The 72,089-nt window shown below is 42.9% G+C and overlaps 1 protein-coding gene across 1 annotated transcript; it reads left to right on the top strand.

Moving 5' to 3' along the window:
* Positions 1–43,283: 43,283 nt before the first annotated feature.
* On the top strand, positions 43,284–69,738 carry CBX7 (chromobox 7). The gene is made up of 6 exons (XM_040359494.1): positions 43,284–44,357; positions 46,438–46,481; positions 55,037–55,102; positions 62,833–62,899; positions 67,283–67,688; positions 69,470–69,738. The coding sequence occupies exons 1-6, from the start codon at positions 44,289–44,291 to the stop codon at positions 69,625–69,627; spliced, it is 810 nt and encodes a 269-aa protein (XP_040215428.1). The 5' UTR covers positions 43,284–44,288; the 3' UTR covers positions 69,628–69,738.
* Positions 69,739–72,089: the final 2,351 nt, after the last annotated feature.

Genomic DNA, 72,089 nt, shown 5'->3' with positions numbered 1-72,089 from the left:
TGTCTCGGCCATCCGAAACTATCCCTCTTGAGAGAGAGGGGACAGGGCCGGACAGCAGCTCTGTGTCTTAATGCACACAGGGAGCTGCGACTTGGTTGCTTGCTGTGGGGGCACTCGACAGGAGGGAGGGGCCAGGAGCACCAAAGAGGGACCGAAGAAGAGGAGAATCTGGGATGCTCTGTGCACAGAGCAGGTAAGTATAACGGCCCGGATTTACAAAGCACTTACGCCGATGTATCTCGAGATACGCAGCGTAAGTGTAAATATGCGCCGTCGTATCTATGCACCGTGCCCACAAAACTAGATACGCCTGAAAATAGGCTTCATCCGACCGACGTAACTTGTCTACACCGGCGTATCGTGGGCGCATATTTACGCTGGACGCATGTGGCGCTCCCATTGATTTTCTATTCAAATATGCAAATTAGGGAGATATGGCGATTCACGAACGTACGTGCGCCTGGCCCAGGCTACGCACGGTGCGCGTAAGTTCAACGTCCGGCCTAAAGTTATTCCCCATTAAGCAGGTGTAACTCAGCACCAGACGTGCACAGGTCAGCTGGACAGCAGCTGCAGCAGCACCGTTATGGACGAGCTGAGCAACCACACTTGCAGGACAACACATCTGTATGCCAACATGCCAGGTAGGGCCGCCATCAGGAATTATGGGGCCCATTACACAGCTTCAGGCATGGGCCTGGGGGGGTGCTGCCGCAAATTGAGAAAGACAAAATAAAGAAATATATATATATATATATATATAAAAAGGAACTAAAAAGAATTAAAAAAAATAAAAAAATATCAAAAACATATTTTTTTTCTAAAAAATAAAAAAAAAGGTGACTTGCCATCTGGGGTCCTGTGCTCACACACACCACATCCACTTCACATTGGTTTAGCCCAAGTCCACCATGCAGGACTTGGGAGCAGCAACGCCACGCCAAGGCCCCAATGGTGTTGCTGTCCATTCATACCACATTCACACGGTCGTGGGGATAACCTCTCCCTGACGACCCAAGGTGACACGCCTTGCTGGCAGGAATGTCACCCACATTCACACACCAGTCACACTGTAGCCTGCACTACTGACCGTGTGCAGTCACTACAAAAAAATAAAAGGGATCATGCCATTGGCCGACATGGCATGCCCTTACTGGAGGACGGCACATACATCTATGCACGTCTCTCCTAAAAAAAAAAGCTCATAATCTGAGCAAACCAAAAAAATTGCACTCATTTGCCCTGTCGTGGGCCAGGCATGGTGCCACGGCTCCGGCTCTTCAGTTGTCTGGGCGGAGCCTTGGGTGGGGGGGTGGGGCATCAGGAGGAGCTCATCCCCTGGTTTGTCACTCCGGGCAGATGCTGGCTGCCTTTCCTCCAACGCAAGGGCAATGCGGGTGAGGACAGCATTCGTCTGCGCCTGCATCCGCAGCTGGCGGGTGGTGGTGTGCCGCTGGTGGCGCCTGGTCTGCCGTCCCTCCGCCTCGATGGCAGCAGTGTTGGCCTGTATAGCCACTCCCAGGCTCTTCACCTCTGCCACGAGGCCTGCTGTTGTGGCCTGCAGCTCCCCAATGCAGGTCACCATAGCAGCGCAGTTAGCACTCACATCCTGCAGGCTGTCTGAGATTGAGGTGCTCTGCTCAGCCTGCTGTGTGAGGCACTGCTGCACACTGGCTGTGGTGCCCTGCACAGCCACTGTGCATTCAGCCTGGGTCTTGGCTGAAGAGGCTAGGCTGTCTGCCACACGGCGCAGGTCACAGGCAATAGCACCCATGTGGCACGTCTGGCGGGCCTGTTCCCTCGCAAGCCTATGTTGCAGGGATTCCGGTACACCCCTTGTCTTACGCAAAGCCTTCCTGGGGGCAGGAGAGGCTTGGGCCCGTCTGTTCGGAGAGGCCCTTGAGGGGCTTTCCCTTATGGGGGAGGCCCTTGAGGGGTTTCCCTGATGGGGGGGGCCCTTGAGGGGCTTTCCCTGATGAAGGGGGAAGTTTGGGAGGGTCCAGGGAAGATGTTCTCCTCCTCGAGGTAGACACATTCCTCAAGATCACCATGCTCCTCCTCAACTACCTCTAGAGAGGTGTGGGCACTCTCCTCCGGGGATGGCGTGGGTCGTCCAGCAGCTGACGATGGCCCCGCTCCCTCCAGCACATCTGTGGATGACACAAAGCATTCACATGTTGGTGGACCCACACACTTGTCACATGTTCCCTTCCACCCCCTCACATGCTACACACCGGATAGGGGATAAAACACACTTACCTGTCCTCAAGGCCTGGTCACCGGAGTCAAAGCCCTCCAGGCCCTCCACTTGCTCCCTCTCCAGACATCTGGCAATCACCTTCTCATCGGCAGTGAGCCTGATAGTACTGGCTGGTCCGCCTCACGTGCCCCTGGCATGCCTCTTCATCCTGGCCAGCTTATCTCTGACCAGACGACGCAGGTCATTGATTTTTTTACCAATGTCCTTTGAGGTCCTTCGCTCATGTCCAAGGGCATTGACCTCCAGGGTGACCTCCTGGAGGATCTCTTCTTTCCTGACCTTGCTGGTCATGCCACTCTGTGCCCCATGGAGGTACACATCGTACCTTGAGATGGCAGAGATCAGGATTGCCTTCTCCTCCGGTGAATTTTTTTTTCCTCCTCTCCCTCTCAGTCTCTGGAGCAGACTTCGTTCAGAACGCAAAAGTACCTACACCACGGAAGACAAGCTGCTGGTGTACTTTTGCGCTCAACGGGCGTAGTTGTGAGCATGCGCAGAGGGGTGCGGGACATACGTTCACATCACAGCGTATGCGCCGTTTAAGATACGCCGGACGTAAACCACTGCGACGCGCTCGGACCATCGTTTGCATGGGGTCACGCCCACTTACACTGGCCTGCGCCTTCGAAAATACGCTACGCTGGCTCATCTTGGTGAGCAATGGCTTGCTAAATGCAGTGCATGCCTCTCCGCGCTGCGCCGGCATAACGTAAAAACGATACGCTACGGCGGCATAAATATGCGCCGATGTATGTGAATCTGGGCCAACATGTTTGTTATTTTTATTGAAAAAAAAACAGGACTTTACAATCACTTTAAACGCTGATTGGTTGATTGGCACACACTAACGAGTCGTCAAAAAGCTCAGCACAGTTATATCCAAACTTTTACAATTTTAGAAATCCTATTACTGATAAGGTACTGATAAGGTACCAAAGAATTGACATAAAGAAAATGTTGTACCTACAGTATATTTAGAAAGAAGGTCATGTCTGTGCTGTCAGCTTGCCAATCACTGGTGAGCATGTCAAAAAATTTCAGGAAGGATAATTTGTAGTTTTGCCCTCCTGAGCAGAGAAGGTCCTTTTTCTTCCATCCCCTTGAGGTAGAGAGGTTTGCTGAAAGGAAGCTTCCCATGTTTTCCTGTTGGGTGGTCCAAGGACTGGAGCCCAGGGCTTGAGGGTATTGCCCCTCTATGTCTGCAGGCTGTGCCTGGAATTCATGTTTGTCTTAAAATGCTTTCTGCTAGAGTCATCGCTGAAACAGAGATACACTAGAACCTCCAGTTTTGTGGCTGCTGCTCTTTAAAATCTCTGTATGATGCCTTTAGATGCTGACATGCATCTAGTGATACAAGCCCAGGAGTTGTAGGAGCCCTGTGTGAGTTTTTGGTATTCCAGCTCTTTTTTCCTCCTGTTCTACATAAGATTTCAAAGTACAGCTTTGAAAACCACTAAAACTACTTTCCTTCCACAGCACGTAAGTGGGCTCTTTCTCGAGACTAGGAATTTTCTAAGGGGGGGGGGGGGTATTCCTCTGCATACTCTTTTATTTGGAGGCACTAAAGGACATTAAAATACTAAACGATAGAACTCCTTTTTGGCAGAGGCTCAGAATACCCTGTTATCGAAATGCTGTTACAGCATTGGTATTTGATGGGTGAGAGATAGGAACCATCTTACATGATAAATGGGAACAGAAAGATGGCGCAAAGGAAAGTCCAAAAACACTACACAGTATTGTTAAAAGACTGAGATAAATGCAGGGTGTATACATTTTACACACAATGGTCTAATGATGGCAGTAATACTGTCCCGATATATATAGAAAGTCCATGCATGTAGTTAAAAGTACATCAACAATGTTGGCAGCACCTTGAGAGTGAAGCAGACTCTGAAAAGGCAAATAAAAGAACAAAAAAGTACGTCTACTAGGTACAGTTTGTAATAAAGGAATCCAATTTTTTAATAAAACTCAGCCAAATGCCTACTCACATGACAACAGTGAGATGCCTGCATAGAGATTATAACCATGGGCAGGGGAGTCACTATGTAATCCGGAACTCCGTGCAGTGTATAGTCTCCTCGGATGCTATGCCTTGGGGAGCGTTGTAGGGCTCAGTGAAAGCCAGCTGGGCTGAGCATCACTCCGTGGTGGCGTGCGTCTCAACCTGGAACGCAATCGGTAGTCAGGGACCGGAAGTGACATCGGGGTATGGCTCGGATTGATGACGCGTTTCAATGCTTCCGCATTTTCGTCAGATCTAGTTGGTAGTGGAGGCTGTCAATCTGATCTCTTTCCGGGGATCACCACCACTGCTGTGCACGCGCTCCCGATCTCCCCGACTACCGATTGCGTTCCAGGCTAAGATGCACGCCACAATGGAGCGATGCCCAGCCGACTTTCACTGAGCCCTACAACGCTCCCCACGGCATAGCACAGCCTGCCTAGCATCCGAGGAGACTATACATTGCACGGAGTTCCGGATTACATAGTGACCCCCCAGCCCATGTTTATAATCTCTATACGTGCATCTCACTGTTGTCATGTGAGTAGCCATTTGGCTGAGTTTTATTAATAAATTGTGTCCCTTTTTTACATACTACACTTAGTAGGCGCACTTTTTTGTTCTTTTATTTAACATCTTACATGACCCTCCCGAAAAACATTGTTACAGTACTATATTTGAACTTCCCTAAAACCAGGGCCAGATATACCATTAGGCACAGTAGGCAAATGTCTATAGATGGAAGAGGTTAAAAGGTGACTTTTCCCTGTATAATTGTTAGCCGTACATTTTCCCCATCATCAGTAGAAAAAGTCACCTCATATCAGGTTAAAAAAAAAGAGGTAACCCTAGCGGATGGGTGTTACTTAGGACACCGTGGGCCAGATTCATCAAGTGATACGACAGCGGATCTCCTGATCCGCCGTCGTATCTGTGAGAGCCGACGATTGGATCTGTGAGATCCCACGGTCGGATCTATGCGACTGATTCATAAGAATCAGTTCCGCATAGATCTCCCTTAGATCCGACTGGTGTAAGTGACTTACACCAGTCGAATCTTAGGCTGCAATCTCCCACCGGCCGCTAGATGTCGTCGCTTTTTTTTACGCGTCGCATATGCAAATGAGGAGAACCGCCGATTCAAGTCCGTACGCCCGCCCGTCGCTTTTTTTTAACGTCGTTTGCGTTCGGCTTTTTCCGGCGGATAGTTACCCCTGCTATATGAGGGGTAGCTAATGTTAAGTATTGCCGTCGTTCCCGCGCCGAGATTCAAATTTTTCCGTAATTTGCGTAAGTCGATTGGGAATACCGATGGCCGCAATTGACGTACCCGCCGCTAACAATGACGTCCTAGCGACGTCATTTGGAGCATGCGCACTGGGATATTTTGCCGGTGGCGCATGCGCAGTTAAATCGGCGCGGGAACGCGCCTGATTTGAATTGTACACTCCCCCTAGCCGCGGAATTTGCATTCCGTCGGGGGGAGTTACGATCCGACGGTGCAATTTGCGAGGTAAGTGCTTGATGAATACTGCACTAGCCTCGCTAAATTGCACCGGCGGATCGTAAAACACGTAGATCTAGCGGATCTAAAGATCCGCTGATCTACATAAATTTGGCCCCAGAAGTTGTGTCCCTAAAGCCTCCAGTGGTGAAACGTGTCGCTGCAAATATATTTGATACAGTTCCTCAAAGATGCTTCATTTGTTAATAGAGGTTTAGAAAATACTATATGGCAATTAATAGATAAATGGCTGATTGGAGGTAAGAGCAAAGTGGGCAGAAAACTTAGTTGTCACCGGGGTATAGGGTAACGGTAATTTATTCTGCAAAGGACACTTTCACTTTGGAGTTTTTCCTGTCATTTCCTTTTTCATCTCCAGGACAAGAGGTGAAGTGAAATCTACCCAGTAGGACATAGACAGCAAAATATAACTGAAAGGGATTTTAACCTTTTTGTATTTTATCTAAAACTAAAACAAAGTTTAGGCGATATGTAGGTCCCATTCGAACTGTACTATATGCTGTGGTGTGCTAAAGTTTGATTTGTTGTGTGTTAACATGCATTGCATTAAAGTGATTATAAACAATCACCTTGTAAAGCGACCCATTCCGTTTCAAATAGAAAAGAAAAGCAAAACATTTTTGTATAGATATATAAAAATAAAAAAACACATTATTAATATATATGTGCGGAAAGTATAAAAGGTGACTCAGTGGTTGATTTCTTCAGTGCAACAGTGTGAAAAAAAAATTCCCTGATGAAGTCACGTGAGCGTGACGCTAATCGTTGGAACAAATAGTGACGTCAGGTTGCGAGCTCGCCGCACGTGGTGCTGTGTTTTGTTTTCATACATTTTAATGTGAGTACCAAACGACTGTTTTAAATTTATTAAATTTAAAGTTTCAACATACTTCACGATCTGGGCCCCCTTTCTTTTCTTTTATACATTGGCATTGGACCTGGAAACCTTTCCTTTTGTTCTTCATGCATTGCTGCGCTTTACAAACGAGAAACTACCAGCTGCACAGACAAGAAATCACCAGTCATCCACCATAGGAGCCTGGATTTTGTTGGATGCTATGTTTTCTTTCGCGCTGTTACTGTACAGCGGTAAGGTAAGGGGCTAAATCACACAAAGGTGTAATTGCACTGAATAAATCAACCACTGAGTCTCGTTTATACTTTCCGCACAGAGTACTAAATGAAGCAGCACTTCACAGCTTCAGTTTACTCGTTTATATGGACACTATCCTTTGGAGCACTTCTATATTCACTTGAAGAGTTTTTTATTTGGACAATTTTAACAGTATGCACTTTATATATTCAGTCTGAAGATTATATGTCACTTTTGTCACTTTTAACACTTTAACATTATATATTAGAACATATCTAGGTTGTTTACATTACTGTTTGATTAGAACTTAGGACTTGATCTACTTTCATGGTTTTACGAAACATTCTATATTTTATTGCTATTTTAGTCTCTACCTAGAGTGCAACACCAATTATTGATTTTTATTTTATTCACTGTGTTTGTTTTGGTTGACCTATTAGGTGTTTGCAGCAGCTAGTATAGTCACCCCTATAGCCACAGGCAGTGTGGGAATAATTAACGTTCTCATTACTTAGGCATTAATTCATAAAGATATATTTCTGCTGTTATTCGGTCATCTAAAAAGAGAATAAAGATTGTTCAAGGCGTAAATAGAGCATGGCTATGATTCTGGAGAATATCCATTTGATCACACTTAGTGGTTTGCAGTCAGCTATTACTCTAACGTTTCAGAATCTGATTTACAGACAGGGCAAAAGTCAATTTGTGAGGCAATGGTTACTGTCACAAGCAAGGGGGCACATCCACCCTGTAGCAAGACTTGCTGCAGGGTGGATGTGCACTCTATAAAAGTCCTTTTTATATGCAGTTTGGTGTCTTGTATGGGTTTTAGCTCATATGCTCACCCATAATGCTTTAGCATACCTATCAACTCTTGAACTTTCAAATGAGGGACACTTGAGTTAAGGAAAGACCTGCAGTGTGCCATGGCAAAATATGGGTGTAACCAAACTCTTACCAGTGGGAGGGAGAGAGAGGGGGTGTGAGAGAGAGAGGGGTTATAAATAGAGACAAGAGAAAAGAAGGCGTGAGAGAGAGAGGGGTGAGAGAGAGTAAAGTGAGAAAGAGAGAGGGGGTGAGAGGGGGTTTGCGAGAGAGAGAGATGGAGGCAAGAAAAAGAGGGGGGGTGAGAAAATGAGGGGATGAAAGAATGGGGGGTGAGAAAAATAGGGGGTGAGAAAAAGACAGGGGGGTTAGAGAGAGGGTTAGAGAGAGAGAGAGAGAGAGGGAGGTGAGAGAGCGGGTAACAGAGAGGGGGGTGAGAGAGAGGGGAGTGAGAAAGGGAGAGGGGGAGACCTGGAAGTGTAATCAGGCAGGGGACCTGGAAGTGTAATCAGGCAGGGGGACCTGGAAGTGTAATCAGGCAGGGGGACCTGGAAGTGTAATCAGGCAGGGGTACCTGGAATTGTGATCAGGCTGGGGGTCCTTGAAGTGGGATCAGGTGGGGGACCTGGAAGTGTGACAGGACAGGGGTACCTGGTCAATATGAAAGAAGGGGAACCTGGGCAATAGGACACTTAACTAACATCTGTTCATTTTGAAAGAGTGGCGCCTGGAAATTATGACAGGAGGAGGGCAACTGGTCAGTGTGACAAGAGGGGAGAATGTGACAGCAGAAGGACCCCTGTGCACACACTATAATTGCTCAGGCACTGGACAAATATATATTATTTTCTCCAGTGTTGGGGTTTTTGACTGGAGTCAGGAATCTGAAGGTGGCAGAGAATGTACTGTATTCGTAGGTTACCAGGCAGGCACAGCCTGGGGTGAGAGTGGTCCTCCTACATCACATCAACAGGTGTGAACAGTCTGGGGCGGGAGTAGTACTGACACATCCCTGGAAACCAGGATGGTTGGGAGGTATGCTTTAGTAGCAGTAGTCCTTTATCAATATAATTGTTGTATTTTGTAAATACGTCTGTAACAAATTCACTGCCTTTTTGAACCAACAATTTACCTGCTATTTTAAGTCCGACGAAAACATAACCATGGATGTTTGAAAAGTCTTCTGGATTCTTCAACTGTAGTTTAACAAGTAGTAACAACACCGCCGACAATAATTTTCTTTAAATGCACAAAATCTCAACCGCTTATATTTTCTTACTAAAACTATGTTATGTTGAGCTGGATCTAGCTGAGAAGTAAGCGAAAATCCCAGCTGAGGAATAGATTAAAGATCACACTGAACACAGAGAGGAGTTCTCTTGATATTTTGTATCATTGCACTTTCTATAATACTTAAAGTAAAACTTTACCCTTAACATCTTGATAAAAAATAATGTTCTTTAGCAAGTAACATACATACAACATTAAAAATTATGCTACCAAAATTAGTGTGTGCTGTAAATTGCCTTTAGCATTTTCCCTGTTTCTTCTTGTTGAAGGCTGCCATTTTGCTGAAGCCCAAAGCCCCTGAGCAGCAGTAAATCTTTACTGTTCAGCAGATCAGTCTCTCCATTTTTTTGCACAGTGAAGAAAAATAAACAGCAACTAAGCATGTGCAGAGCTGGGTGAGACAGTGCATTATTGGATGTTAAACAGTATAGGCACTTATTTTTTAATGTTTTACATAGTTATATCTGCACAAGGGGCCAGCCTGAAAAGTTCCCCTTAAAAATCCATACCAGACCCCTATCTAGGATAAGGGCCTGGTCAGAAAAGGGAGGGTCAGCATGTGTGTGTCAGTTTGTTAGAAAGAGATTCTCAACAGTGTCACAGTTCATTTTAGTTTTGGATTAGCTTCAGGTTCACCAGAGGTTTTTGTCAAATCCTTGAGTTTTCTATGCCTATTGTTCGACAATAGCTTGCTTAGCCTAGCCCTACAAATGTATATAACAACTACAGCATTTGAAGTGAGACTCTTGTTGTATGCTTTAAAGTGGATGTAAACCTGATTCGTGAATTTTGAGCTGAGTACATATGTAACAGGAGTCACTTTTGGGCACAGATTGAGCCAGGAAATAAAGGGACATATGTTGGATTGTTTTAACATGGACAGTAATCTACAATATATTCTTTAATGTCTGTAAAGAATATTCTGACCCTACCGGTCAATAATGACTCTTTTCAATGATTAGCCCTGGCTAGTGAGTTGTTAAATGAGGCTGGCTCTTGAAAGGCCTTTCATTGTGTGATAACGGCCCGGATTCAGGTAGATTTGCCCCTTAGTTACGGAGGCGCAGGGCAGCGTTTTTGCCCTGCGCCCCCGCAAATTTCCTGTGCTACCCGCGATTCACGGAGCAGTAGCTCCGTAAATTGCGTGTGCGCTGTGTAAACTTGCCCTGCGTAAGGGCGCCTAATGTAAATGATCCCGTAGGGGGCAGGAATCATTTAAATTAGGCGCACTCCCGCGCCGAGTGTAGAGCGCATGCTCCAGCGCCATTCACGAATCACTTACGCAAACGACGTAGATTTCAAATTTCGCGATGCGGGAACGACGGGTATTCTTTAGCATTGGCTGCCCCTGCTTTTAGGATGTGCAACCTTACGCGAAACCCGACGTACGCAAACTACGTAAATTGCGTACGCAGGGCTCGCGCAACGTTGTGAATCGGTGTTAGTATGCAATTTGCATAACATACACTGAGCACAACGGGAACGCCACCTAGCGGCCATCGCTAGAATGCAGCCTAAGATATGCGTGGCATAAGAGCCTTATGCCACGCAGATTTTAGGCTGCAGTCAGCGTTACGATGTTCCTGAATCAGGAGCATTCGTAACGCCGGGGCAAGTAAGCAATTGCGCTGTGTAACCTATGGTTACACAGGCGCAATTGCTTCTTGAATATGGGCCACTGTTTAAAGCCTATTGATGCTCAGGTGTGAATACCTTCCTGTCGGAGACAGACCGTCTGTCTAACGACGTGGATTGAGGGGAAATCATTGTGTGATGGTGTTTTGTTTGAATTATGTTAATGAAGGAATGTGACTTCTCAGGTGCAGTGATTAGGTCATGTTAATTATATACCGGCGCCGAGATGTCTGGAATATTTAGCAATTAGCCATCGGAAGGTTTATTGAAGCCCCCCAGGGTGTGATGGGTGGGTGGAGAGTTTGTTTGTTCCTGTGATCACTGAAACTGTATATAAACTTGAGAGCTAACCATTAAAAGTGTTCATACATTTGAAACCAGTAACAGAGCAAGTCTCGTTATTCTGGGAAATGGGATGTCTGTTGGATGGTTGGAGTGTCAGATAAGCTGTCGTGGGTTGATGGAAGGTCGTAAACGGTGGTGACCGTTACAACATATATCTGCATTGTTTTTGTATCTCTCTTCAAAGCCCTAAGTCCCGTGGCTTTCTCCTGCTCCATTCTTCTGTTATCAATATGATAACTTCTGACAAGTTCTCTGATACATGTGATAAAACCCACCTGAAATTTGTGTCAGGGTGGGTGCTATAAATAGATTAGCAGACAGCTGGTCAATTCACAGCACAGCTCTGCAAGTCTCTGCCTATGTGGAGAGTGTGTGTGTGCCTTTCCTCCAATCAGCTGTCTCACAGTGTATGGCAACACTCCCCTCCCACTGCTGGAACAGGAAGAGGAAATTCTAACAGGACATTAACTTTCTAAACAGTATATAAAGCTAAGGACAGCAGGTATTGATGTAAAACCTATGTAGGGAAATGTGTTTAATCTCTGTGTATCATCTGAGACTGTTCACTTCACTGGGTATATGTGATGGTTTACATCCACTTTAAGTGGTTGGAAAGGCTAAAGGTTTTTTAACTTTATACATTCTATGCATAAACTTTCAGTGTCCAGTTGCCCCCTCAGCCCCCCTAATACTTACCTAAGCCCGATCCCAATCCAGTCATGTGCACGAGAGCTGCGGCTCCTGCTGCTATCAATCACAGCAAGTGTGGCAGGGCGCAGGGCTGAGCCACGTTCTCTGTGTCTTATGGACACTGAGAGCCGGCACAGGAGCAAGCAGCTTACTGTGGGGACATTCGGTAAGGGGAGGGGCCCAGAGTGCTAGGGGGGGACCCGAGAAGAGGAAGATCAGGACTTGCTCTGTACAAAACCATTACACAGAGCGAGTAAGTGTAACATATTTCTTATGTTATTTTCTATATAGTAAGTAGCTCAGGGACAGGACTCAGGAGGGAAACTATGATGATACCTCACCAACACGACACATCCCCTCCTAAATCACAGTGACAGTCTCTCTCCATGCCAGGTAGTCCCTTTAGTCCACTCCAGTCCAGACAGCAGTGACAGTCCTAGCTTTCCTTGTTCTCGTCCCTCAGACCTGCACACGAGGCTCCAGCTGCTCCGCTTGGTTCCCTTGCACCATGATATCACACAAAAAGGTCAGGCACTGTCTTCACCCCCCACCAGTGCGGCTCGAACACACTGTAGTAGGCAATCTGATTCATCACAGCCATATTTTTACTGCCAACCTTTTCGTGGCACTGGCATTTACTGGCAGGAGAAAAGTGCCCATTTTTGCTGGCTGCCATTAAAAATACTGGCGGTTGGCAACACAGCACCTGGGCCTTGTTGCAATTTGCTTCAGTAAAGCATTTCACTGTGAGAAAAGGGCCCTATAGGTGGCAGTGCTATAGATAAAACTAGACAGGCTTCACTTTTCCCGTCCCTCAGACCCACCTCCAGAATACTTACTGTATTTGTAATTTACCTGTGCCAGTATTTGATATTGTGAAACAATGTGCGTAGTATTTACTAAAACTAGAGCAGACAGAATGTGGAGCAGCTGTACAAAGTAACCAATAAGCAGGGCCGTCTTTACCGCAGGGCAAATGGGGCAGGTGCCCTGGGCCCTGTCACTGTTGGGGGCCCAAAGCAACCCCCTTTGAAAAAAAAAAAAAAAAAAAATTTTTTTTTTTTTTTTTTTTTTTTTTTAGGGGTCCGGAGGCCCCCAGGGGCCCGAAGGACCCCAGGGCCCCAGATGGCAACCCCCCCTTTTTTTATTTATTTTTAAATTAAAAAAAAAAAAAATTATATATTTTTATTAAACGGACAATTTTTTAATATATTTTTATTTTATTTTTTATTAAAGGGCCAATTTTTTTTTAGAGGTCTGGGGGTCCCCAGGGGCCCATAGTTCCCCAGGGCCCCGGATGACAACCCCCCTTTTTTATAAAAAAAATCTTTTTATATATATATATATATATATATATATATATATATATATATATATATATATATATATATATATATATATATAAAAATGTTTATTATTATTATTATTATTATAGGACCCAGGGGTCCCCAGGGCCCCGGATGGCAACCCCCCTTATTTTTTATAAAAAACATTTTTTTTATATATTTTATTTCTTTTTTTTCTTTTTATATTTATATATATATATATATATATATATATATATATATATATATATATATATATATATATATATATATATATATATATATATATATATATATATATATATATATATATATATAATTCTTTTTTTTTATTAAAGGGCTCAGAGTTCCCCAGGGCCCCATGTGGCAAACACCCTTTATTTTTTTTATAAATGTTTATTTTTTTATTTTTGTTTATATATTTTTTTATTTATTTTTTATTTAAGGGCCCAGAGGTCCCCAGGGCCCTGGATGGCAACCCCCCCTTTTTTTTATAAATGTTTCTTTATATATATTTTTTATTAAAGGGCCCAGAGGTCACGGATGGCAACCCCCTTTTTTTTGTAATTTATTTTTATTAAAAAAAAAATATTAAAGGGCCCAGAGGTCCCCAGATGGCAACCCCCTTTTTAAAATATATTTTTTATATATATTTTTTATTTCTTTTTTCTTTTTATTAAAGGGCCCAGAGGTCCCCAGGGCCCCGGATGGCTACACCCCTTTTTATATATATTTTTCTTTATTTCTTTCTTTATTTCTTTTTTGTAAATGGCCCCCCGCTTCTAAATTTGCGGCAGCCCCCCCTGCTTTATTAATTTTAGGCGGCAGCACCCCCCATCCCGGTTCTCTGCTCCAGGGGGCCCATGCCTGAAGCTGTGTAAGTGGCCTAATAATTCCTGATGGCGGCCCTGCCTCCCGTTAAGCCCCTGTGCTGCCCACAAATCAGGCTGAAAATCATCAGTGGCACGCAGCCAGTGACAGTACTGCTTCCCTTCCCAGTGTTTTAAAATGTACAGCACCCCTGGCTTCCCTTTAGATGCGCACTTCTCCCTTCCTGCCACTGGGTGCTGCTTGTATATAAAAGTGAATTAGAATGTGATTTTATAACATCCCCAGTTTGCTCTTCCCGAGGCCTACTTCTTCATGTCCTGATCCTTAAGGTATGTCACTGTTTGCTAATCTATATTGTAAATTGAAGTTTTCTGTAGAGTGTGCCCAAAGTCTTTATAATATTTGATGATTCACTGCAGGTCTGGTCAGTGTTTTAAAAAGTTCCTCTATTTTACACATGGCATGGCATGGGGTCACAGCACCGTCTGTCCATTCTGCTTTAGCACCATGGGACCCCATGCCATGCCATGTGTAAAATAGAGGAACTTTTTAAATAACAGACCAGACCTGCAGTCCAGGCTGAGTAAAGCCTCAGAGCAGATGACATTACTGTCTGTATTTAACTGCTTGATGGGCTTATTTTGGGCCTGGCTGGTTCACATGTATGTGTTTTGGCGGCCCACATTTGCGCAGGCACAGCAGCCCATTCATTTGAATGGGCCGCCATGCCTGCGTTTCCTGCAAAGAAAAGCGCATGCCTCATGTAATAGGCTGCGCACACGGCACGCCTATGCCCATCAAGCACTGAAATACAGCACTGTCTGTCCATTCTGCTGTCTGCTGTGACTTATCTGCAGTTCCCGCACTGTCAAACTTGCTGCATTTTTAGATGTTTAGGTCACGCTTTTAAAAACACAGTGCGTTTGTGTGTGCAAGAACTGCAGGTAAGTAGCATGGTGCAAAAGCAGAATGGATTTCAAGGCAACTGTATTTTTAAAATGCTGAATGCACCTTTTTCTGCAGGAAACAAAGGCATGGCAGCCCATTCAAATCAATGGGCTGCTGTACCTGCACAAATGAGGGCCGCCAAAACATACATGTGAACCAGCCAGGCCCAAAATAAGCTGGAGGGGGGCCCAAAAAAAATGTTTGCCCTGGGCCCAAACCATATTAAAGACGGCCCTGCCAATAAGGCTACTAACTTCAGCATGTTCAGTCAGGCCCATTTCACATGGGTCAGGTCTGTTTTTGCTCAGCAGGGAATCTGTCCATTAAGCCCCTACTGAGCTGAGCAGAGTGGGCAGATGACAGGTCCAAGGCCACTCTACTTAGCGGACACAGACACAAACACAGCTTGCTCTGCTCTATGGGCAGCAGGAGGGGAACAGATCCCCTTCCTTTTTTTTTTTTTTGCTGGATCGGACCCGTTGGTAACCAAAGTCAGTTTACATCTGGCACTCATGGAAGAGAATGGAGGGTCTGATTGGGTCTGGCTGAAAAATGGACAGCAGCACCCAATCAGATGTCTCGTGTGAAAGGGGCCTTGGGCTTTGAAAATGAAAGCTAGAAGCTGATTGGTTGCCATGCACAGCTGTAATATCTTGCAGTTCTATTGCTTTGTTTAACAAGACTTTCATTACAGGGCTTGTTTCTCTTACAATAAAGCCCATTGAACTGTTTAGATGTGTCAGTGTTCTCAGCTACAGGGGTGGGTCTTCACTTACAGGCAGGCAGAGGGACCTAAACAATTCAACCGTTTCTCCAGGAGTAGAGTTCCAGCATGAAAGTGGAAATTGGTCAAAATATGCTACTTTTAGCTATCCTTTCTGCTAGACGTACACCGATCTCACAAAAGTATTTTTTTTATGTAATCTGTATGTACAGCCGTTTATTGCACAGATTGCAGTCTGTACAAGCTCAATGTTTTGTTTTACATATAATCCTCTACCCATGTATTAAACCCTAAATAGACCACACCCGCTACCACATCCTGGACTATGGTTCCTTAATAATAGCAACAAGACAAACATAAAAAATTTGCATCTAAAAAAATGTGCTGGTTAGCTCATAAAAAGTGAAATTTTTGCCTAGTCTTGTTTATTATAGAGAAAAGCAAAGTGACATACTGATCAGAATGCAAACATTTGTAGCAAATTGTGCTTAATAAATGCTAAAATAAATCTTTCGTCTGTGAATTGTTAGTTTATTGCAGTGTCACTTCTAATAAAGTATTGCATTATGTAATTTGATATGTCTTTGCTACTTAATTCAGGTTACACTACAAATTTTCACTTAGATGTATAAATATAGCAAAGTTCTTTTTGAAAGCCAACCATATGCAGGAATAAAAAAAAAATGGATTTTGCCCTGCACATCATGTTGAATGAAGTGAGCGAAGCTTAACCTTTTTCACTTTGTTAACATTTTTTTCTCCCCTTTACTATGAAAGTGACTGCGTTAAGGGTATATCTGGTGGACATGGATCTTTGTTGTCAATTTCTGGTCTAGAGTGTTTAGCTGTCATGTAAAAATACCATGCAACCCATGGGTTACACAACCAAAATGATGGCTTATTCAAGCACCAGTTGTGACATTCGTCCAACGGAATTTTTTCATCGGATACTTCGATCGTGTGTGGGCCCCATCGGACTTTTTCTGTCGGAGTTTAGAAATAGAACTTGTTATAATTTTTTCCGATGGAAAAAATTCCGATCAGAAATTCCTATGGTGTGTGTGGAACTCCGACGGAGAAAAAACCCACGCATGCTCAGAATCAAGTCGACGCATGCTCTGAAGCATTGAACTTCATTTTTCTCGGCTTGTCGTAGTGTTTTACGTCACTGCGTTTTGGACGGTCGGATTTTGGTCTGACAGTGTGTAGGTTAGACAGCTTGAACGGAATTCCGACAGAAAATTACATCGGATTTTAGACCATCGGAAATTCTGATTGTGTGTACGGGGCATTAGTGTCTAAAAAACGATATCCTCAGCCTGGAAAAAGCAATCTATCCTTTCATGAGGTCAAGGATGCCTCCGTGGCTTAATGATTTAACTTTTCAGCATTTTAGCATATACTTTTGAAAAATTTCTTAAGCTTTGATCCCCCTGACCCTAACTTACCTCACAGTAACCATCATTTCTGTTAGCCAACCTCTTGGCTGGCCTGCAACGTGGGCCGCCGCCTTTGCTTTCCTTCTCTCTCCTCTACTCTAGTTAATTTTTTCTCTTCTTGGTTTGATACTGCCTTTTTCTGCTTAGTAAACTCTGCCCCTACTCCATCTGCCTCTTTTTCTAGTTTTTGCTAGTCTTCACAAAAATGGTAAGTGAGGAATGGGAGGCAAGCATAACCTGTTAATTGCACTAACCTTTATGCTGCCCTTTTCTGGAATAAAGCTCCTGGTAGTACCAAGATCCGACTGTATCCTGTCCATGCATATTGTTTAAATGGACTTATTCACTGCAATGGTGGCCCAATAGTCTTCTTTTACAGCTACCAATTCCTTTCAAATAATGGCAGAGGCTGGACACTTAATAATAAGGGACCAGAAGCAGCCACCCAACAGTACTCCTGTACCATCATCAGGGTTTTTTGAGAGCTGTACCTTGGAAAGCACAATTACTACATCACACTGACCTCTCTTGATGATGCTTTCTGTACTCCTTTAATCCAAGAGTATTTAAACCCAAGAGCAAAATGTTTGTATAGTGTGGCTTACTAGTTCTTGGATGTGGTGACGCATTTAAGGAAGCCATACATGTTTTGAAATTCAGGTCAGCAGGGAACAGACAAATTTCCATCCATGTATGGGCAGGCTGGTTTTACACAAGTCCATATATTGATTGACTTGTATACAACCAGCCTTTCAGTTTTCCCCCATCGATCAGTGCCGCTGGCTATAACTGGCAACACTGATCGATGTGTCCTAATACCGGGGAAGGCCAGAATACCAATGCTCAGCGGGAAGGTTTCCCACATTCTGCATTGAGTATGAAGATGGGGGGAATCATTTTTTTTTTTTATCGTTCAACCTCCTGGTTGAATAGAAAAAAAAATAATAATATAGTACTTGCCTTAAATTTCTTTATTTTTCCAGGCTAAAGCTTGGTACACACTGCAAATAAACAGGTGCAACTAAAGCCCCATACACACTATTAGATTTTCTGCAGATTTTGGTCTTCAGATTTAACAAAACCATGTAGTTCGGATCGTTAGTAAGGTGCTTTCGACAGCCGATTTGACTTTTTAGTCAGACAAAAGCTAGATGTACAGGCTATAAAAATTTTGTTGGATGTGAACTTAATATCTGATTTTCGGATTGTCAGTATAGAAATCGTCACACAAAAGTCAAAAGTACAAACACACATATTTGGACTCAAGGAACGATTTGGAAGAGTTTGGTCTTGTCAACTACTGTTCCGAATCTAGAATTAACATTCATGACGCGGCAATTGATGAAATGTCGAAATGCAGCGCACATTCTCATCTTCTTTTATGGGATAATAATGAAGCTGCTTTGCTGGTGATACTGATATAGTTATGCCAAACGTATTTTAAAAGACATTTGTTTTGTACGATCTGAAAATCACGAATCAACGTTCACCAAACTTCTACTAACACAAAATTAGCAGAAGGGGCCCAAAGGGTGGTGCTTGAGAAATGAACTTCCTCTTTATACATTCAAAGTATGTCACTATGCCAAAAATGTAAGCCTCGTACACACGGTACGATTGTTGGAAGGAGACTGTCTGTGGACAGACTGTAGTCCTAAATTCTTACCATTAGTATTTCCTCGTAGTACGCCACTACGTTCGTGTTGTTGAATGACAATTTGCGTACCGTTAGTATGCAAAACAAGATCCTGGCACACACCCTTTTGACAAAAATCAGACACTCGGTTGGCCAACAATCGTACCATATGTACGAGGCTTTGCTAGCCTGTCATCCAACATTTGTTGGCCGAAAATTGGAAAACAATTGCCTAAAGAAGCGTACTAACAGTAAGAATTTAAGACAACAGCCTGTCAACAGACAATCCCCTTCCAACAATCGTACCTTATGTATGAGGCTTTAGGACTCGTACACATGGTTTGATTGTTGTACGACCGAGCGTCTGATTTTTGTCAAAAGTGCGTGTTACAAGACCAAAAATCTTCCCAGTCGTTCCTTGATTTTGCGCATGCGTGTTTGTACTTTCGATTTTTGTGTGACGATTTCTGTACTGACCATCCGAAAATCAGACGTGGAGCCGTTGGTCGCCAAAAATTTACTAGCCTGTCATCCAACATTTGTTGTCCGAAAATTGGAAAACAGTTGTCTAAAGGAGCGTACTAACGGTAATAATTTCAGACAAACAGCCAGTCAAACATCATACTTCATTTGTCAGGCCCTGGACTTGAACCTGGGATCTCAGCTGTGTCTGGCAAATTAATCTTCTCATTGAGCTATCTGAGATGCTGGACAGTGCCTTGTCAGATCCTTTAGACAACCCTGCCTTGTACCTTAATTTGAGCTGAACCTTGCACTCTTTGCTCCTCCCACGAACTTCCTGATATAAGCCATGTCTCTGCACTTCCTCCTTGCCAGAGTATTGTGCTGTCTCCAGCCTGTATCTTGCTCCTGTCTTTCCTGATGCCGTCCATATTTGCTACTGCTTGTTATCGACCCTTGTGTCACGTACCTGAACCAGAGGCCGAAGTGCTGAGAGGACTTCCCTTGTGACTGAGTGCAGAGTGTCCCCTGAAGGTGACACAGGGAGTGCTATGCCCAAAGAGGCAGGAGTTGCCAGCTGCGACTTGCTGAGTAGATGCTGGAGATCAGCTATAGACTAGGATAAGCAGTCAGGCAGGGGTACCACGGAAGTACCAGATGAGACTGTGTAGCTGGGAAACCCAGGGGCGGAGTCAGGAGCCAATCCGGAAGTCATACACTGGTAGCAAGCAGAGAGGAAGTTACTGGAACAGGTCGGAAAGCAAGCTGAGGTCATACCCTGAATCAGGCAGGAACAAGACACAGGATAAGCCGGGAGACAAGCCAGAGGTCATGCACGGAGAAGTCTGGTCAGGCAAGCCGGTTCGATAACAGTAGTTCAAGGAAACAGGAACTCAGGAAACACACCAAGGGCTGAAGATCATGCAGCAGTTGGTAACTGCTGCAGCAAGCTTTAAATAGGGTACTGATGCCAGGAGTCCCGCCCGCATTGCGTGCGCAATAAAGAACACAGAGTTCTCAGAGTTGTTGCCCGTGCGTGTGCTGGTATGCGTGCTAGTGCGCGCCCGTGCGAGCATGAGCTGTGCGCTCGTTGGTCCGTGCCTCAGCTGCAGGACAGGTCTGCCAGTTCTTCCACGGATAGTTCTCTGACACCTTGGATTGTTCCTCGACTATGCTTCTGCCTGATCCCAACCTGCAAATACTTGTTACCGACCTTTTGGCTTGTTTACTCATCACGCTTCTGTTTGATCTTTACCTGCTCATCCGCTACTGAACCCGCCGGCTTGCTCACCTCCTGGTGGGGCAATCCTGAGGACCGCGACCTGTTACTAGCATGCAGCAAAATCCATCTCCACCATCAGGAGCTCTGGTCAACACCAGTTAGTAATTAGACTCTGCACCTCAGGTGAGCCTGTGACATCTACCAGGGTGACTGCCTGTGTACCCAGGCCCGGATTTACTCCCTTTGCCGCCCCAAGGCCGGGTCCATCAAAGCCGCCCCCTCCTGTGCAATACAGGGGGGACATTATCTGCCGAGGGACTTTTTCGGCAGGACACTGGGAAGCAGGGGGGATGCTGCTGCCGAAAATGACATTGAGAACTGGGGGGGGGGGATGTTGCTACCAAAAATTACATTGATCATTGGGGGGTGCTGCTGCCAAAAATTACATTGAAAACCATCTCACCTCCTCTTCCCTCTGTTTTCTCTCCTCTCACCATCTGTGACATGACAGGGGGGAAATAAAAGTGTCCTCTCCTCTCAGCTGCAGTGCCGCCCCTGCACCCACTGCCGCCCCGAGGCCTGGCCTTGTTGGCCTTGTCTAGAATCCGGCCCTGTGTGTACCTATCCTGCTGGTCAGTGGTAGTCCTGCAACTGCTATAGCAATTGGTCTTCGAGCCTGACCCCTGATTGTGACAGAATATTCTGGCCCAAAACATGGGGGTCTCTATAGCAAATGCTGTGGCTCCGTTCAGGCAGCACATTGCAGAGCTGCAGGAGTTCAGTGTCACTTTCCAAGAAAAATCTGCCGTACTGAACGGTGTGGTAAAGGAGCAACATGAAGAAATGCTTGCTCTGACAAAACAATTGCTGGAACTACGTTCCCGAGATGATACATATGCCTCACCCACCAAAGTTTAATGGAGACCGCCACCATTACAGAGGTTTTCTTAACCAGTGTTGCATCTATTTCCAATTGCAACCCGCTTCATTTATTTATGAAAGACAGAAGGTAACGTTTGTTATCAACCTCCTGACTGGGGAAGCTCTAGCCTGGGCCTCCCCTTATATTGAACAAGACAATGCCATGCTGAATAATTGCGTCTTTCAAGGATGCGATGAATCAAGTTATTGATGATCCCAACCGCTGTGCTACGGTTAAGCAAAGTTGCATAGTTTACGGCAGGGTAAACGCTCCGTTGCTGAGTACACAGCTGAATTCAGAAGTTGGATGGCAGATACCACTTGGAACCCAGCAGTGCAAAAAAGTCAGTTCCGCTAAGGGCTTTCTGAACAGGTAAAAGATGAGCTTGCTAGAGTAGAGGCTCCTAATGATCTTGAAGCCTTCATTCAACTATGTATCCGAGTTGATCAGAGGCTTACAGAAAGGAGGAAGGAGAGACTGGAAATGTTTGGAAGTAATGGTGGCATGCGTTTCTCTGCTAGTCAATTTGTTCAGAAGGTTCCAAGAGTTTTTCCAGATTCAGACACAGCTGAACCTATGAAGGTTGATGCAATTAAGAGATCCATTTCTTTTCAGGAGGAAGAAAGAAGATGTTCAGAGAACCTCTGTCTATATTGTGGGGACTTTGGGCATTACGCAGTTAACTGTCCTAACAAGGTTAGAAGAACAATTGCGGCAACTGATGTGATCCTGCCTGAACTAATAAACTCTATTTCCCAGTCTATCTCCCCATTGATTCTCGAAGAAAATAAAGTAAATTCTCCACTGTCTCATTTTGTCATCCCTATTAAGCTTATTTCTGAGGGACGTGAAATCCCCTGCTCTGCTATGCTGGACTCTGTGGCTGGAGGAAACCTTATGGACATAGAGTTTGCCCACCGCAATAACATTCAAGCCAGAAATACATCTGCGCCTATTGAGATGGAGACAGTTGATGGTTCGCCCTTATCCTTAGGACCTGTTACCCATAAAACAGTTCCACTGGTAACCCAGTTTGAGGCTGACCATCGTGAGACCATCAGCTTTCAGTTGATCACATCACCCAAATTTCCTGTCATTTTGGGCATTACTTGATTCTCCACTCACAATCCCAATCCCTCTATCAACTAGGAAGCACGGACCATAGATTTCACATCCTCTCACTGCAAGGAACACTGTAGGGAATCTTACCAAACAAGTTCTCCGCTGGTCAAGGAATTGCAAGTTGGTGTGGTAACTACCCAGTCATATGACAACTTGCCTCCACAAAACCATGCGTTCCGGGATGTCTGTGATAAGAAAAATTCAGATCAATTCACTCCTCACCATCCATACGATTGCCCCATTGAGCTGCTCCCTGGGGCCGAAATACCTTTGGCCGCCTTTTTAATCCATCAGAAACTGAATTAAAAGTGCTCAGGGAGTGGCTTGATGAGAATTTTGAGAAGAGCTTTATTAGACACTCAACATCTCCTGCAGGAGCAGCCCTATTCTTTGTTGAAAAGAAAGACTCCACCTTGCGTCAATGCATTGATTACAGACACATGAATAAGGTCACTATTAAAAACCGTTATCCACTTCCCTTGATCTCAGAAATGTTGGAAAGAATTAGTTCTGCCAAAGTGTTTACAAAACTTGACCTACGGAGGGCATATAACCTGGTCTGTATTCGTCCAGGAGACGAATGGAAACCGCCTTTAGAACCAGATATGGACATTTTAGCCCTTGGTCATGCCTTTTGGTCTCTGCAGTGACCTTTCAACACTTCATAAACAATGTTTTTCAAGATCTGTTGGACCAATTTGTCATTGCTTATTTGGATGACATGCTTATCTTTTCCGATAATCTGAAAGAGCACCACAAGTATGTTTGCACTGTCTTTAAAAGATTAAGGCAGAATTGACTTTACATGAAACTTTAGAAATGTGAGTTTGAATAAGCCCAGATCCAGTTTTTAGGGTACATTATTTCTCCAGATAGAGTGAGCATGGATCCTGAGAAGATTAAAGCAGTGGTAGATTGGCCTGCTCCCGGAAACATTAAGGAAATGCAACGATTTGTCGTGTTTGCCAACTTTTACAGAAAATTCATAAGGAACTTCTCTAAGGTGATAGCTCCAATTACCCAGCTAACAAAGAAAGGAGTGCAACTGCTATAGCAATTGGTCTTTGAGCCTGACCCCCGATCGTGACATCATTTTTTATTCTTTCTTCTATGTACAATGCTGTGGCGCTTCCATGGGAGCCACAATTTCTCCGTCACTAGCCTATCTTTTCGTGGGCTGGTGGGAGGAAGTATTCCTTTTTTTTTAGCGTAATGTATATACACCCCATACCAAGTGGTATGGGAGGTATATAGATGATTTGATCCTAATTTGGAACCACACACAGGGCCCATGCTACCACTAAGCTGCCTAGGAAACCCGCCACTAGTGTTCCTTCTCTCTGCAGCAAGCAACTAAGTCTCATCATCAGCAGGCAGCCGTTTCTCTGTTCGCACATAGTGTCAGAGGCGGCAGAGGACCGTGTCTGTGTCCCAACTCCCGAATAAATGGACGCAAGCAAACATTCATTGACGGGCACTGGTAGGCTGCATTTGATGGGTGCTGGTGAGAATACATTTGATGGGTGCTTCATTAAAAAGGTGGGTTATACATGGGCAGGGCAAAGAGGGTGAGACTGCTACAACTTTCCTTGCAGCACAGGACAGCACTCTGCTAGAAGGATCATAGAGCCTCCAAAAAAAGACTGCCTGCAGCCGACGTGTATGGTCTTCAAAATGGTTAAACGCAGGTACAGATGACAGACAAAAGACAAAAAAGAAATAGCAAACAAACCATTTACTCTACGGTACGTAGAGCGCCAGGATGTGGATACCTTTAAAGCAAAGTAGAATATATCACCCATTGATGAAGAGGGAACCCCTCGAAACACGTTAGCCTACCATTGAGCATTTACCCTTGCATGGGCATAATTCATTTGAAATCAACATTTTGTAACCTAGTTTCTATGAATACGTAGTAATTTCTTTGCACTTATCTACTTTTTTTAAGGATAAACTGTATAATTTTGATCCAAGCGTTAGATCACGCACCTTCCGCCTCTTTTCTCACAAATATGGTGGAGTCAGGAGTGGAGCCAGGGGTGGGGGGCGGTAATATGAGGTTCCGCCTACTGTGTCAAAAATCCTTGCACCAGCCCTGACCACACAGACTCTGCTTTGATTTCCTTTGTTTCATATTTGAATAATAACAATCTCAATCTTGAATTCTCCTATGAAAGCAATAGAGCTAGTATCATTTTTCTTGATATTACACTCAGAGCACAGGCATTATAGACACCTGGACCTTCCACAAACCTTGTGCAGGCAATTCCTTACTTCTGGCTTTAAATTGCCACCCTTCCCACAAGATCCGTTCAATTCCGTCTGGAGAATTTATTAGGGCCAGGCGCAATTGCTCAACTATTGCAAGTTTTAGGCTGGGTTCACACTATTGGGAATTGGATGTGTGTTTCTCCGCATCCAATTCGCATAGCAGGAGATTGTGATCAGCTCTCTATGGAGCCGGTTCACACATGTAGGCTGAAATTGGACCTGAAACGGTGAATGGGGATGCACCTGACTCCTGCTGTGAGCCGAAGCGTGCTGCAGTGTGAACCCAGCCTTAAAGTGGATGTAAACCTGATTCATGAAATTTGAGCACATATATCTGCAGTATTTTGTTATCTCTCTTCAATGAGCTAAGTCCTGTAGCTCTCTCCTGAACTGTTCCTCTGTTATCAGCCTGATAACTCCTGACAAATTCCCAGATTTTTTAGACAAAAGCAGCCAAAATCTTCTGTCTGGGTTGCTAAAATAGATTAGAAGAGAGCAGGTCCTATTACAAAACAGCTCTAAGAGTCTCTGCCTATGATGAGAGGGGTTGTGTGCCTTTCCTCCAATCAGTAATGTTAGCTATCTTGGTTGTATGCCCAGACATCACACTCTGTGTTAACCAGGAAGAGAAAATCTCCTAACACGATCTGGACTTTCTAAACAGTATATAAATGTGAACACAGCAGATATACAATGTAAAACTTATGTAGGGAGATTTTCACCCCTGTGTATTATCTGAGGCTGTTCACTTCACTGGGTGTATAGATGGTTTACATCCACTATAATGAGGAATGTTATAACATCACCCTGTGGCTTAAAAACCAGGGATACCAAAACTGGTATATAGAAAGAGCTATTGGTATTACCACAAATAGGGACAGAAAAAGCCTCATTCACAATAAGAAAATGTCTTCTAACAGTAGGAACAATGATGATGACAACCGCCCTGTCACGTTTGTAACTACTTTTTCCAGGGAGTTCAATAAAATTAAACATATAATTAGAAAGTATCTTCCTGTCTTATATGGAGATAAAGACCTTATTACAGTCCTTTCCCATGGCTGCAATTTTTCTAGTCGCTGTGCTTGTACCCTAGGTAATTCGCTGTCCCCCAGCTTGCACAAATCACCCACTCCATCCAAAAACTGGCTTAGTGTTACTGGTTCCTATAGTGGCAGGGTAAAGCATGGTAGGAATCATAAATCTATTATTTCATGTCACAATAGTAAGCTGTTTCCTATCAGAGATTTGATCATTTGCAGCACTAAGAATGTGATATATGTAATTGAATGCAGTGTCTGTAAGTTACAATACGTAGGATGCAAGTCCAGACCCTTATGCCGCGTACACACGATCATTTTTCAGCATGTCGAAAAAACTACGTTTTCCCAACTTCATCATTAAAACTATGTTGCCTACACACCACCGTTTTAAAAAAAAAGTTCTAGCAAAGTGTTGTGACGTATAACACGTACAACGGCACTATAAAGGGGAAGTTCCATTCACCTTTGGGCTGCTTTAGCTGATTCCGTGTTAGTAAAAGACGATTCGTGCTTTTCTGTCTGTTACAGCGTGATGAATGTGCTTACTCCATTATGAACGGTAGTTTTACCAGAACGAGCACTCCCGTCTCATAACTTGCTTCTGAGCATGCGCAGGTTTTTTATGTCGTTTTAGCCCACACACGATAATTTTTTACAACCCGAAAAACGACATTGTTTAAAACTATGTTAAAAAAATGCAGCATGTTCGAATTTATTTTTTTGTCGTTTTTCAGAACCTGAAAAATGATGTGAAGCCCACACACGATCATTTTAAATGACATTTTTGAAAAATGAAAATGATCGTGTGTACGCGGCATTATGCGCTAGGATTAGTGAACACTATAATGGAGCATCTTATAGCAATAAAACAAATATGTTGAATATATCTAAACATTTTAAAACTATACATGATGGCAATATGAGCTCCGTTTTATTTTGTGCAGCACAGAAAATCAAACTGACAATACGTGGATGTGCTTTTGCAAAAAAAATTATAAGTGATTAATGAAAAATAAAAAATTGTGTAAACAAAGAGTGTTCACAAAAGTCCTTTAGATGAAACTTTTCATGAAGTGAGATCTGTGTCTGGAGAAAAACAAATGAAGCCTCCACCAAAGAAATAACGTTCACCCGACGTGAATAAATAGATTGGCTCCTTACCAACTTGAGTGGACCCTTTAGTTAAAAAGAGGTCAAATCAGCTTTGTTACACAACTGTAACCATGGAATGAGCAGGTGAGGACATCTCAATCAGCAATAAGACAGGTGACAGATCTCACATCCCATTGAAAAATGCAAAAGAAAGGTCGCAATAGTATATTATCCTTTATTAAAAGCAATATAAAAAATGACAGGACAGCCAAATGGCCTCTTACTTGATAAAGTGCCAAAGTCCCGGCACTGAGGCTACTAGGCGTGTAATCCAATGCATCAAATATTACAGAGAGCGGGTCCCCGTGTAACTCCGTAGGTGGCGTGCGTTCCAGCTCTACCACCAGGACCCGGAAGTAGCGTGCGTCAGCGTGACCAGTGTGCGCCTCGACGTACGTTTCGATGTGAAATCGTCATCAGGAAGCGTCACTGGTCACGCATCGAATGGGTCTAAATAACCCTGTGACGAATCTTAGTGGTTGGAATGGGACCAATCATAGCCTCAGTTCCGGTCTCAAGCTCAAACAACAAAACTTTAATAAACGAACAAAGCTGTATATCGCTGGGATACGCTGTTTTAAATTGGTAGCGATGATATAATCAATAAAAATAGGAATAGGAATAATGTCCTATGTGTATCATAAAAAAGAATAAAACTGTATAAAACTTTGTCTCAATATTCAAATTGAGGCCAAATGGGACAATCACATCAATATAATTGTATGTTAAAAATGTATATACTGGTACTACGCATAATACAACAAAAAAACACATAGAAACTCAATGCTGATAGAATAGATGACTGTTATTCATTACTGAGAAAGCAATTGAGGTCTAATTCAATGTTTAGACCTGACGGTTGCATTGTTTGTAAACAATGCAGCCATTTAGTCTCATTCTGTGAAACTTCTTGGGTAAGGTTAGTGCCTCTCCAATGTGTGGAAATCTTATCGATACCATAAAAAGTAAGTAGACTAGGATCTCTGCCATGGCATTCATCGAAATGGCGAGAAACGCTATGGTTCGGAAATCCCTTGATAATGTTTGCAACATGTTCATTGATCCTGATTTTTAATTCCCTGGTGGTTCTACCAACATATTGTAATGAACAGGGACACTCGAGAACGTATGTAACGTATCTCGAGTGACAAGTGATCAACGGTTTTATGGTGAATTCTTGTTGACTTACATTGGACTTGAATTTTAATTTCTTCTTGCCCTGTCTGTTCGTAGTTTTACATGATCTGCACCTCGTGCAGTAGTAAAAACCCGGACTATCAAGAAAAGTGAGAGGCTTTTTGGGGGGGTCTGGGACGTTTTTTTTTTTGCAAAAGCACATACTTGGATGTTTTCATATATGGACTATTATTCATTTATTATTATGTTTATATATGTTCACGATTTAATTAGACATAGCGCCCCCTCCCTCACATTTTCCATATTGCTTCAGTCACCTGAATTCGGGGAGCAGCTGTATTCCTTTTATCTTTATATTTGTAAATTGTTTTGATTAACTCTGGTCCTACCCCATAGTAGGTCCAGCCGTGGCGCACAGATTTTCCATACCAATACGTGGATGGGTTATACACAGAAAACTTCTTGACAAGGAAGTATGGTGGATCTTTACCCTAAGGACACGGATCCCCGCAGGAATGAATCACAGATGGGATGTGGATATCTTTTTGAAGTGACACAACCAATGCTTCACAGTGTATGTGTGGTTTTCTTCGAATGAATCACAGATGGGATGTGGATATCTTTTTGAAGTGACACAACCAATGCTTCACAGTGTATGTGTGGTTTTCTTTATCACTAATCTCCAATATTCTATTGCAATACTCATGTGCTTTCTAAGCTGTCTTTGAACAATATATTATGTTATGACATTCTTTAGATTTATGGGGTTTTTTTTCTTGTAGCATTCATTGATTATAGAATGATCTTTTGATAGACGTATTTTAATGCTAATTTTTTTGTTCTTATACTCATATGGCATTGTTATTTATTGCACTGCATTCCATTACCATTTCTTATTCACATCTTTATGGTTCATCTGTAGTTTTTGCATCTTTCCCATCTTTTTTTCTCCCATATGGTTGTTTTGTGTACAATAACATTACTTTGTATACTGCATTTAAAAATTTTTGATTCCGCTCTTATTTTTTTCATTGTTCTGCCTGCCTTTGGTATTTTTGTAAAAACTGTTTTAATTGAGCAACTACACCAAATTAATTATGCATTTTTTTTTCTTGGGTGGAGTTTGTAGAGTTATAAACTGTTTTACCATTCCAGTTTTAAATGTGCTATGACTCAGGCTCTTGCTGAAATGCGTCAGCTTCTTTGTTTTATTTTCACTCTTATGTAGTCAATAAATATGGATACATAATACAGTGTTTCCAGCTACATATTTCTACATATTCTCAGTGCTTAGACTTATATATTGTAATACAAGCTGCTAAATGCAACAGAGGTTTAACTTACAGTACCACCTGCTGAATGTGTATGTGTGACCACAATACACTAGGGTACATAGGCTTCAATTTTAAAACATATAAATCTAATCCAATCACTAGAACACATAAATTATTCACTCTACGTTCGAACACAGGAAAGACATCCGTAAATACCTTTTACACTTGCAAATGTGTTTATTTTTGAACTGTGTTGTTACTTGTATCTAGTTTTACATTTCCCGTAGTGTTGCAATAGTGCTATTATTATTGTATCCAGTTTGTGGTTAATAGCAGCAGTGCTGTGACTTTTCTGTAGTTACATTACAGGGGGTATGTAAACCCTAACAATGAACTTCTCTTATTATTATTAGGATGTCACCAGCCTTTTAATTAGACATGTGCATTCGTTTTCGTCCAAATGCATTTTCGGCCGAATTTCAGGTATTTTCGTTATCGTTTTAACAAACGATAACGAAAGCACAGAAATGAAAAACAAAAGATCCGACATAAACAAATGCTTTATTTTCGTTTTCGTTGCGGTCGAATGTGCCTAACCTTAACCTATTAGTCCAATATTATTCTACATAAAGAGAGAAGATTTGACATAGAGAGAAAAGATTCGACATTATAGAGACATGAAGAAGAGTTAACATAGAGAGAAAAGATTTGACATAGAGAGACATGAAGATTCGACATAGAGAGACATGAAGATTCAACGAAGTAGCTAAAAACATACGATCGCAGCAAGCGGACATTTATGGTGAAATGCTCTGCCCATAGTCTATAGAAGAATTCTAATGTTGGTTGACTAGTAATAATAATTAATGAATTAAGCCTTTAATGACAGATTCAAGCTTAATTAATTTGGATTTTCGGACGAATGCATTTTCTTAACGAAAAACGAAATAAATAAAAACGAATTTCGGGAGTAACTAAATAAATGTATTTTTCGGACGAAAACGAAATTACGAAACAAAATATTTCAGTGTGCACATGTCTACTTTTCATACAAGGTATTGAAAGGATAGTGACTCCAAGGAGAGGAGGGAACAGGTTCAGAACACTTTGCAAACCCAAAGTGTTCTGGAAATTTACTTTGCATACCAGGATCCCGATAGGGTTAAACTTTGAGTGGGATGTTTCCCACTATTATGACTGATTTAGTTACCTAAAACACCCTTTTCACCTATGGTTTCCTTGGTGCGTTTTTTTTTTTCCTCTCTTTGGTGCCATCTCCATTCATCCTGTCACCATACATCCATATAGTAGTTCTGTCCAATCTATTTATCGTTAAAGCGGGGGTTCACCCTAAAAAAAAAAAAATAATTTCTACCATGCCATCCACCTTACTAGCGCGAGCTACAGTATGCCTTTATTTTATTTTTTTGCGCCGTACTCACAGTTTAATCCCGTAGTTAAGTTTCAGACTCCCCGCGGAGTGTAGGTGTTCCTATATGCAGAGGGGAACATGATTGACGGCCGGCTATGGCGCGTCACGCTTCCCGAAAATAGCCGAAATAGGACTTGGCTCTTCATGGCGCCTGCGCAGTCAGCTCCTAGTCTGTGCGCAGGCGCCGTATAGCGCCGTGAAGAGCCGAGTCCTACTCCAGCTATTTTCAGGAAGCGTGACGCGCCATAGCCGGCCGTCAATCATGTTCCCCTCTGCATAGGAACGCCTACTCCCTGGGGAGTCTGAAACTTAACTACGGGATTAAACTGTGAGTACGGCGCAAAAAAAAAAAATAAAGGCATACTGTAGCTCACGCTAGTATGCTGGATTTCATGGTAGAAACTTGTTTTTTAGGGTGAACCACTGCTTTAAGATCACTATTGACACACCAATTTGTTTTGTTTTTCATATTGACTAAGGGATTTAGGATTTATTCCTCTCCCCCTCCCCTACATATGGATATGTGCTGGCTTGATATTGATATACCATTTAGTAAATATGTTCATTCCGTGAACAGCTCTAGGATGTACATTTCCACCTGGACACATGCATGCTTGTTTAAGCACATCTTTTACCTATTCACATAGGGTTTACATGTGTTGATTTATCCCTAGCTTTCTAATTTTGTCTTACTTTGTCTTTCGGACAAAATTTTGAAAATGGAGATGCTGTTTTTCTTCCTCCCTTTTTCCCCATCCTTTTGTTGTTTATGATATTTTCATACGCAACAGGCTCCTTTACAATTTCCGTCCTTTGTGGTTTGTTCCCATATAATATGCGTGCAACTTGCATGCAGTTTACATGCAACTTTATGTTATTTTTAATGCAATTTTTTCTGAGGTAGTTGCTTATATATTTCTTAGTGAGTATGCCATCAGGGTCTGCTCCATCTTCTTCCGTGCCCCTCTATAGTTGTCCACTCTAATATATATACTGCTCAAAAAAATTAAAGGAACACTTTTGAATCAGAACTCCTGGGATATTGATCTGGTCAGTTAAGTAGCAGAGGGGGAGGGGTGTATACAGAGGGGGTTGTTAATCAGTTTCAACTGCTTTGCTGTTAATTTGAATCTAACAACAGGTGCACTAGATGGGCAACAATGAGACAACCTCCAAAACAGGAATGTTTTTTTCAGGTGGAGGTGTCTGACATTTCTTTCCCCTACTCATCTTTTCACTAGTTTAGCATTTGGCTAGAGTCAATGTCACTACTGGTAGCACGAGGCGACCCTATAAAGGTTGCACAGGCAGTCTAACTCCTCCAGGATGGCACATCAATATGTGTCATTGCCAGGTTTGCCGTGTCTCAGAGCACAGTCTCAAGAGCATGGAGGAGATTCCAGGAGAAAGGCAGATACTCTAGGAGAGCTGGACAGAGCCATAGAAGGTCCTTAACCCATCAGAAGGACCGGTATCTGCTCCTTTGTGCAAGGAGGAACAGGATGAGCACTGCCAGAGCCCTACAAAATGACCTCCAGCAGGCCACTGGTGTGAATGTCTGTGACCAATCAGAAAAAGACTTCATGGGGGTGGCCTGAGGGCCCGACGTCCTCTAGTGTGCTCTGTGCTCACTACCAGACACTGTGGAGCTTGATTGGCATTTTCCATTGAACACCAGAATTGGCAGATCCGCCACTGGTGCCCCATGCTGTTCACAGATGAGAGCCGGTTCACCCTGAGCATATGTGACAGACATGAAAGGGTCTGGAAAAGCCGTGGAGAACTTTATGCTGCCTGTAACATCGTTCAGCATGATCGGTTTGGTGGTGGGTCAGTGAGGGTCTGGGGAGGCATATTCATGGAGGGACGCACATACCTCTACAGGCTACACACTGTCACCCTGACTGCCATTAGGTTTTGCGATGAAATCATTGGACCCATTGTCAGATACTACACTGGTACAGTGGGTCCTGGGTTCCCCTGGTGCACGACAATGCCCGGCCTCATGTGGCAAAAGCATGCAGCCAGTTCCTGGAGGATGAAGAAATTGATACCATTGAATGGCCCCCACGCTCACCTGACCTAAATCCAAAAGAACACCTCTGGGACATTATGTTTCGGTCCATCCAGTGCCGCCAGGTTGCACCTCAGTCTGTTCAGGAGCTCAGTGATGCTCTGGTCCAGATCTGGGAGAAAATACCCCAGGGCACCATCCGTCGTCTCATTAGGAGCATGCCGTGATGTTGTCAGGAATGCATACATGCACTTGGGGGCCATACAAACTACTGAGGACCATTTTGAGTTGTTGCAATGAAATTTCAACAAAATGGACTAGCTTGCTGCATAATTTTTTCACTTTGATTTTCGGGGTGTCTTTGAATTCAGCCCTCAAAGGTGGATAATTTTCATTTCCATCAAATGATGTGCCATCCTTTCATTCCTAACACATTACCCAGTCCATATCAGTATAGATATCCAGCATGAGATTTATGCCCGTTGAGATCTGATATATTTTCAAAGTGTTCCTTTAATTTTTTTGAGCAGTGTGTATGCTCATACTACAGTGTAGTGACCCCAGTGCTTTCATGTAGAATTTTTTGAGCAAAAAAACGGACACTTAGACAAATAAATGGACACAGACGCACATTTAGATCTTTTGCATATATTTGTGATATTTGATCATAATAACTAATGTTTTACATTAATGGTTTTAATAATGATATGTTTGTCCATGTATGTTTAACCATGTATGAAAAAGTTAGAAAATCCTATATGTATCAGCCATTTTCCTATATATGCATGAGCCATACTCATTTTCAGTAATAGTTTTACTATACATGCATTTCATATTTTCATATAGGCAACAGAGACAGTTGTGGTCATTGGCACTTTCATACCTAGTTTTTGACATATATTTACGTACACATATGTCTATACTTACCTGGAGATATACATATCTATATAGACATGGACATCTGTTTATCATTATTATTCCATTCCACATTTTACTTTCTTCTAGGGCTGTTACTGGTTAAAATGTTCTTGTTCGATTAATCAATTATTTTTAATCGATTAATCAACTAATTCGATAAATTATAACGCACATACATTTTTCGGATCACCACCATATATAGTCCCCACTGTAATATCCACAGACATCTCCCCCACTGTTATATCCACAGACATCTCCCCACTGTAATATCCACAATCACAATCACCCCCACGGCTTCCAGAATTTTCTCCTCACCCAATTGCCTATGCTTAGCCTGCACCTGCTGTTCCTATTATGAGGAGAGTAACATTTCCAGACAGCCTTCCTAGAACGCCATCCCTCTTCCCTATGCCAGTGCCTGCACGCAACGCCGATTGAAGAATTGGCTTGGGTGAGAACATCGCTGGATCCAGGGGCTGGTAAGTGCCCTTATACTAAAAGTCAGCAGCTACAGTACTTGTAGCTGCTGACTTTGCATTTTTTTTGGGGGGGTGGGGGAGCCTGGAGCTCTGCTTTGAGTCTTTGTTGTTTTTCTAAAGAACACTCTCTTGCATATTGTATCAGTAACAGATATGAGACAAACTATTCACCACTGGCAGGGTGTTAATGATGATCAGCTTTTTTATATATAATTAACCACTAGCTGACGGCCGTACGACTTTGTACGGCCGCAGCGCGGCTCCCAATCTCTAACAGGCCGTCTTTTTACGGCCGCCCCTTTGCTCGTTCCCCGCACGCGCTCCCGAGCGCGCAGCGGGGAACTGCTGTGCTGGCCGTGTCCCTTGGACACAGCCAGTCACAGATCGCCGTGAACGGCCAATCGGAGCGCCCGTTTCCTAGGCGATCTGTGCGGCCAATGAGAGATGATCTCATATGTTTACATATGAGATCATCTCTCATTCCCGGCTCTCGCAGACAGCGGTGCTGTCAGGGAGAGAGGAGACGGATCTGTGTCTCTTGTACATAGAGACACAGATCGGTCACCTCCCCCAGTCACCCCCCTTCCCCCACAGTTAGAACACTAATTAGGGAATACATTTAACCCCTTCCTCACCCCCTAGTGTTAACCCCTTCCCTGCCAGTCACATTTATACAGTAATTAGTGCATATTTATAGCACTGATTGCAGTATAAATGTGAATGGCGCCAAAAATGTGTCAAAAGTGTCCGATGTGTCCGCCATAATGTCGCAGTCGCAATAAAAATCGCAGATCGCCACCATTACTAGTAAAAAAAAAAAAATAATAAAAAAAAAAAATTCTGTCCCTTATTTTGTAGGCGCTATAACTTTTGCGCAAACCAGTCGCTTATTGCGATTTTTTTTTTTTTTACTAAAAATATGTAGAATACGTATCGGCCTAGACTGAGGATAAAAAAAAACGTTTTTTTTTTCAAAATTGTCACTCTATTTTTGTTTATAGCGCAAAAAATAAAAACCGCAGAGGTGATCAAATACCACCAAAAGAAAGCTCTATTTGTGGGGAAAAAAGGACGTTAATTTTGTTTGGGAGCCACGTCGCACAACGCAGTGCCGAATCGCAAAAAGTCCTCTGGTCAGGAAGGGGGTTTAAGTACCCAGTAAGGAAGTGGTTAAAAACTTTATTCCAAAAGTAAAAACAGTTGCTGTGACTGCTTAAAAAATTATAGCTGAAGTTTGGCTTCAATTTTTTTCTGCCCAATCTGACAATGCTGCTGCCTAAATGTGTTCCTTCATTCAGAGTGGGTGCAGTCTAATACAGAAGGTGTGTTACTGGCCAGATCACAGGTGAAAACAGAGGGTAAATACAAAAGAAAAGGAATACTGCCACCAAATCCAATTATTGGTAAGCTGCAATATATTACATTTTGGGTTTAATACCACTTTAAGTTACGCAAAATGTGCTAAGGGTTTCAGCTCTCTTGGATTTTCCAATTCATTGGTCTACTATTGAGATATAGGCCCTGGGCTAGATTCACATAGATTAGCGGATCTTTAGATCCGCGTAATCTATGTGATTTACGATCCGCCGGCGCACTTTTGCGAGGCTAGTGCAGTATTCACAAAGCACTTACCTCCAAACTTGCGCCAGCGGATCGTTCCCACGCCGATTTAACTGCGCATGCGCCGCCGGCGATATTTCCCAGTGCGCATGCTCCAAATGATGTCGCTAGGACGTCATTGTTTTCGGCGGCAACGTAAATTCCGGCCATCCATATTCCCGACCGACTTACGCAAACGACGTAAAAATTTGAAACTCTGCGCGGGAACGACGGCCATACTTAACATTAGCTACCCCTCATATAGCAGGGGTAACTATCTGCCGGAAAAAGCCGAACGCAAACAACGTAAAAAAAAAGCGACGGGCGGGCGTTCGTTTCTGAATCGGCGTATCTCCTCATTTGCATATTAGTCGCGAGTAAAACACGAAACGCCACCTAACGGACAGCGGAATATTGCAGTCTAAGATCCGACGGTGTAAGTTACTTACACCAGTCGGATCTAAGGGAGATCTATGCGTAACTGATTCTTATGAATCAGTCACATAGATCCGACCGTCGTATCTCAGAGATACGACGGCGTATCAGGAGATACGCCGTCGTATCTCTTTGTGAATCTGGCCACCTGTGTCTAGCTTTTTTCTTTAACAGAAAAGTTTATTAGACAATTCAGCATTACAGTACAATCAGTTTTAAGGAGTACAGCAACATACAGGTAAAGGCAATAGTATTTAAATTTCCTAAAGGGAGTTGCCTCCCTTCTAGCATCATCTAGCCCCGGTGTGTCAAATCCCTATCCATCTTTGGTAAACATTCCTGTCCATTATCAATGTGTCATCTGGCATACCCTTGGACATAGCAGTTATATAAGAACGGATTGGGTAAAAGAGAGGGGGGAAGAGAACAGCGGAGATCGAGTTATCCATCAGTACTCATGGGGAAGCCCAGAGATTAGCCACAGGCATCTATCCATGTGGACCATACCATATCAAACTTCCCTGGACATTGTCTGCTTTCATATGTGAGTCTGTACAGGGGCAGCACCAAGTTTACCGAGCTCTGCCAATATATGTGAGTGGGGGGTTCCACCGACTTCCATTTTAGCAGTATTTCCCATCTGGCATAGTATAGGGAGAAGGTCGAGCATATCTGTCCCCTTCTATGTCTTCCATATGGCTTAGTAGTAAAACCTAAAGATGCATCTGAACCCTTGTCCCACATATCTCAACCAGTGTGGAGGCTACAGCCGCCCAATAGGGTCGAAGTTTGGGACAGGACCAGATCATGTGCCAGAACATTCTTATCTCTTGTTTGCATCTTTGACAGTTTGGGTCTCGTTGAGGGTAAATGTGAGACACCTGTGTGTAACTTAAAGTGGAGTTCCACCCGAAAGTGGAACTTCCGCTTTAAGCACTCCTCACCCCCTTACTAGCCAAATTTGGCATGTAACTTGTTTTGGGGGGGGGGGCTTTGGTAGGAGTGGGACTTCCTGTCCCACTTCCTACTTCCACCTATGGGCCACCTAGGTGACTTCTCCTCTCGCCCCTTCCTCTAGGCGATGTGACAAGTCCCAGGAGATCGCCTGTCCACTTCTAGAGCATAGCGCGACTCGCGCATGTGCAGTGCGTGCCCGGCTGTGAATCCAAAAGTTGTCACGGCCTAGTGCCCACAGTGTGAATGGAAGCGCCGACGGAGAGGTGGGAGGAGAGGAGCCCCGCTCCGGGCGGCCGCATCGCTGGACCATGGGACAGGTGAGTGTCTGTTTATCAGCAGCTACACTTTTTGTAGCTGCTGACTTTTAATAAACATAAAAAGGCTGGAACTCCGCTTTAAGGGTATTTGTATGTGGAACATTCACACTGCAAGTGTAGGATACCAAGGGGGTTTTTATTATAGGAAGGAATCTTACACTCCTGCCATGATAATTCTAGGCAAGATTCCAATTTGAAGCAGTTTTTGTATATATTTGTGAATGTTTTTATATTTTGTATCATAAAATTTTGTACAATTTTTTTATTTAATGCTGTGTAGTTCCTGGGCAACTTTAAAGTCCACTCCCAAAACACAATCTCTGGGATTCATAAAGATTGGCGCAGATAGATTTTGTGAAAGTGTCCAGAAATGGCGCAGCGTGCTCCAAATTTATGTACCCCTCTAGAACTTCTACTTAAATTTGGCTCATGCTGCACCACTTTTAGAACTCATGTGAAATGCCACGTACTAACGATCTTTTTTAGTTTACTAGTCGCAAGTAGAAATTTAATAGGTTACTAAAGTCACGAAAATTCTCGTACGACAGAAAAAATAATTGGAAGTGATGTCATGTGTTGTAATGTATTTGTGTTGTATTTTCGGAAAGGACAACTGTTCTGACCAAACGAAAATCGTACGATCTGGTATCGTACGAGGAAAATTTTCGTGCATGTCCGATAAAATAATATCGGATGAACTAAAATGATCGGCTCGTCCAGCCCTGTACTAACGATCCGATTATCAGACGATTATTCCTCGGATGACATTTTTCGTACAATATTTGGATCATGTGTACGTGACAAAACACTCACAAAATCTGTCTCTGTACACCAAAATAGAGTTGATCTTACAGTATTTAGCTACACTTGTGTAAGATATAAACTGTCTGTATTTTATTTTGGATTTTGCGCAGATGTTGGACCACAATATAAAGGCTGTGCAAATTAAAGCTACCTGAATTTGGAGCATGGGTCGCTGTCAGAACCAAAACTGGCACGGATGGTCTTTGAATTAGGCAAAGAGCAAGTAATGCCAAAGTGGTGCCGCAGCTCTACTGAATTCCCATCAATGTGTTTTTCTGATATGATGGGTATTAATATGATGATCAGTCCCATAAAGCAGGCACAACGGTTGACCCTACAATACACTATTTGCTGTGTAAAGGTTTATTTTGCCCTTTTTAGGCAAAACCGCACAAGTGTGCTAAAATTGTAGAATACTAATAGAGACCGTAATAAAAAGCAGCAAGATTTTTAGCTTCTCCCAGGCAACTGCTTTTAGGAAATGTATGTGTTTAGGGATGGTGAGACTGTTGGGGGTCTTTTTCACATGGTGAACCTAAAGGTGTTGTAAAGGTTCATGTTTTTCCACCTTAATGCATTCTATGCATTATACAGAACGGACATGGGCAGAGCCTGCTTTGCTCTATAGGTGTAAACGGTCTTCTCTGTCTCTTTACACCTGACTGCCTTCCACTTCGATACGATTCACCTAGACTGAAGAGGATGAATCCCCTCCCGTTTCTTTTTTTTAGCAGACCGGAACCAGAGGTAGGCGGGTGTAAACGTACACAAGACCATTTACACCTGCTGGTCCATAGGGGTGAATGCATACCTCCCAACATTTTAAGAAGGGAATGAGGGACACCTACTAGCAAACGTATGTAGGCATAGGGCACGCCCCCTGCCACACCCCCTTAAAGGACAATTAATCATAAAAAAGGTTAATTAAATCCACAAGGGCTTTTTTTTTACCACTACTATTCCTTTATATTGGCTTTTAAAATTTACTAATACAGCAATTTAGAAATTGGATGAAAGGATTAGCACTGGGAAACACTTTTTGAAAGATAAAAAGTGCATTTTATATACAACTATACAGATCAGACCAAAATGAGGGACGAATGAGAAGGAATGAGGGACAGGGGGACATTGCTAAAAATCAGGGACAGTCCCTTGAAATCAGGAACAGTTGGGAGCTATATGAATGTACCATCCAATCAGCTCTGCCCGAAAAACTGAAAGACAGACCTGAATGGATTCTTTCAGCGAAAGGGATCTAACTTACCTTAAAAATTGGTAGCTGAAAAGATGTGACCACATACACATGGTGAGTATAAAATCAGCACTTTTGTCACCTTTTTGTATTATGTTTTTTCTATCCTCTACAGAATATAATAATATATTTATTTTTTTAGTAGTGCCAACAATTTACACAGCTCTTTTACATATTGCAGAATAACATCAGTTCCTGCCCTCAAATTGCTTACAATCTAAGGTAATTAACTCACACGCACACACATACTTGTTGCCAACCTCCAGCAGTGTTTTTTACCGACAGAGCACATTTTATACTGGCAAAATATAGAAAATTTACTGACAAAGCATATTTTTACTGGCAAAACATGGACAATTTACTAATGGAGCACATTTTTTACTGACTACCTAAAAAAATAACAGAACTGTAAAGTCTCTCTCTCTCTCTCTCTATATATATATATATAAATATAAATATATATATATATATATATATATATATATATATATATATATATATATATATATATATATATATATATATATATATATATATATATATATATAATTACAAACATGTTATACTTACCTGCTCTATGCAGTTGGTTTTGCACAGAGTTGCCCAGATCCTCCTCTTCACGGGTCCCTCTTCGTGCTCCTGTTCAGTGCCCCCACAGGAAGCAGCTTGCTATTGGGGCACCTGAGCCGAGTCACAGCTCCCTGTGTACATTCAGACATGGAGCCACGACCCAGGCCCGCCCACTCTCTCTCCCGATTGGCTGATTTTGATTGACAGCAGCGGGAGCTAATTGTGCTGAGCTGCTGTCTCAGTCCTGGGCAGCTTAAACACTCCTGCAACATCGCTGGATAAAGACGGGCTCAGATAAGTATTAAAGGAGTCGTAAAGGAAAACGTTTTTTTCACCTTAAAGTGGAGGTTCACCCGGAAATGACAATTTTTAACCTTAGATTCGGCTAGTTTTTTTTAGATCGAAGTTGTACTTACCGTTTTAGAGAGCGATCTTCTCCGCCGCTTCCGGGTATGGGCTGCGGGACTGGGCGTTCCTATTCCGACAGGCTTCCGACGGTCGCATCTATCGCGTCACGATTTTCCGAAAGTAGCCACACCGACGTTCGGCTTCTTTCGGCTACTCGTGACGCGATGGATGCGACCGTCGGAAGCCTGTCGGAAGACTGTCAATCAAATAGGAACGCCCAGTCCCGCAGCCCATACCCGGAAGCGGCGGAGAAGATCTATCTCTAAAAAACGGTAAGTACGGCTTCGATTTAAAAAAAACTAGCCGATTCCCCTTGACAAAATGAGCATCAATCTAAGGTTACATTTTTTTTTTAGGGTGAACTCCCGCTTTAATGCATTCTATGCATTAAGGTGAAAAAACTTCAGAGTATACCGGCCCCCCCCCCCGGCCCCCCGTTATACTTACCTGACCCCTCGAAAGTCTCGCACCTGGCCACTGATTGGCTAGAGTGGATGGATTGAGAGCAGCGCAGCCATTGGCTGGCGCTGCTGTCAATCACGTCCAGTGACGCGGCGCGCCGAGGGGCGGGCCCGAGTGATACAGTGAGCGGCTATCACGGGAGCGCGCCTGCACAGACTACACAAAATGCGAACTCTCTCGCATGAACGTGTGTAGTTCGTGCGGGGAGGACCAGAGACAGCCGCCGAGGGACCCCAGAAGACGTGGATCGGGGCCACTCTGTGCAAAACCAACTGCACAGTGGAGGTAAGTATAACATGTTTGTTATTATTATTATTATTATACAGGATTTATATAGCGCCAACAGTTTACGCAGCGCTTTATTTTAAACAAATAATTTTTTTCCTTTAGTGACCCTTTAAGGGGGGCTGCTGCACACAGAAAGTTTTTTTTTTTTTAATCTTTATTAAGATTACAAAAAAAAACTCTGCCTTTACAATCCCTTTAAACAGTATAAATACAATATGGAAACACTGACAATACTCATAACAAGTAATTAGCCTGGTTTACACTTAAAAAGTTAACAATTGACTTTTATAACAACAACTTAGCCCCTGAAATTTGCAGACAGTTGTAAACAAATCACAGATTTTTACAAACTGTCTGTAAATTTACTGACGATTGCAAACCCTGCCAGGTACCTGCAGGGGCGGACTGACCATTGGTGCTCTCGGGCACTGCCCGAGGGCCCCATGCCACTAGGGGGCTCCATCAGGGTTGCCAGGCTCAATAAAACCAGGGCCAGTATGTAAAAATCTGTGTTTTTTTATATCTGTCCCTGATATGTCCGAAACCGACATGCTTTTGATGTGAAAATCCAGAGATTTTAACTGCCCTGCCTCTGCACTGCCTCCTGGCATGGTGGCCATCTGTAAGCCCGGGGGCCCCATAGTCTTCTATTGCCCGGGGGGCCCCATGAGTTGTCAGTCCGCCCCTGGGTACCTGTTAACCTACCATCATGTCTTTGGAGTATGGGAGGAAACTGAGGTTTTGCCTAGGATGTTACAAAAACGTGCGCCAGCCCTGCATGCTCAGATGTTTTTTATGCTGGAGAGAATAATTACTTGTTCTCAGAGCTAGCCAGGTCACATGATATTGACATCACACATGTGGACGTGTATACAGGCTGCAGAGGAAATCTCATCCTTCCTGAACTCTCAGCACTGGAGCTACTGTGCAGTTTATTACTGATTGTGGTATACAGATCATCCAAAAAGGTATATAGTGGCAATATTTTAAAGCGGGGGTTCACCCAAAAAAAAAAATGTTTATATTACATCTAGCAGAGCCAGCATAGTAAGGGCATTTACTTTCGGCGGGTTTTTTTTTCTTTTTTTCTCCGTACATACCTTTATATTCTGTTTTTGTCCAGAGCTTCCGGGTTCCGATGACTGCGGGACTGGGCGTTCCTATCCTTCGGTTCGATGATTGACGGCTTGTGAAACAGGTGACCTGTCGCACAACGCGCGTCACCAGATGTCGGGAAATAGCCGAGCTGCGAGTCAGCACTATACGGCGCCTGCGCAGTCAGCTCTACACGGTGGGCGCAGGCGCCGTATAGTGCCGACTCACAGCTCGGCTATTTCCGGAAATCTGGTGACGCGCGTTGTGCGACAGGTCACCTGTTTCACAAGCCGTCAATCATCGAACCGAAGGATAGGAACGCCCAGTCCCGCAGTCATCGGAACCCTGAGGCTGGGATAGGAACGCCCAGTCCCGCAGTCATCGGAAACCCTGAGGCAGGGATAGGAACGCCCAGTCCAGCAGTCATCGGAACCCTGAGGCTGGGATAGGAACGCCCAGTCCCGGAGTCATCAGAACGCGGAAGCCCTGGACAAAATCAGAATATAAAGGTAAGTACGGAGAAAAAAAAAACTACCGAAAGTATATGCCCTTACTATGCTGGCTCTAATGTTAAAAATTCGTTTTTAGGGTGAACCTCCACTTTAATATAAAAAGAAGATTTATAAGCTCTGTGGGGGGCAGACAAACTATTTTCATATTACTGGGATTAGTAACACTTTAATAATTTACACTATCTGCATGGAGTTTGCATTTCTCTTTGTGCTTGCACGCATTATTATTATTTTTTTTACAAATTCTGCTTTTTATCTAAAGTGTGTGATTTCTTTACATATTTTCCAGGTTGCAATGTATACAATGAGGAGTTCCGTGTAGTATGTGAAGCCCTTCTATGAACAATCTATGATGTAGTGAGAAGACTTGAAAGGATGAACTATTTGCACGCTTGTACTTGTAGTTCTACAAGGGTCGGTGTCCTGGGTCATGTCACCTTCCTCACCCATCCATCCCGCACTATACACACGCTGCGATCACTCCTCACTCTCCCGTATTCTGCGTCTCTCATCTATTCAGCCCCGCCCCCTTGGCCGGGCCACATGACCAGGTGACGTCACCAAGGCTACTTCTCCCATTAGAATCTACTAGTAAGTGCCGTTCCCGAGATGATGCTGCGCGCTCCCTGAAAATGTTGCGCAGGTTGTAATGGAAAGGCGACAGGGAAGCGCGTTCAGTCATCTGCCGTCCAGCCATCTTCTCCATTGAAGCTGAGTGCGGCCAGTGGACTTCAGGACATAACACCTGCAGCAGCAGGAGAAGGAAGAAGAAGAGGAGGAGGAGGGGGTCATATACATAGATGAAGGAATTTGCAGCAGCCTTTGGCACGGTGGCAGAGCTGCAAGAAGAGGCAGCCATCCAGTTTGGGGAGGAGGGGGGCAGTGCCATAGGAAGAAGAAGAAGAAGAAGTGTCACCACCTGCACAGGGTTGTAAACACTCGGGATAGGTGCTGCAAGTCTCCACAACCTGTGCAGAGGTGTCAGGGGGTGTCAAGATCCCATGCACACACTACTACCAGGGCAGCTGGGCACACACTACTACCAGGGCAGCTCATACCCAGGGACAGGCACTGTCAGGGCACACAGGACATTGGATGCCAATGAGAAGAAGTGTCTGTGCAGAGGCAGAAGCGTAGTATTAGTAGTAGTAGTAGAGCAGCCAGGCATTGCAGAGGGGGTGTGTCACTCTGCTTCTCTAACATAGGAGATAGACCCATCTGCATTGGGTGCAGGCTCTAACAGAGAACCATCTGCATTGGGTAAGGGACTCTAACCCAGGGAAAAGCCACATCTGCACTGAGTAGGGGCTCCAACATAGAGAAAAAGCCCCATCTGCATTTAGTAGGGGCTCTAACACAAGGAAAAGCCCCATCTGTATTTAGTAGGGGCTCTAACACAAGGAAAAGCCCCATCTGCATTTAGTAGGGGCTCTAACACAAGGAAAAGCCCCATCTGCATTTAGTAGGGGCTCTAACACAAGGAAAAGCCCCATCTGCACTGAGTAGGGGCTCAGTCTACAAGAGGACTGGATAGCCCTGGGCACAGGGAGACAACCCACAGCCTGGCATGGAGCTCTCCGCAATTGGGGAACAAGTGTTTGCAGTAGAGAGCATTCGAAAGAAGAGAATACGAAAGGTAAGAGCTAAATCCTCATTTGCCTCCAGTGTTGTCACTCAATGCCTCCTCTCCACCTGCGATAACTTCCAGTGTCATGGCATGTAAGATTTCCTCTTCAGTATTTACACCTGGCGGTGAGAAAATAGTTGTCACTTTGTAGGCACAATATTGGTGGCAGAAATCTGACTGGCCATATGGTATTTACAATCAGACTTGCAAAATATTAAATATTGCAGCAGAGATCTGTAAACTGAATTGCTTTTCTCTGCTGTTCTGCCTTTGTAGACGGGTTGTTGTGTTGTAGTTTTGTAGACGGGTTGTTGTGTTGTAGTTTTGTAGACGGGTTGTTGTGTTGTAGTTTTGTAGAGGGGTTGTTGTAGTTTTGTAGACGGGTTGTTGTAGTTTTGTAGACGGGTTGTTGTAGTTTTGTAGACGGGTTGTTGTGTTGTAGTTTTGTAGACGGGTTGTTGTAGTTTTGTAGACGGGTTGTTGTGTTGTAGTTTTGTAGACGGGTTGTTGTGTTGTAGTTTTGTAGACGGGTTGTTGTGTTGTAGTTTTGTAGACGGGTTGTTGTGTTGTAGTTTTGTAGACGGGTTGTTGTGTTGTAGTTTTGTAGATGGGTTGTTGTGCTGTAGTTTTGTAGACGTGTTGTAGTTTTGTAGACGTGTTGTTGTGTTGTAGTTTTGTAGACGGGTTGTTGTGTTGTAGTTTTGTAGACGGGTTGTTGTGTTGTAGTTTTGTAGACGGGTTGTAGTTTTGTAGACGGGTTGTTGTGTTGTAGTTTTGTAGACGGGTTGTTGTGTTGTAGTTTTGTAGACGGGTTGTTGTGTTGTAGTTTTGTAGATGGGTTGTAGTTTTGTAGAGGGGTTGTTGTGTTGTAGTTTTGTAGATGGGTTGTTGTGTTGTAGTTTTGTAGACAGGTTGTTGTGTTGTAGTTTTGTAGAATAATATTATAGAGTAAAAGGCTGGGTGACCAGGAATAGTTCCACAGGTGGTCACGTGTACAAGCCATTTACCAGACTGCTATGGACTGTATGATGACGATGGTGGGTTGACCTGATTCAGATGGCAACTGCTTTTTTTGGGGAGACAATGTCCACTTTAAGGGGCATATTTATAAAATAGTGAATATGACTTTCACGAATTATTCGCTGGTGGTGAATCAAGCACGGTCCTATAAAACACATACCTACAGAAAATTCGCTGATATCTAAGCATGCCCCTAAGTTTTACTTGTACATTGGCAAATTTACTAATGAATATTACATCCTCTATGAATGACATAGCTTGCCACCTTACGTGTAATCCGTTTGTTATGATGTCATCTATGTTTAAATTATGTTTAAAAAAAAATACTTGGCTGTCAGTCTAAAATCCATTAACCTTGAGAATGATTTTAATGCAGTTATTGCAAGCAGTGTCTGAATCATTGGCCTTTCCAGTGGTTTCTAAGGGACCGTTACAGAAATGAGTTTGTTCTGAATACAGTCATATAATTTTTTTCTAATGCATAAAGAATGGGAACTGATTGACTCCAATAGAGATGGCACTTTTACGCTGCAGGTGACTCACTTGTTGAGCTAATCTTTCTATAGGTGACTAAAGCGAGTTGTGAGTCACGCAGATGACTCACCGTACAAATGTGTATCATGCGCTAGTATAGAGCGAGATTTGGTCTGGTAATGATTTATGATACAAAGAGCCCAATATTGAATAGCGGAAGTGAGACCTTTTGTAATTAAATGTTATGTGTCAGTTAAAGTCATAAAGCTACAGCTCTGGAATAAGTACTCTGCATTAACACAAGGACAGTGTTCTATAGATCTCATTCTTGTTCAGCTTAACTGGTTGAGATGACTCCTTTGTAACAGATCTAGAAAATACTTTATATCGCCTATCACCTATAGTTATTGATATAATAATAATATAATATATAATAATATAAAAGTGATCAATGCTGACATACAGTATACCATCTACAAAGGATTTTACTTATACTACTTATATAATGTCCTTGCTTTTTGATACAGTGTAGCCTAGTAAAGACATTGTAATGTGTCCTTTGTGATGAGTACCGTCTCTGTCACTTTCTTTCCAGGGAAAAGTGGAATATCTTGTGAAGTGGAAGGGCTGGCCCCCAAAGTAAGCTTAAATTACTTATACATATACATTATATGTATTCTATATAGATATGTGTGTGTTTGTCTGTTTGTATTGTATATTTTATATTCCTTACCTGTTTGATTTAAAGTTGCATCATTGGTCATTGGCAGACCTTCTTAGTCCCTGTTTATTTAACACAACACAACAAGTTAAATATTTAATTTATTCTTACAAACTGTAATTCAGCGTGAGATAAACAAATGTTTTGTAAAGCAACATAGCACGTGATTACCGGAGAGCACATGCTTGGTTCCGACCAGAAGCACCTTTTGAATTCTCCCGCCTTCGGATCATGTGTGCCGTTAAAGGGAAGTGGTTTGGCAGACCATAAAAATGTGGGTTTATTTCCTCCTCATATCTCAAATTAGATTGCTTTGTGCATCCAGCTAAGTATTTATCAACTAGTATTATCAATTCTATTTCCAGTGTGTTTTATTTGTGCAAAAATGCACATTTTCATTGTATAACCACCTTTTCATTCAAATAGCATCTCAATGAATAAATATGCATATACCACAAACCTATATAAAACCTATATAGCAGTATAGTACACAGGGAAAGAAAATACACATGCAAGAGTATCTAGAACATACAGCATTGTAATGTATGCATGGATTCTGTTATCAAGAATACCTGAAAATTTAAATATTAGGTTACTTTTTATTCTTATGATTTCCCCCACTGGTTTTAGCAACCTGGTCCTCCGGGTCCACAGGTAATAGAGCATAGTACCTGGGAAAACATGCCTCTGTGTTATTTAGGAGCTTTTTTAAAAATATGACTTACTGGTGAATAGGGAAACTTGTAGTATTAACATTTACTTCATGGCAAAAAAAAAATGTGTTAGTGACAGCAGGATGGATACTGTATTCTCTGGAAGAATTATTTTTGGCTGATCTGTCTCCATTCATGGGAAGATATACATTGGGGTTATTTCCGAAAGGCAAATCCGCTTTGCACTACAAGTGCAATCTACAAGTGCAAAGCGCACTTAGAAGTGCAGTCGCTGTAGATCTGAGGGGGACATGCAAGGAAAATAAAAACAGCATTTTAGCTTGCACATGATTGGATAATAAAATCAGCAGAGCTTCCCTTCATTTCAGAGCTAACTCTTAATCCTCATACACACGACCGAGAAACTCGACGGGCGAAACACATCGTTTTGCTCGTCGAGGTCCTTGTTAGGCTGTCGAGGATCTCGGCGAGCCAAATTTCTCCATTGCCGTCGAGGAAAAAGAAGACATGCTCTCTTTTTGGCTCGACGAGATCCTTGACAGTTTCCTCTTTGAAAAGTGTACACACGACCGGTTTCCTCGGCAAAAAACAGCAAGTTTCTTGCTGGTTTTTGCCGAGAAACTCGGTCGTGTGTACGAGGCTTCAGATTTACAGTGACTGCACTTTCAGTGCAATTTCAAGTGCACTTTGCACTTGTAGTACAAAGTGGATTTGCCTTTCGTAAATAACCCCCATATCTTTTTACTTTTTTTTGCTATAGTAAATATCCCCAAAAAAAAAGTTTCCTCAGTTTAGGCCAATATGTATTCTTCTACGTATTAAAAAAAATCGCAATAAGCATATATTGATTGGTTTGTGCAAAGTGGATTTGCCTTTCGTAAATAACCCTCATTGGCTGCTCATTCAGAAAAGCAAACCTTGAGGTTGCAGATGAATGTTTTTCTAAATAAGAAAAAAAGTTAATTGGGGGTGTTGCCCTTAAAAGCCAATCAGATTATTTTATCTTTATGCCTACGCTACAAAGAGCAAGCCGGTGGCAGCTGATTGGTTGCTGTAGGCAACACCCTCCTATTTTCCCCAAAAATAGTACCTCTCAAAAATATAGCTTAAATATAAATTGGTGCTGTGATTAAAAGCTAAAATATGTTTTTTTCAGTGTGAAATAGAAAGGATGTTGGAATCTAGGAACCAGAATGAACGGGTGCTTTTCAGGGAGGTATGCTTTATATGCAGAGAGCTGTGTGTTCTCTTGGCATGGCACTGCCTGCTTCTAGATAAGGACTGCCTATTGAATACGTCTTGTTTATCACCTCTAATCTGACTGGGGGAGTGAGAACTCAGAGGAGGGGGAGCCGAGAGAGTGACGCATTAGTCATATGTTCACTTGTTTACTTCAGCCTGTGCTGCAGTGTGCGCAAGAACAGCGAAGGAAAGGTGTGCACAGCGTAACCCTTTGTTTGTCTTGAGCCCAGCGTGCCATGTGTGACTGCAGGCTACAGTTTATTTTACACAGAGATGCTAATTATTGCAGACCTTATGTTATACCTCAAACACAGACATTGTGCAATACAGAGAATACATCCTTAATAGCTGGTATAGATAACCCTTTAGTGAAATGACATTCAGTTTGTGTTTTCATCTGTTCACGGTGTAAGGATTGCTGCATATTAAGATGTTCTGCAATAAAGGTGTTCACATTACATTTTTTATCATCGAACATATGCCTGCATATTATGGTCTATTTCTGCTTAGGATGGCCATACAAGTCTATTCACTTTAGGCAATGCAGGCTGTTCAAGCATTTATACTGAAATTGAGCAAGGGTAATGGGTGCTTTTGACCATTGAAACTGCTTATTATTGTACACCGTATTCTTCAGCTCTTGCAGGTCTTGATTTTCCCCATTTCCATGGAGAAAACAAAAATAGTATGTTACCATGTGAGCTGCATTGACTGAGTGGAGAGAAGACTTCAGCAGATTCAGATTTGGCAATGCATCTGAGGATGAACGGATGTCAGTGGAAATGTGAGACTTGCTTAAGCAGGTCAAATACAGGCCAGAAAGAGGTCAACTGCGGGTCTAATGCAGCTGCCAATTAATTCTGAATGATCTCAGAAGTGTCTTAAGACCCCTTTCACACTGAAGGTGTTTTTCAGGGGTTTTAGAGCTAAAAATGGCGCCTGTAAAGCGCCTGAAAAATGCCTTCCGTGCCACCCCAATGTGAAATCCCTAGTGCTTTCACACTGGGGCGGTGCGCTTGCAGGACGTTAGAAAAAGTCCTGCAAGCAGCGTCTTTGGGGTGGTGTGGGAGCGGTGTATACACCACTTCTAAACCGCTTCTGCCATAGAAATCATTGGGCAGCGGCGCTTTTAACCCCTTGTTAACCCCTTCTTTGGGTATAAAAGCACCCAGCTCCCGCCCGCACATCGCCACTAAAATGAGCGTTGCTTTACTGCTGGCATGGGGCGATCTTCAGTGTGAAAGGAGTCTAAACTGATGCTATCGACACAAGGCCAAAACCCATTGACATAGGCCCTTACTGGACTTTAAGTTACAGAACCCGATGTTTTGTATTAAAAAATGTATAGTAATTTTAGCCTAGGTTATATTTTGGAAATCACCCAAAGTCAATTTAGGTGAATTAGTCAATAAAAAAAGCAGCAGCATATTATTTAATGATTGAAAAATCTTTTTCCTGGCCATAAAGTACAGGAAACAAGATCTTTAGTCTTTAAACATGGACTTTAGTCTTCTAAAGTTCTTTAGTCTCCCGATCCATGTCTTCTGGGGTCCCTCGGTGGCTGTCTCTGGTCCTCCCCGCAATTAGTCACCACAGTAATTCGAGAGCTTGCATGGTGGTCACTAATTGCGGGCGCGCTCCCGTGATACAGCGAGCGGCCATAGCCCCTTGGCGCAACGCGTCACTGGATGTGATCGACAGCAGCGCCAGCCAATGGCTGCGCTGCTCTTAATCCATCTGCTCTAGCCAATCAGCGGCCAGGCTGAGCGATGAAGAGGATATCGGGACCACGCGGAACTTTCGAGGGGTCAGGTAAGTATAACAGGGGGGGGGGGGGGCGGCAACATCAGATGTTTTTTCACCTTAATGCATAGATTGCATTAAGGTGAAAAAACATTTTCCTTTACAACTCCTTTAAGGTAGAAAAACCTTAAGGCTTTGGAATCACTTTCTGTATCATTATTTTAAAGTGAAATATTACCTAACATTTTTAGTTCTGGGTGATTTGGAGCACAGTTGGATCCCTTGTATACTCCCTTGGGAATATGTTACCTTTGACCCCAGGAAGACATTCTCCTCCAGCAAGTTAAAACAATGAGAACCAGAGGCAATACAAATAAACAAATAATACATTTAAGAATTCTGATGTGAGCTAAAATTTAGATTCAAGATAGCTATTTGAAAAAGTGATGCGCTGAACTATGTCTGTGGTAACTAGGGAACTCAGTAGCTATGCTTGATGCTGAAGTACATCTGATGCCAAATACAGTGTTTTTTAATGATATAAACTGCCAGTAATAACATGTAGAATTGTAATTGGTGCCTACTAAAACAGAACTGAGTCACATCTGGCACTGATAATGATCTCTTGAGTCTAGTGGTAGTAACAGAGAAGAAAGAACAAAATATTTAGAGCCGGTTCACACAGGGACGACGCGTCAGCCGACTCAGCCGCCTGACAAGTCGCGCTCCGCTCTACTCAATGGAATTGTTCTAATAGAAGTGACTTCAGCAGCTCCGACTTAGAAAAAGGTTCTTGTGCGACTTTGGGGGCGACTCGGTGCGACTTGCATTGACTTCAATACAGAAGTCATTTTGCAAGTAGCCCCTGAAGTCGTCTTGAGATCCCCTTGCAGAGTCGCCCCCAAAGTCGTGCCGCCTCAGTGTGAACCAGCTCTTAAGCATTTGACAAGTCTTATAGTATTATTTGTGTTATAGTATGTTTCCTGGATTTCTGCTTTTCCTCTATTTATAGCAAAAAGGTATCAACACATTAGAGTATGATAGCTTTGATGTTTTCTCTACATTTCCACATACCTATGCCTATGAGGAGGACTGTAATCTGCATGACCACTAGGGGGCCTCCATGAGTACAACTCCTTTATAGGTGGCTTTGGGCAAGGCAACACAGTCAGGGCCACTGATAAGACAGTACAGTCAGCCTTTCTGTGGCATTTTAGCAAAAATATAATTTGCTATTTTCGTAGGTGGGGGGTTTACAGCAGCCCTGTACACATTAAGTACTGGTTTTATGGTAGAACATTTTTTCAAGGCCTAGGGGGGGTGTCCTGTGGATCCATGGTTTCGGGTGATTTGTCAGGGCAATGGCTGGTGCTAGCACTTTAATCATCACCACACCATGGTTGATATGGTGTCAGGATGATTAAAGTGCACTACTTCTATTATTACATTGTAATATAAAATGAAATAGCTCAACTCACCATAATTTTAAATTAGTGGGAGCCCTGAGAGTGTCACCTGCCATGAATGCCTGCCACCTGATGCAGCTTGTCACTTGCCACCAGATGCAGCGTGTCACTTGCCACCAGATACAGCATGTCACTTGCCACGTCACCTACCACCAGATGCAGCGTGTCACTTGCCACCGTCGCCTGCCAACAGATGCAGTGTGTCACTTGCCACCATCACTGGCTACCAAATGTAGCGTGTCACTTGCCACCATCACCTGCCAACAGATGCAGTGTGTCACTTGCCACCATCGCCTGCTACCAGATGCAGTGTGTCACTTGCCACCGTCGCCTGCCACCCAGATGTAGCGTGTCACTTGCCACTGTTGCCTGCCACCAGAAGCAGTGTGTCATTTGCCATGGTCGCTTGCCACCAGATGCAGCGTGTCACTTGCTACCATAACCTGTCACCAGATGCAGCTTGTCACCATCCACCAAAAAATACCAGTAGTAGCTTATCACTTTAATTTGATTAAAATGTAAAGGCAATTGGTAAGGGTTTTTTTTCAGCAGTGAAAGACTTAGGTTACCCTGCTTTTGGCGGCCTCTCCCCAGCAGCATTCAAGCGGGTAAACTTACACATGTGCATTTGCTGGTCCTATCCCAGAGTGAGGGCAGGCGTTGAGAGATGATGTAATGATGTGTCGCCCGTGGCTACAGCTCTGTCAAGACCGGCCTTCCTGGCTATGCTGTAAGGGCAGAACAGCGGTGATGTGGGCGCACGCCGTACTGCTGACAGAGCTGCCTTCACGACCCGGCTTTAGAGGTGTCACGAACTGGCACTGGGGACCCCCATCTTAATGGACAATTTGTAGCAAAGGTCCCGTTGTCCCTTGTTGTCTCTCCTTTGTATTGTATAACCCATTTGGTAATGATTTTATCATTAAGTTAAAATACAATAAAATTACAAAATAATTTAAAGTACCGTATGTCACATAGTACAGTAAGACAACACTATTGGTTGTAATAGAGATTATGTGGCAAATTAAGCAAGGCTTAAATCAAGAAGTTTATTCTTGTACTATGTTAGTACACTATAGGGAACATTACTAGGAAATACCGTGTTTACATTGAAATTTCTACCAATGCAGACCATATGCAATAGCTGCAAATGTGCAATGTTTTGTGGCATCTAAAATTTATGACATTTTTTAAGACATGTGAATAATAGCTAAGTCTTGAAATAATACAACTAAATATGTCAAAGTTGTTCTGATTGGTCCTTCATCATAGATACAGCAGATGTACTGGTTGGTAACTTATAGGTCAGAAAAATATGGTAGGATTGGCTTTGCTGCAGTACCCACAATATCTTGAATATCAACTGTTCTTCACAAATAGCTGAAAATCAACGTAGCACTGAGTCTCATAGAAGCTTCAAGTTTGTTGACGTCCTCTTGCCACTCTATGATGACCTATCAAGTACTTGGACCCGACAGGGGAGGGAGCTCAAGCACACAGTCTGTGATTGGCAGCCTCTGTTTTGTACCTGTATGGAAGTGGGGGGAGGGGGTGTCCCATCCCTCCAATCAGCTGTTATCTCTCCTCACTGAATGTAACGTTAGCTCCACATCCCCTGATTCCTGTAAGATCAGACAAGCTGTATACATTTTGCACTGTCAATAGATGGAAATAAAAGCTGACAGATGAAACAAATCCTCCTACATAAGTTGTACCTGTTTATCAGCAGAGTCTAGTTACTTCATTGAGTATATGTAAGGTTTTACAACCACTTTAAAGCTTGAGTTTAGATATGACAAATTTTATAGTCCAGGTTGATCCAATGTAAGTATGTATGTGCCACATCTGTGGATTCCTGTGGAAGATGGCAATCACTGTAGTAGGCACCACTACTACAGTGTACTCCACTAGCTTATGGGTCTCATGCTGCATTGTGAACACAGAAAATTGCTTGCACAGCACAGGCACCATTCAGGAAACACTTAGCATTTTCTCAATCAATGCAAAGCAATCTCTGATTGGATGAGGTGGTGAATCAGGGCGGTGATGTCACAATCTGAAACTTGTCAAGTCAAAGAACTCTTTGTAGAACTGCAGAGCAGCAGGAAAGGACACAGCTACCCCAGGTCTGCCCATATTGTATTGCTCTTGCAGAGCTGTAGGGGTGTGCCATGCTTCAATGTTCATCAGTGGCGTAGCATGAGTGGAGCTACATGGACACTTGCTCCCAGAGGCGGCTCTAGGCTTTGTGAGGCCTTAGGTCACAAAACTGGACATGGGGCCCCACTCACACCCATGATGGGAAAAATACAACCCCCACAAACCTGGCCGGTGGTTGTGGGGGTCTGCGGGCAGGGGGCTTATCGGAATCTGGAAGCCCCCTTTAACAAGGTGGCCCCCAGATCCTGCTCTTTAATAACTAAGGGGCAAGGGCCACCTGTGATAGCACCTGGTGAACCCGCCCCCTTTGTGACGTCATTGACTGAGGGCATGCTGGGTCATTGACATCACAAGGGGTGGTGTCACCGATATTTACTTGGTGTTAGGGACGCTGGCGGCCCCGCTCCTGAGTCAAGGCTCTTAACGCTCCTGAGCACATCGGCGTTAAGGTCCCCTAGGGTAATGCATTGGTTAGGTTGGGCTGCCACGAGGCCTCTGTGAGGCCTCAAGCCTCGTACACACGACCGTGGAACTCGACGGGCGAAACACATCGTTTTGCTCGTCGAGTTCCTTATTAGGCTGTCGAGGACTGCGACAAGGCAAGTTTCTCCATTCCCGTCAAGGAAATAGAGAACTTGCTCTCTTTTTGGCTCATCGAGTTTCTCAACAGTTTCCTCGACGGAAATGTACACACGACTTGTTTCCTCGGCAAAAAAATATCTCCCAGCGAGTTTCTTGCTGGTTCTTGCCAAGAAACTTGGTCGTGTGTACGAGGCCTTAGGCGACCGCCTAATTTGCCTAATTAAAGAGCCGCCTCTGCTTGCTCCCTTCTCTCTCTCCTCTCTTCCTCTCTATTTTTCTCTCTCTCCGCTGTCTCTCATCTCTGTATGGGAATGTCCGGCTGAGTGGTTCTAGGTCAGAGTGGGTGAAATTGAGCAGAGCGAGCAGCATGCTCCCGCTGAGTGTATGAAAGTGAGCAGTTGAGGATAGGCCCCGGGTTCTAGCACCCCATGCTATGCCACTACTGTTTATACACAAATATGGACTTTCTCTTACAAAATTGAGCAGTTCTCTATATAGAACAGCTCACTGCTGGTACATCATATCAGCTTTGGCATATTGTTACTGCAGGATGAAATTAAAGATCTGCTATACAAATAATAACTAATTATGTATATTTTATTCTAGATACAGTACTTGGGAACCAGAAGAACATATCTTGGATCCACGACTTGTATTGGCTTATGAAGAAAAGTAAGAAGTTCCTCACACTTTGGTATAATGTTTCTATGTCTCTAGGGCCAATAAAAATTATGTTCTCTTAATTGTTACAGTGCAGGACACAGGACCTGTATTCAGAGACCATCGGTTATATGCAGGCTACCTTCAGGTGTTTGGACACTGACAAAAAATTGCTAGGTCACCCTAAGTGCGCACTCATATTACTCTGCCCACTGCCGGAGAATGCAGTTGTTTGCTAGTGTGCTTAGGTGACAGACCTTTTGGATAAGTATTTTTCTTTTTAAACTAATCATTTTGTAGTTATCTGACACTTCTGTCAAGATCTAACTGCTTATTGCCCTGTGTTAACTAGCAGTCCCTTGATTGGTACCAGGACCTCACTATGTGGGGCCCACCTATAATATTTGCTTTGTGCACTGAATTTTGCATTAGGTGCTCACCTTGGCACAGTGTAGTTAGCCTCGGCGTGCTATACAGCTCCAGAGCCGTGGTCTATTTCTATGGTTCTCAGACCCTGAAGACCCCTTTATGGTATGCCTACTGTGACAGACAAAGCCTGAACCTCTAGTATGCTCAGGTGGATACAGTAATGCAGGGTTTCTATGTATGTTGACACAAGTTCCTGGATTTTAATAAGATAAATTGCAGTGTTGTCTATGTGGTTTTAAAGGCAGAGGGATGGGGAGTTATTCACTTTATTTTGGTCCTCCTATTATATTTGTCTCTAACTTTTCTCAGTGAAAGCAACAAAAAATTTGTGTTTTTTTTTCTCCTCCTATCCAGACTAAAGCCTCGTACACACACTCTGATTTTCTGACGGGAATTTTGTGATGACAGGTTTTTGTTGGAAAATCCGACCGCTTGTACGCTCCGTCGGATTGTTGTTGGATTTTCCGCAGACAAATGTTGGATAGCGTGCTTTAAATTTTTCCGCCAACAATTGTGTGTTGTTGGATTTTCCACTCTTGTGTACACAAGTCCGTCAGACAAAAGTCCAAAGTGCAAACATGCATGCTCAGAAGCAATGCTCAACAAAACACAAAATTAGCAGAAGTTGACCAAAGGGTAGCGCTAAAGAGCAGAAAATGTTTTTGTTGGCCGACAATTATTTTCCCTTTATATGCAAGACAAATTCCTGGCCAACTCCCTTCAGACAAAAATCCTACGCTTTGGCTGAAAATCCAATCGTTTGTACCAGGCTTTAGTCTCAGAATGATTGAGGTACTGAAGCATCGTCATGCCAATCGGTGGATGCATTTCTGCCAAAATTGCACACAGCACATTGCTGCACTGCTGCTTTCTTCTACTATGGAGACTCAGGCCATGGGAACATTGTCAGTGCCTAGGTTATAGCAGCTCCTGCATCCAGACACGCAAAACCCTATTCAGTCCAAACTTTATTCCGTGAGTACCACACTGAGGATCCCCTGACTTAGCGATGGCAAATCACAGGCGCAAGGGAGCTGGGACAAAAGGGTTGAATAACATGCACCATGCGGCCGATCTGACAAAAGCAGGTTTCTCTGCCACACTGTCTGAATTATTTGCAAAACATTCTATGCATCAAGAGCCTTTTGTTTCCAGGTCTCAGAAACAGTAAATGTCCTCTTTCCCCAATTATCCTGTTCAGGAATACTTGAGGGTATTATGGAGGAAAGTATTGAGGACCCTGATTTGTGGCAAAGGCCACATAGGATTTTGTTTCTCCTAATTTTATGAACCACAAGCTAGAACTTTGTGCCAAATGCTCTCTACTATAGACACCTTAATTGAAACACTTTGTGTAATAGCACAAGACTCTCCACAGCCAAAACAAGCCCTATGGACATTAGGAGGATGGCTGAAGCCTCGTACACATGACCGAGAAACTCGACGGGCGAAACACATCGTTTTGCTCGTCGAGTTCCTTGTGAAGCCGTCGAGAAACTCGACAAGCCAATTTTCTCCATTCCCGTCAAGGAAATAGAGAACATGCTTTCTTTTTGGCTCGTCGATTTTCTCAACAGTTTCCTCGTCGAAAATGTACACACGACCGGTTTCCTCTGCAAAAAAATATCTCCCAACAAGTTTCTTGCTGGTTTTTGCAGAGAAACTCGGTCGTATGTACGAGGCCTGAGCTAAGAAAGGCTTTCCCCATACATGCACAGATTGATTGTGCACTTTATGAGGAACAGGACCTACCCTGATAGGATGTTCATTCCTTCCTAGGGGAAAGCATTTTAAGAAGAAATGGTAGTGTATCCTGCTTCTTAAAGGGTTTGTAAAGGATTTTTATTTTCCCTAAATAGCTTCCTTTACCTTAGTGCAGTCCTCCTTCACTTACCTCATCCTTCCATTTTGCTTTTAAATGTCCTTATTTCTTCTGAGAAATCCTCACTTCCTGTTCTTCTGTCTGTAACTCCACACAGTAATGCGAGGCTTTCTCCCTGGTGTGGAGAAAGCCTCTTGAGGGGGAAGGGGGCGAGCAGGAGTGTCTGGACGCCCACTAACACACAGCTCCTTTCTCTATCTGCAAAGTAGAGAGTGTCCTGACTTGCCTGCTCGCCCCCTCCCCCCTCAAGAGGCTTTCTCCACACCAGGAAAAAAGCCTTGCATTACTGTCTGGAGTTACAGACAGAAGAACAGGAAGTGAGGATTTCTCAGAAGAAATAAGGACATTTAAAAGCAAAATGGAAGGATGAGGTAAGTGAAGGAGGACTGCACTAAGGTAAAGGAAGCTATTTAGGGAAAATACATTTTTCCTTTACAACCTCTTTAAGCTTTGTCTGCTGAACCTTGTAAGAAGTGTATTCTACTCATGCTTTTTCACAGTGAATGCCTGTTATTGGGAATCCCTTGATAAATTATTCAAGGAAGTCACTGGGGGTGAAAAGTGCTTATACTTCACAAGAAAAAGCCTAATGCTTGCACACACGATCGGAATTTCCGATGGAAAAAGTCAGACAGACTTTTTCCATCGGATATCCCGATCGGGTGTAGCCCCATCTGAGTTTTTTCATCGGAAATTCTGATGAATTCCATCGGAGTTTAGATATAAATCATGTTCTATTTTTCTCCGATGGAATTCTGTCGGAATTCTGATGAGATTTGGCCGGTCAAAAGCCCGATCAAGTGTACGCGGCATAAGTCTCCTACTCCCACAGCTTCTACTTCTGCTTAGCGAATGGAATCTTTTTGCTCAGAAAAACCAAGGCTGCTTTTTTCGCAAGCCCTGGACTCCCAAGTCCACCAAGCCTGCCCAGAAGCTTTCCTCACAATGTTGAAGTGCTCTATTACTCAGACAGAGGGCCTTTGTTGGCATTTGCACCAGGATGAATCAGAGTGGTCCCAGGTCTCTGTGTTTAATCTGTAATTTCAAAGGGGTACAAAATTGGGTTTCTATCTCTGCCACCTCCTCACTATTTAGCTTTCAGATTGCCAGCTTCAGAACAAAACAATGCAGGTTTGATTAATGCCTTGTGATTATCATGAGATTAGCAAAAGCAGCCCCAAGGGTTGTGCCAGTGGAATAGAACTTCCCCATTATAGTGCTGTCGTATGTGTTGTACGTCACCGCGTTTGCAAAGAAAGCTTGACAAGATTCTCGACAAGCCTGACAGGAACCTCGTTGAGGAAAACGACGTTTCATTTACGACAAGTTTCTCGGTCGTGTGTACGAGGCCTGAGAGCCATCAGATTAACCCTACAACTCTGGACCTCCCTTCTGCAAGGACACACAGTCAGGTGCATTTGGGCAGTGCCACAGCGGTGGCCTACATAAACCATAAGATGTCAAGCTGCCCTAAGAGAAAAAAATCTCTTAGGCCTCGTACACACGGCCGAGTTTCTCGGCAAAAACCAGCAAGAAGCTTGCTGGGGGGTTTTTTTTGCCAAGGAAACCGGTCGTGTGTACACTTTTCGACGAGAAAACCGACGAGGATCTCGTCGGGCCAAAAAGAGAACATGTTCTCTATTTCCTTGACGGCCATGGGAAAATTTGGCTCGCCGAGATCCTCGGCGGCTTCACAAGGAACTCGACGAGCAAAACGATGTGTTTTGCCCGTCGAGTTTCTCGGCCGTGTGTACAAGTCCTTACTCTTTCAGGTGGAAACTTTCATTCCAACTCTCTCGGCCATCCAGTTTGCAAAAAAAAACATGTCTAACAGGGTGGACGGGGTTATATTAGTGCACTCTAGAGGTGGCCTTAGCAAGGCTTTTGCCAGTGTCCAAACCTATGGTCTATGAATACCCCTGTCCTGTACTGTCATCAAAGATAAGGACTTTACAGGTAAGTCAAAATTCCTATTTTCTATCTGTTCAAAAAAAGTAATTTTTTTCAATTAGTACCAGTATATGAAAACAGTATCACAAATGTATACTGCCCTTTTGGTTCTTATAAAGCAAACCATACTTTTGATGTAAACATACTGGGGTTCAGTTACGGAAGTAGTAGAGCATATATTTACTTTGCAAGAGAATTTGAACTTATCTGAGTGAAATAGTGAAAATTCTGCTTTGGTAAACAGTATATCTGCTTGCGCATAATCGAATGATGAAAGAGAGCTTTGCCTCATTCACTAAGTGAAAATTCTGTTATTATTTCTGAACACTGATTTAGGCGTGGAAAACTGAACAATATCAAAAGCATGCAGTTGAAAAGTAGCTCCTATGTACTTAACTTTGCCACTCATTTAAAGGGAATTGAGAAGCGAATACATTCTTTGGGAATCAGCACTACGCATCTCACTCATATGTCATTATATCTACACATGTTTTACTAAAGTCATGGCACAAAGAATGTTGTATTACAGTTATCTGCAAAGTTGCCACTTGATTGGTGTGTTCTGGTGATCACTTTTTAAAACTTTGTAAAAAAGACCTGGGATACCGTGGAAGGGATTAAAGGGGAATGGTTAAAAAAAAAACATAAAATACACTTAGATTGCTGTGTGCAAGTAGGAGTCAGACCTCGTACACACGACGGGCGAAACACATCGTTTTGCTCGTCGAGTTCCTTGTTAGGCTGTCGAGGAACTCGACGTGCCAATTTTCTCCATTCCCGTCGAGGAAAAAGAGAACATGCTCTCTTTTTGGCTCGTCGAGTTCCTCGACAGTTTCCTCGTCGAAAAATGTACACACGACCGGTTTCCTCGGCAAAAAAAAAAAACAGCAAGTTTCTTGCCGGTTTTTGCCAAGAAACTCGGTCGTGTGTATGAGGCCTTAGACTCAGCACAATCATTTTTGCAGTTTGGCTTTTGTCAGAGTAAAATATGTCCTACCTACATCACTATCAGTAAAGTAATCCCCAATGTTGGTGTCAGTTCCCCCTCCTCTCCCTTCCTATAAGATTCACCAGTCTTTTATTCCCAAGCTGACTAAATTGATGGGGGCTAAGAGGCTGTAGCACTATGGTGGCTGTATGCAGAAGGGGGAACTGTATCATTGCAATAATGCCACAAAGTTTTACTCCCATGCAGACACCATAGCACTGCAGCCACCCCTGCATTAGAACACATGGAAACAGACATCCTGATCTTCAGTGCAGACTCTGGGCATTCTCTGCTACACATGGGCAGGGGGCGTGGTTGAGCCGAGACTGAGGGGGCGGTGTGACTCTTTCTTCAGTAAATACAGCCACCAGCAGCAAGGAGGAGTGCTCAGTGGATCACCAGTAAGTCAGTGAAAACACAGGGCAGCTCCACAGGCTCATGCATCACTTACCCTTTTATGGGCTGCCGATGGGACCGGGAATAGGAAGCAGCTGCCTGGTGCCTCCCCTGGTCCAGTCTGAAAAATGTTGAATGAAAACACAGACTGTCCGGGTTACTACCAGACAGCTGGCAACCCTAATACTATTATGAAATATCATACAGTGTATTAAGACCATTCGTAACATTCACCCATTTTAAGTATGCGGTTATGAAAGGTCTGGTTTCTAGTATGATGTGTATTCTGATCTCTGAGCATTTTCACCTTTCATGAACATTTCACCTAGCTATTGTTTTATGTAAAGAATAATTCTGTAGCGTTTGACACTAAAGCCGCGTACACACGACCATTTTTAATGTCTTAGAAAAAACAACGTTTTTTTCGACGTGATTCTTGTCAAGACTGCTTTGCATACACATGATCGTGAAAAAAAAATGCTCGAGCAAAAAGGGGAAGTTCCATTCAGATGGCGCCACCCTTTGGGCAGCTTTTGCTGATTTCGTGTTAGTAAAAGTTTGGTGAGAGACGATTCGCGTTTTTCAGTCTTTGTGCTTTTCAGCCTGTTACAGCGTGACGAATGTGCTATCTCCATTACAATTGCTAGTTTTACCAGAATAAGTGCTTCCGTCTCATAACTTGCTTCTGAGCATGCGTGTTTCTTTCACGTCGTTAAAGCCTACACACGACCGTTTTTCACGACGTGAAAAACGACAACGTAAAAAACAACGAGAAAAATTAGAGCCTGTTCTAAATTTTTAATGCCCATTTTTCACGTCGAGAAAAATGCTCTGGAGCCTACACACGATCGTTTTTAATGACAATTTTAAAAAATTGCATTTTTCACGTCATGAAAAATGGTCGTGTGTACGCGGCATAAGACCCCTTTCACACTGGGGCCACCCGTGCAGTCGCGGTAAAGTGCCGCTCGTTTTAGCGTCGCTTTACCACTGTTTAAGTGGTGCTTTTGCACCACTTTTCTGCTGCTCGTGGGGCACTTTTAACCCCAAAAAAGGGGTTAAAAACTCCTGTGTTGCTGTGCTTTGGAAGCGCTTCTCAGGCGCTTTGGAAACATTGCCCATTTATTGCAATGGGCAGGGGCGTTTTGGAAGCGCTCCCAAACTGCCCTAAAAATTTTGTTTGCTACACTTTTTATAAAGTCCCACAAGCAGACCACCCAGGTGTGAAAGCACCCTTAGAGAATGGGAGGCAGTTTTCTGGCGCTTTACAGGAGCTATTATTAGCGCTAAAATGCCTGAAAACTGCCTCAGTGTGAAAGGGGTCTAACTGACAAAGATGGAGAAAGATGCGTAATCCAGAATTAGACTTGCACAGAGTCACTAACATCTTGGTATACCAAAGCATTTTGCTGTACCACGGAACACCATTTAGTCCGAAACCAAGTTAGTCATCAAAAAAAAAAATCAAAAACATACCTCATAGGCTGTGTTAGAACTACTTTAAAAAATATATGTATATTAGGGAAAAGCCAGCCAATCTCTTAACTGTGCTAGCCATCGAGCTGGGTTTAGAATGGAATAGAAAGGTGACAGCGAAGCAGCCCACAAGTGCAAAACAATTGTGAGAACTTTTGCCATCATTTTTGGAAGAACTTTCTGAACAATATTTGACTTGCATCAGAGAAAGAATTCTACAAGCATGCTGGGCTGTTATACCAGCCCTAAAACAATTCCACCATTGTATCTTTTAACTTCAATTATTTGTTCTATGCTTTAATTGTAAGGTTCATTGAAAAATGAAATTGCATACAATTTAAATTAACTTGGAAAAATTGGGTGTTCTTTGATTTTTAACTGTTAGTGCATATTTAAATTAAAATAGAAATATAAGTAAGCAACCAACTGGTCGGGTGGCTTTTGCCTTTGGTAATCTCTGATCTCTGCATGATATTTAATTTAATAAAAAATTATGAAATCTAAATTTTTCTCTCCTGATGTAAATTAGCTTGCACCACAGAAGTAACCCTGATATATAAGCACTTAAAATGTAGGTGTTCTGATAACTATATATGATTTTTTTTATATTTGTTATTTTAGAGAAGAAAAAGAAAGAGCTGCTGGCTGCAGGAAACGTGGCCCAAAACCTAAACGCCTCCTCCTGCAGGTATGAACTACTACGTGATCAATGTTTCTTAAATTATAGATAACACTGCATACAGGACTAATTCACTTATATTAAAATACATTAAACTAAAGGCAGAAGCTAGTACCATGGAAAATTGATGTGGTAAAAAAAAAGCTCTTTAATTATTAGCATCAAGTAATGGGAATTTTTACTATGTGCTATATCTCGGTATGTGGTTGTTTTTATTGGCTTTTATTAATTTGAAATACTTTCATTTATAATAATGATCCTTTTTGTTTAATTTGCCTTTATTTTTATTTCCCCCACAAATATATGAAGACAAAGCTGTTCAGCAAAAATTACAGTGACAGCAGTTTGGATAGCCCTTCGGGAGATGGTTATAATGGTCACATGGTCACTATTTATTTATTAACCACTTCTGGATCGCTTCCTGCACATATACGTCGGCAGAATGGCACGGCTGGGCACATGTACGTACAGGTACGTCTTGTCCTAGTACCCAGCCTCGGGTCGCGGGCGCGCGCCCGCGGCGCGCTCCCGCGACTCGGTCCGAAGCTCCGGGACCGCGGGTCCCACGAACCCGAAGAACGGGGAGAGCCGTGTGCAAACACGGCTTCCCCGTTCTTCACTGTGGCGGCTGCATCGATCGTGTGATCCCTTTTATAGGGAGACACGATCGATGACATCACACCTACAGCCACACCCCCCTACAGTTGTAAACACACACTAGGTGAAACAAAACTCCTTCAGCGCCCCCTGTGGTTAACTCCCAAACTGCAACTGTCATTTTCACAATAAACAATGCAATTTAAATGCATTTTTTGCTGTGAAAATGACAATGGTCCCAAAAATGTGTCAAAATTGTCCGAAGTGTCCGCCATAATGTCGCAGTCACGAAAAAAATCGCTGATCGCCGCCATAAGTAGTAAAAAAAAAAAAAATTATAAAAATGCAATAAAACTATCCCCTATTTTGTAAACGCTATAAATTTTGCGCAAACCAACCGATAAACGCTTATTGCGATTTTTTTTTTACCAAAAATAGGTAGAAGAATACGTATCGGCCTAAACTGAGGAAAAAAAATGTTTTTTTATATATTTTTGGGGGATATTTATTATAGCAAAAAGTTAAAAATATTGCATTTTTTTTAAAAATTGTCGCTCTATTTTTGTTTATAGCGCAAAAAATAAAAACCACAGAGGTGATCAAATACCACCAAAATAAAGCTCTATTTGTGGGGAAAAAAGGACGCCAATTTTGTTTGGGAGCCACATCGCACGACCGCGCAATTGTCTGTTAAAGCGACGCAGTGCCGAATTGTAAAAACCCCTTGGGTCATTTAGCAGCATATTGGTTCGGTCCTTAAGTGGTTAATAGGGTATCAGTTGTCTTAAAAAAAACAGGGGTTTTCTCCAACCCCTGTCCCTTTTCCTGAATATCTTGACTTGTTTGTAAATGAGAAGAAACATTTGAGTTAAAAAAACATGAATTAATATACTAAAAACTATGATTCAATGTCTACCCATTATCTAGCCCCTGCGTGAGCAATTTACAAGCTTGTCTTTGTATTTTCATGTTTATTCTCAAAACCTATAAACATATTGAAACAGAAAACTACCATTTGACCTACAATTATCAGAATACCAAATTGTTTTGCATTTAGGCTCCATGCACACTGGACGCTAAAATAATGTTATAAAAATGGCAGTAGCTCTGCAGGGAGTCTTTCAAATTTTTCTAACGTTTTTGCAAAAGCGTTTATTAGCGGCACTTTAAACGCGATTTTCGGGCGTTCAGAAAAAGCCCATAAACTCCACTGCTCATTTAAGCTGAAAAACGTCCATGTGTGCATGGACACATAGGCTAACATAGAGTGGAGTTTATGGGCTTTTAAAAAAGAAAAACACCCAAACTCCAATAAACTGCAGTTTATCAGCTCCAGTGTGCATGGAGCCTAACAAATTTTAAGGGACTAAGGCCCCGTACACACGGCCGAGGAACTCGATGTGCCAAACACATCGAGTTCCTCGGCCAGTTCAGCCCTGAAGCCGCCGAGGAGCTCGGCGGGCCGAGAGCTCCCATAGAACAACGAGGAAATAGAGAACATGTTCTCTATTTCCTCGTCGAGCTCCTCGTCGGCTTCCTCGGCAAAATTGTACACACAGCCGGGTTTCCCAGCAGAATTCAGCCAGAAACTCGGTCGGAAGCTGAATTCTGCAGAGGAAACTGGTCGTGTGCACGGGGCTTCAGACTGGAGGGTTTCTCCAGGTATAAAAGTCAACAACTACAAATCGAAGACTGTGATGCTCATTTAAGAAATGTTTGGGTGTTCTTTCCATTTTGTGGGAGAAACTTTGGGTTTGATTTACTAAAACTGGTGAATGCAAAATCTGGTGCATGGTAGCCAATCAGGTTCTAACTCCAGCTTGTTTAACTATTCTTTGACAAAATAAAAACTTCAAGTTGATTGGTTTCAATGCATAGCCACATTCGATTTTGCACCCTCCAATTTTAGTAAATCAATCCTTCTGTCTTCTGTAGGTTAAACATCTTCAAACATTATCTGATACACAAATAATGGAATAGGACTATGTAAAAATGGACTTGAACACTGGATTGGGAACTAAAAAAATGTCAGCTGCACGTTATATGCTCCACTCCACTCTGTACACAATACTTCACACTGTGCACCCTGACAGTCAACCCTGTACACTGTGTTGTAAATTATGCAATTTAAACTACTCCGCTCTATACATTAAATGCTTTACACTAATCAATTTACACAGTGCTGTATAAAATACTGTCTACCTTCCTTCCTTACTGCAAAACTTTCCATTATACAGTGTACATTCTATACTCCACACAGCTCTGCATTATACACATTGTTATATGTTATATACTGCATGCTAATACCAGTGTCTGCTGTTCCTCGGACTCACCTGCAGATTACATTCATGAATACTGATCCGTTCATACTCAAATATGCACATTGTTTCTAGTAACAATAATAGTAGGTCTTTTTTTAAAATGTTTATAGAAAACGCCTGTTGATGTTGACTGATTTTGCACAGCCATTCTGCAGCTTTTACCTCAACTTTACTCTTTTGTCAGAGTAATAGGCACCACATAGAGATGGACTGGATCTGTGTTGAATGAATCTACCCAACAACACCTATCTGTTCACCTAAACTCTTTACAAGGAAGGTGCAAAATGTTTGAAAAGGTGCAAACCAAGAGGCCTGTACCAGGGGCCAACAACCTTCTCCAAAGTAAATGTTGATTTACAAGCTTTAGAGAACCAGCCTGCCAGTGAACAATAGTGCACGGCCACGTTGTTGACTTCAAATTAGCCCAGTTCGAGCACCTTCAGACCTCAGATCATCTTCAATTCCTGTGTCTTCAGACCTAAGATCATTCTCAGAAACGGAGGGGCGCTACATTCATATTTGCTGCAGCTGTCGGTTCCACTAAGAGAAAGAAGGGGATAAGGAGATGGACTCCTTTATGTAACAAAGTTGTCAGCTTCAGTCAGGCCCATGCTGGGATGAGGGCTGGTACCTGAACACCAGTGACACCAAGTGGGCCTCTTAAATTCCAAGAAGGTGGGTGGGCTGTGAGTGCAGAGGGTCAGGCCAGGCTTTGTAATTGACAGCCTAGTGAGCTGTCAATTACAGCCTATGGCAGCAGCACTGTATTTGAAGGGAGCAGGGACCTGCCAGAGGATCCTCCAAGGGGCCAGTCTGAGTATGCGCACATGCAACATAGCTATGTTCCAGGTGCCTCTAAAAATTACATCATGTGCCCACCCTGGCACACATGCCATCGATTGCCTATCCTTTTCCTATTTATACAATCTTGCATTGTATACTAAACAATCCAGGGATTTACAGACCTCTTTCATGTCAGTCTAACTCTGTGTCCATAAGATACTGTATGCCAACATTTGATACATGGGCGAAGAGGGGGTGGGCACTATAGGCCCTGATATATGTCTGTCCAAAGAAAATCTGTATTTCACAATAAATGTTCCTTAGCTAATGATGATTTTTACAGAAGGATAACTACTACATTCTTTTGTGTTTTCATTTTAGAGTTTTATTCTGTCTCAATGATAGCTTGTGCATAAGGATATGACAGGGGGGGGGGGTTGATTTACTAAAGCTGGAGAGTGAAAAAACATGGTAGCCAAACAGCTTCTAACTTCAACTTGTTCAATTAGGCTTTGACAAAAAATAAAAAAATTGAATCTCATCAATCCTATTTTGTCATCAGGACAGGAATTTATGAAAAAAATGATCATGGCCAGAGCAGAGTTTTAATGAAATATTTAAATTGTTCCAAACAGCATGGATTGATATGAGATAATGCAAGGACTACTATTTTTCTCATCTTTTGTTACAGAGGTTGTATGGTATGGACCTGCGTAGTGCACACAAATCAAAAGAGCGAAAACTCTGCTTTTCTCTGTCTCGAAGATTCAGCAGTGGGCTGGGGACCAAACCTGCCGCTACATCCTCAGTGCCAGAGAAAGCCAAATCACTGCAATTCCCACTCAGCAAACAGCGCAAGGGGAGAAAGTTTCTGTGCCTGTCCCGTAAGAAGTTTCTACGGGTGCCTACCTTTGAGTCTCTAAGTCGAAGGTCAGAGTTCTTTGCCAAGGAAGATGAAAAGGAAGATGCAAAGGAAGATACACAGACCATCCCTGACTGGCAAGAAGAGAAATCTACTGAGGAAGACAAGCATGAAGAAGAGGAAGACAAGCATGAAGAAGAAGAAGACAAAGAAAAACATGAAGATGAAAATAAAGGTGAGATAATCTAACTGATTAATGACAACAGTTTTAAATAGTTTAAAACATTGAAATACAACAGCTAGCCAAGCACTGGTTTAAAGAAAATCTTCAGTGAGAGAAATATGGAGGCTGTCATTGCTGTACTCTTTTTTTGAAATTGCCAGTTGCCTGGATGCCTCTACCTTCAGTACTTACAGTCACTGACCCAGAACAAGCATTAAGATCAAGAAAGTCTGAGTGTAGTCATGAATCTTAATCTGTATACTCCTTCTTAACAGTCTATGGGTTGTCTGTTTTAAAATGTGTTGCTTGTAACAGGAGAGGGATTGGGGCATGGGATACTCCAAAAACAAGCAAACAGAGAAAAATCTTCTCCCAAAGTAAATGTTAATACCGAACAGTCTATTTGCTCACAGCTGAAGATCATGGGGGAGGGTTGGGGGTGAGGGGGCAAAACACACTGGCATCTTGTTCCAATGTATATTTGCTGGTACCCATCGCTATTTTAAGGACACTACACAGTCAAAAGGAATACTTTTAGGGTCTCTACACCCCAGAACAGCTGCCTCCTTCCAGCTTCCTCCAGACACCACTCAGTGAGGGGCAACACCACCCATGAGCCTGGGAACTTTCCTTCCCGGGGAAAGACCATCCCTCCAGGGCTTCAGACTATCAGCTACCCATCCACCATCTGGGTGCACCTCCCCAGAGATTGGCTAGGTCCTGATCAGTATTCAGGCTGGTTATTTAAATTCTCTCTCCCTAAACTCTAAAACTTCTTCTAGAGGCAGGGGGAAGCAATCAAACGCCTAACCTGTGAAACCCTGAACAGACCAAGCCAAACAATCTCTGCTCCCTTTATTACAGAAGGAGCCCTAAAAGGAATTTCAATTAGCAACCTAACTAGGAGGATGCTACACTTGATTATGACGGTAAAGTGCACCTGCATCCAGCCAGTGAACAATGAATTAGTTGTGTAAAAGATGAATTATTGTGTGAAATATCCTTTAAACACAAAATCTGCTAAAGCTGCTTGTAAAGTGAAGTAATTCATTTTCAATGATCCTCATCCATTACAGCAAAGACTGTAAGGCCAGGTTTTGCACCTTTGTGCTTTTGCTTGATTCATTTTACATTGAAATTATTGGGAATCCATATAAACACACATCAATGTGAGCAGTAAGATGCACATCACAACACACATCACTGCATCATGATATTTGGTAATGGCATTGGTGCGCATTGCTGTGTGTTATGATGTGCAACATGCAAGGTGCATTGCAAAGCTCATTTAAATGGAAAATGTATAGAAAGCCTAAAGTCAGTTTTTCAGGGTCATTCACACAGGCACCCAGCATAACCGAGTGTGACAGGAATGCAGGGGTGGATACATGCAACCTGACCCAAACCCTCTACATCCATGTCTGTACACCTGTCTATGTGTACCTGTCAAGCTCGGCTGTGTGGGTGAGTCGCTACAGCCAATGCATATCCACTAATGCAGGCTGCCTGCACAATGCTCACTTTTGGGATATAACAGAAAACTTCTTTGCACTGCACAGAGTTGACTGTGAGAAGGAGCCCTTTTACAGCTTGTTCACAATAGATCAGTACTTCAGTGTGCATAGTCTGGGAACAGGTTAACTTAAAGTTATCTGCCACTTCTTGCTGTGATCACTACATCTTAAACTGTGAAATTCAGTAAAACATAATTTGCTTGCGACCATCCTGTACATGTCTGTGTTTTCTCAGTCCTATGAGTTGCTTACCACTACTTGCTCCTATTTTATTTTCAGATGATACAAAGACAGCCACTTCACCTCCCTGGCTTCCTGCTGTACCCACACCTACTGAGATCATTGTTACTGACATCACCTCAAATTCTGTCACAGTGACATTCCGTGAATCCCGGTCGGCAGACGGCTTTTTCCGGGACCGTGGTGTCGATTTCTAGCTGCACCATTCCAGTCTGTTGTATCTTTCTCATATTCTTCTTTCTTCCTCTACTGAACTGAAGTTTAATGCGGAGCTCCACCCTAAAGTGGAACTCCCGCTAATCGGAACCCTCCCCCCCTCCGGTGTCACATTTGACACCTTTCAGGGGGGAGGGGGGTGCAGATACCTATCTAAAGACAGGTATTTGCACCCACTTCCGGCCACAGTCTGCGGGCAGACTGCGGGCAGGACGTCACCTCAACCCCCCCCCCCGTCGTGTTCCGGGAACACTCGGCTCAGTCAGCAGGCGCAGCGCGACTCGCGCATGCGCCGTAGGGAACCGGGCAGTGAAGTCAGAGCGCTTCACTTCCTGGTTCCCTCACCGAGGATGGCGGGGGGGGGGGGGCAGCCGAGTGACGAGCGATCGCTTGTCCTCTGCTGCGGACGGCGCTGGACTCCAGGACAGGTAAGTGTCCTTATATTAAAAGTCAGCAGCTGCAGTATTTGTAGCTGCTGGCTTTTAATATTATTTTTTCAGCGGAGCTCCGCTTTAAAGACTAGAAAGCAACTGCACGCAAATGGGAGTTCCCCCTTTAACTGGCCTGTATAAAAGCGCAGAAAACTGTTTGTCATAGCAAGGGTGTAACATTTCTTACAATATTTATTGTCAGCTCCACAAGCTACAATTGACTTTCTCAAAAATTTCTTCCAGTTGAAAAGCTATTAACTCTCCATAAAACGAATATACAAAAATGTTTTGCATGGGAAGAGATGCAAATTGTGAAAGATACTGCACAGAAAAGGTGCCATAATATATGGCAATGTACAATTGCATCATATTTTGTTTTAATGGTAGATGTTTTAGCTACAGTAAAACAGCGTCTTGTAATAGCAGATTATATCAACACAACACCCTGTACAGTATGACAAGGTAACAACCATTTTAACTGCACTCACACAACAGATCGTAGTAATCTGACTTATGTATTTGCACTCACAGCACACTGTAATGTTCAGATGCTTGAATAATGTTCAGTCAGTTAGTGTACAAGGTCCTGAGTTTTACAGTTTATTCTCATTCTGCAATATGTATATTTATAAAAGGTATTAGCGCTGCTATATGTGCTATCTGCTTCTGTGCTAATAAGCTTTACTTGTATCTTAATGAAGAACCATTTGCACATATGGTATACATGGTGTAGTTCACCTTCTACAGGTTTACTTCTAAAACTTGCTCACTCTCTTGTAGTAATTAGTGCTTTATACATGAAATTCTATGCTGGCAAAAATGTCATTGTCTCAGCAAGTGGAATTTTTTTTACTGTGCATATATATTTGTGGATTTCTAGATTACTAGAAATTACAAAGAACGAATTATTGGAAATGAATCCCAAAGTATTGTGGGATTGTTTGCCACCATTTATAGTATGAAGAGGTATACTATATATAGGTCAACAAAAGTTTTAGTGCTTCACGTATTAGGATATCCCTCATGCATATATCCTACAGTTCCATATATCATATTTTGGATTCCAGGCCTAGAAGGAAAAGCAAGAAAATTACCTTTGCCCATAGTGGTTAATATCTTAGGTCCTGATCCCAGTATTACATACAGAGAGGAATTACGTTGATATAAGAAAGATATTTATCTATAACATGATGAATTCAAAGACTCAATCCTCTATATAGAACCAAAATATGCAATGGCCACAGGGTAAAGTATTTATGAGGCCATATGTTTGGTTGGTTAAGATAAGCACTTTATTTTGCACTAGGGTTTGGGGATAAGATAAACATTAAAAATGCACTTGTATTTAAGGTATTTAATACAGTGTCATAGTGGCATATGTCTAAATCTTCTGCGCTATTCGAAGACCTCATACACATGAACGCTGGAGCTTTATAGCTCTGGACTGCATTCTACTCAGCTTTGCCAGCCAGTGGTCACAGTGTAAAGGATTGGGCCTGCAGTGTCAAGCATGGCCTACTAAATGCTGCGGGCAGTGTTCCTGTACACCCATTGCAGGAAAGCAAAGTAGATGGTTCACTAAGTGCTTTTGTGTATAAGGCCTAAATGTTTGCCATAAGTGTACAGTCGTGCCCATTTCTATTACTGTATATGTACTAGGTGTTTGACATATTTATAGATTCACAAACAAATTAACATGTTTTAAAAGCAAACATTCATTTAAACTAGCAGTGAACTACATTCTGAGAATAAGCTACATAATGTGCACAGATATTGTGTCCACATGTATTATTTTAATGCAGACTGAGAAAGCAAAAACGTTTGTAGTTTTTTTTTTGCATTGACTGATTATGTTTGATTGAAATTGCCCCGTGCACACTAGTTTTGGTGAGCTTATCTACATACTTCTAAGCATGCAATGCTCACTTCTGACTACAGTCACAGCTACAAATCAACGTGGATTGCTATTTGTGGGCACAGTTAGGCACTGGATTTTTGGGCTCACAAACTTT

The sequence above is a fragment of the Rana temporaria genome, chromosome 7 (genome assembly GCF_905171775.1).
Source record: "Rana temporaria chromosome 7, aRanTem1.1, whole genome shotgun sequence".
NCBI classification, from domain to species: domain Eukaryota; kingdom Metazoa; phylum Chordata; class Amphibia; order Anura; family Ranidae; genus Rana; species Rana temporaria.
Note: the sequence above shows the minus strand (reverse complement) of the source record. Positions and strands in the feature narration are given on the sequence as shown.

Coding starts and splice junctions, on each gene's coding strand:
- CBX7 (XM_040359494.1), top strand. CDS start 44,289: ATGGAGCTCTCCGCAATTGGGGAACAAGTGTTTGCAGTAGAGAGCATT. Junction 55,103..62,832: donor GTATTGGCTTATGAAGAAAA/GTAAGAAGTTCC, acceptor TTGTTATTTTAG/AGAAGAAAAAGAAAGAGCTG. Junction 67,689..69,469: donor ACATGAAGATGAAAATAAAG/GTGAGATAATCT, acceptor TTTTATTTTCAG/ATGATACAAAGACAGCCACT.